This window comes from Anser brachyrhynchus (assembly GCF_964034855.1).
Source record: "Anser brachyrhynchus genome assembly, chromosome: 1".
Classification (NCBI taxonomy): Eukaryota; Metazoa; Chordata; class Aves; order Anseriformes; family Anatidae; genus Anser; species Anser brachyrhynchus.
The window spans coordinates 194,001,399-194,052,666 of NC_137694.1; the positions used below are offsets into that span (position 1 = coordinate 194,001,399).

Below are 51,268 nucleotides of genomic sequence, written 5' to 3' on the forward strand. Positions count from 1 at the left end.
CTGAAGTCTCACTGGCAAGAACTCACTGGGCGGCAGGACAAATCATTTGCAAAAAAACCTTGCAGATTTTCAATGGTAAAGGTGGCCACTGGCCAGCCAGGTTTCAGCCCGAATGTTAAAGGTTAAGCCTTTCAGCTAGGTTATTAAAACAAAAGGGAGAACCGTTGGACACCAAACCAGCTGCCAGCACAGCAGTTCGGTAGCAGATTATCCTGTTTTTTTTTTTTTTTTCCAGATGTTTTGATCAGGCTTTGGTGTCCTGGTATTTGTGTGTCCCTGTTTTCTGTGTGTCCCTGATGAGGAGGGAGAATCCCTCTTCCTTGTAGCACACGGAGGCTGTCCTCCCTCGTCACAGCACTTGTACAGGGGAATCTCCAGAACTGGACTCCTCGACATCTTCCTGGAGCTGAGGCAATCGGCAACAAATGTTTGTGGAGCTGCTGCAAATCACAGAATCGAGGTGTTGAAGGACACCTAAGTGTGCTCCACACAGCTACAATATTTCAGAAAGGAAAAGGACAAATCCTTCCCAGAACCATACCACATTTTGCCTTTTGAACTTGATCAAAGCTCAGACTATATAAAGACACTCAAGTAAAGGCAACTTGGATTGTTCAGTGTTGTTACTGGAAGCTTTATGTTTTTATTGAAACTTCGTATTTTAACAACACACAGAAAATAGTTTTTGGAATTAGATAAGTTTAATTTTAAATGACAAATTTAACAACAGACACAAAACCTATTACTTCAGCCATTTACTGTAATTTCACCAAATATTTAAAATATCTGTGAACTGGATTCATCTAATGACTGCAAAATTCTTTCAATTCCATTTTTTTTTTCTAGCAGAGACTTAAAAAGGCAACACTTGTTGGAAAAAGAGACGTGATTAATGTCCATTAAGGGAACATATCCTGTTATATTTATTCAAATATTAACAAAAGAATAAACAATTCTGTTTTAGACCTCACAATTAGTAACAGTTAAACTACCCTGCAATAATTCTTGACGCTGTAAGGTCTGCCTCTGTAAACATATTAATAGATGAATATGTGTGTATTGAGTCACATGTATAAATATGCCCAGAACGAGCAGCTGGGTTCCAGACTTGCAGGCTACGTCCACGTATAACTTCTCATGTCAGTGGCATGGTATGGACAGAACTACACTTCTGTCTGAGCTGACAGCATAACTCTTGATTGGATTACAGGATAAAATAAAGGTGTATTGCATAACGTTTAACATGCCAAAACAATTTGGAAATTTCTCTGTGTTTTTCTGTTTTTTTTTGTTTGGTTGGTTTTTTTTTTTTTTTTTTAGTTCTCCTTTCCAAACCACCTTGTCCAGTAAATGCCCCTTGGATTGCACGATTAGCTTTAATAAAAGTAAATTCTAACACACTGACTAATGCTCTCCGTCACGGCTCAGAAATCTTTACTGTCACAATCGATTCTAGGATTAATTCCTCAGATGGGGCAGTGGAAGTTTAAAATCTGGTTTTTAATGAAGAGCTGTATGTTGGCATTACTGCTGGAACACAAACTTTTATATCTTGCAGTTACAGTACTCTTATCGTTAACTTTATCTTTATAACATACCTCTTCAATAACTGTGCAATTTAAGTTGATATGGATATCTGAAAGCTCTCTTTATTGCTTGTAATTCTTTCTGTAGTTTCAGTTTCATGGCTAAAATGAGTACGATCACTAACTACACTTTTCTTTTTACTGCCCTGCTTTATCAGGCACACTGCAAGTTTACACCTTGTTAAGGAAGCAAGGCAAGAATAAAACCACATTATACTGTTGACAAGGTAGATAAGAATGTTATTTACCTTGACTTTTTTCGAGGAATAATATTCTTCATGCACTGCTATAAGAGATAAAGCGTATCTTAAGACGATAACGCACACATTGAAATGCACTTTCTTTACACCTGCTATCAGCACAAAACCATGTCCTAGTGCAATAATCCTGCACCTGAGCCAGTTCACGATGGACTCTGTCAGAGGAAGAGCCAGCCTCTAATTCAGTCAACTAAAGTGAAGACATTTTATCTGTGCATTTGCACTGATTCATAGACAATTTCTGGTCTGAATCAAAGTTCCTACCCTTAGGTCATTGAATAGAATAAGGTCTTGTTTTCCACGGAAGAGCTTTTCTTGATTCCACTTGGATCTTGCTCTGACATGCAGAAAGAGACCATCTGAATGGGGAAGAGTATGTTGCATACTGATGATGATCACTGGAACCATGCATCTGCAGAGGCTACAAGACACTTGAGAAGTTTAATGTGCTCCAAAACATTCTGTTTCAAACCAGGATGTTCTTGGGGACAAGCAACAACAACAGAGAGTAGGTGAAATTAGCCACTGTCACTTTTTCATTGGAACAGAAAAGCAAAAGCAAAGCTGGAATTGAAATTTTAGCCCATGGGAAGAAATTGAATCTATCTTTAATAGACCGAGATATTTGGGTTCTGTGCTGATGGCTGCGAGAGAAATAAACGCCAATTTGACATTTACAATAAAATACATAAAATAATCACAGATTAAATTCATTAAACGCTTCTAGAAGAAGCAATTATACTCAGTCTTATATAGTTCAATTTAATTTCATCATAGATTGCATTATGCAGTCATCTAGTTTATGGGAATGTTCTTTAGATTTTGTCCAAACAAATGCAAAAACATTCAGTCAGTGCGGCTCCCACACATTCACGGGGATATTACTCCTTGTGGCTTGTCAGGCTGCTCTCCTCTTCTTCCCCAGCTCCCCACCTCCGATTCATCCTAAAACGTTATTATTCTTTCTGAAGCGGCATTAATTGGCAATTCCTCCCAGTTCTTCCCCCAACCTTTCTTTCTTTATCAGGCAGCCGGAGGGCGAGGTGTATTAATAGCAGCTGCATGACTCAGGGCTGGGAGCTCAAGTGGATCCCTTTGCACCGAGCCTTGCTGTTTGGCCTCCCTGGCTGCACTGCCACCGAGCTCGGGGAGCACCTCCGGTTACTTGCAAATAAAATAAACTGCAAGTCCATGGAGGGGGCTGGGACCGCCTCGACTTTGTCCTTCAGGATTGGGAGAATCTACTGGGAGAATTTTCTTGTCCTTCCACAAGAAGTTTGTGGAGGGTTTTTTGAAGGGTTTGTGTATGAAAAAAATGGAAATGTGAATACGAAAAGCCACGTGTGACCCCAGCACACCTCCTTCTCCCCTTGGAGTGATGGAGCAGCAGTGAGGGTCCCACCGCCCTGCACCAGCATGGACGTGTGAGCTGTTTCGCCTCTTCACATGGGCGAGCCAAGAGTTTTTATTTTTATTTATTTTTTTTTCCCCGGGAGGACGCTCCTCACGCCCTCGAGCACCGCCGGGACACCGAGGGCCGGCACCACGCCCGAGGACCTCCGGGGGTACTTCCCCGCCGCCTCAGCGCGGCGGCAGGACACTGCTCCCCACCGCCCCCTCAGAGCCGCAGCACCGCCCCCTCACCGCGCCCCGCCAGCCCCGTGCCCCTCCGCCGGCACTACGGGCAGCGGCTCCGCTACGGGCAACGGCTTCGCTGCGCGCAGCGCGCATGCGCTTCCCGCGCCGAGCATGCGCGCTGCGCCCCGAGCCGCAAAACCCGACAGAAGCGGGTAGGCGGGAGGAGAGAGGAGGGGGGGGGGATGTGCCCGGCGGCCGCCGCCGCCATATTGCGGAGCTGTCAGCGCCCGCCGCGCTCGGCGCTTCGTCCCCGGCGGCGCCGCCAGCAGCACCGGGGCGGCCCCGCAGCGGCGGGCGGGGGCTGCGGGGGTGGGCAGCGAGCGCCCTGAGCCCTCGGGAGCGGCAGCCGCCGCCAGCGCCTCGCCCCCCGCCGGCCGGGGGAGCGCGGCCCCAGGTGAGGCGAGGCGGGACGGGGCGGGGGCGGCGGCGCTGAGGCGGCCCCGGGCTCCCCTCAGGCGGCGGGGGGCGGCTGAGGGGGGCTCCGTGGGGGCTCCGTGGGGGTCCCAGGAGCTCGCCCCCGGCCCGGCGGCGCTGCCCGGCCCCGCTGCATTATTCATGTCCCGTCAGCGGCGAGCGGGGAGGGCTGGGGAGGGATTACTTCATAACCGGGGGCTGCGGAGCATCTGTTGCTGGCTATTGTTTTCAACCAGCGGCTGCTTCGCCAGTCCTGAAGGGCCGGCAGAGCTGGCGGCCCTCAATGAGCCTTTGTGCGTGGCTGTGGAGTGGGTTCGTGTTGTGCACGGGTCGGCGTGAGCCTTGCTGGCCGCTCAAAGGCCGGCGCAGTGAAGAGGTTCGGGTTTTCACTCCGTGGGATTCGGTTGTTTTTTGCCGTTTTTTTTCTTAATTCGAGCGCGGGGAGGTCTCTCTTTGGACACCATGCCAACACAACTGGTCGTGCCAGCCGTGAGGTGCTAAGAAGCTGTCTTTTCCAGTCTGACATCCCAGCAAATTATTTCGTGTTCCTCTGCCTGCTTCATGCTTTAAAATTTTTTTTTGTTTAGTTTTAGGAGCTACATTTCTGAATTTAAACCTATTCTATCTCGGTGACTGGTTTGGGCCAGGAGTCAGAGGTGTCCCTGCATCTTACGCAGCCCTGTTGCCATTCGGGGTGCTTGTCGTTGCATTGTAACCCACGGCAGCGTTTTCAGGGTGCATTGGCAGCCTGTACGGCACTAGCCGTGCTCGGGTGCCCACAGAAATGCCACGGTTGCCCCAAGCTCTCTCACAGCACCTTGGCACAGCGCTGCCGGGCGCTGTGTGGCGAGGGCAGGCGTGGAGCTGGCATGCAGAAACCTTACGGCAACTGCCACGAGGTGGGTCTGTGATCGATAAAGATAAGGGGAAAGTAGTGACTCTTTATTGGATTGTAGGACTTGTCTCCATTGATCCATTGATTCAGCTTAAGAGGGGCTGTGAGAAAAATAAACTCTAAGTCAATGCAGTGTTCCCAGATAAGAGCCCTCCTGGCAAATGGCAGTTGCAAGGCAGTGGCATATTTCCAAGCTTTGTGCTGAGTGACACAGCTCTTCTATCAGCTCGGGAGACGAGAGAGCAAAAGTACAGTAAACAACTTTAAAAAAACGCACGGAAAAGGACATGGTGTGACATGTCAGGAGCTGTCCAGAGAGTTTTCCGTGAGTGCTGACTGAAAGAAACAGTGTAAAAGTGTCTGTTGGGAGGACAAGAAGAGTTCTTGTCGCTGCCTACTTCTGCCATTGTGATGGAGAGTGTTGCAGACCTTGAAGATATTCAGAGCTGCCAGAAAAAAAGTTGGTTCACAGCAAATTTGGTAAAGCTGTTGAATGAGAGCATAGCTTTGTCTACAAGGTGCAAGGTTAGGGAGTGAGAAATGTAGAAGGTTGTGACGTTAGAAGGCAGTTCCTGGTAAATAAAGCAGCTAAAGGTACTTAAGGCATTGTTAGGCTACGCATATGGCCTTTCTTCTTCAGAGATCTTAAATTGCTGCTCAGCTTTTTAAGAAGGGGTACTTTTGTTGGCAGGGGTTAAAAGGAAAGTTGTTCAAGGTATTACTTCTTTGTATTGGATGTGTTAAATACATCAAAGCTGGCCTATCGCTTTGTATTGCAGTAAAAGTGTGTGGGAGTAGAGGAAAGGGAGGATTTTCAAGTCTGTAAATGTAACCAAAACTTTATACAAACTTGTGAAGAAAGACCTGATTGTCAAAAGATACCGGTACATGAAAGCAGCGCTGAGTGTCTTGCGTGCTTAGCGAGTTTTCTCCAGAGCTGAAGGGACCTGGTAAATAAACCCTTTGCTTTCAGCGTTGGGGGGGCTGCATCTGGGGGGTAACTTCACCAGTAGTCTAATCCTTAGCTATGCTTTGAATTAATTTTTTTCTTTGCTTTAGACGTTTATTAATTACTCTCTGAAATACAACTTTCAAGTCGTGTAATACAAGGAGAAACAAATAGCGCATTGGCCCAACCAGGGAGTTAACATCTTTAGAACAGTTTGATTCAAGAACTCGAGCCAGCTCACGTGGAGTCTGATGCGGATGGCAAGTTCACGTTAGCAGGTTTTCTTTATTTTGTGGAACTGCTGCTAAGAGACTTACCTGCTTTATTCAGAAAACACAATACCTGCTTCTGGGATGGGATATATCCGGGATTTCACTTGTGACAGTTACCTGTCAGTGGTATTTCCACAGGGGAGTTTATTGAAACAACAGAGTACTAGTATTGCTCACATTTTGTAACTTCCATTTTTATGAGATGTATGTGGGAAGAGTGGACGTTGTCGTTGTAGAACTCTTCAAAATCTTATAGTTATTGCAACCAGTGCAGTTGTGAGCACTTTAAAATGTGAGGATGAGAGTTTATATTCAGATTAATATGTAAGTTGTACAGCACATCTGTCACGGACTGGTAAAACTGCAAGCACTGCATAAATCTTCCTTGGCTGGGCTGTGATCCTTTCTGTTTGACTGCGGTGTTGCCAACTGCCGAGTTCCCATTTGTGCTTTTGGAGTTACCAGGATCTCCCGTTTGGAAGAAACGCTTGCCTCTTCAGAATATATTTAGCTATAAATACATTTAAGGCATAAGAATTGTACTGGTTATATAGGAATTATCTTTCAGAGGCACAGCAAGCTTGTCTCTAGTATTTTGGGGGTAGGTTTGGGAGGAAATGGTGTTCTTAGGAAGGTGTAGGTACAGTACTCAAAATGGTGGTATGGAAAACTGTGATAACCAGCTCTGGTCACATCTCTGTTTTATTGTTGTAGAACTTTGCTATTTCTCTCCTTTTTTGTAAGAAAGCTGGCTTTGCTTTCCCCCATGGTTTGCCTACCTCCGAGACAGTTGTGTAGCCCGCATCTCCTCAGCTGTCTGAAAAAGATGTATGCGGAGGTAGAGCCTGTGGTGAATTAACTTCTTTATTGGACTTCTGCAAGTGTGTCATTAGGGAGCTGTTAGGCTTAGTGGAAAAGATGATTGCCCTGCAGGTACTCACAGGCTGCTTTGGAGTAAAATCTTTTGGTAGAAAGCTGAGACCAGTTAGTCAGGTACAGTGGCCTGTGCGTTTCCTGCTGCTGCCTCTAAAGCTATTAGGCACCTCAAAAATTGGAACGGTACAAGACTGAAAAGAAAAAGTATATTTAGTTTTAAGAAGTTCCTTCTTTTGATGCAGCTCAGGGGTACGCTTGCAGCCCAGAAAGCCAACCGTACCCTGGGCTGCATCAAAAGCAGCGAGGCCAGCAGGGCGAGGAGGGGATTCTCCCCCTCTGCTCTGCCCTTGTGAGACCCCACCTGGAGCCCTGTGTTCAGCTCTGGGGCCCCCAGCACAAGAAGGACAGGGACCTGTTATAGCAGATCCAGAGGAGGGCCGCGGGGATGATCAAAGGGCTGGAGCAGCTCTCCTGTGAAGACAGACTGAGGGAGCTGGGGTTGTTCAGCCTGGAGAAGGGAAGGCTCTGGGGAGACCTTACAGCGGCCTTCCAGTACCTAAAGGGGGCCTACAGGAAAGCTGGGGAGGGACTCTTTGTCAGGGGTGCAGTGATAGGAAAAGGGGAACGGCTTTAAAAGAGGGGGGAGCTTTAGACTAGATATTAGGAGGAAATTCTTCCCTCAGAGGGCGGTGAGGCCCTGGCACAGGCTGCCCAGAGAAGCTGTGGATGCCCCATCCCTGGAGGTGCTCAAGGCCAGGCTGGATGGGGCTTTGGGCAGCCTGGTGTGATGGGAGGTGTCCCTGCCCACGGCAGGGGGTTGGAATTAGAAGATCTGTAAGGTCCCTTCCAACCCAAACCATTCTGTGATTCCTGTAAAGAAGGAAGTTATTGGCATTGCTGTGGCTGAAGCTCTGTGGTCCCTGCCACCTGCATGCAGGAAAGCAGAGGGTGAGCCTCTTCATAGAGCTGGGGAAGCACGCTGCTAAGAGGTTGCCTCTGAGGGAAGGTCCTAAGCTGTCGTGTAGGGACCCTGCTGCTTTTGAGGGTTGGGTTCTGCTGTCCGGGTGCCCTGCTCGAGTCATCTTCCTCACCTGACCTCAGACCCACGGCTGTGTGCATGAATGTTTCTTTTGAAAACAGCTGCTGCATAAATTATATGACAGAATTTTGGCATCGAGCGCTTCATGCACCATCATTTTCTGCATAAAGCTTCCTTTGTTGTCTTCCAACAATTGCTTTATTTGTTGCCTTTTGTGGCATAACTGGAAACATGGATGATAATGATTTAAAAATCTAACTGCCTTGTAGTGAAAGGAGTTGAAATTGCAATTCTTTGCTTTAAGAGAATTTTTGAAGTTCTGGGCAAATCTGTTTGGTTTGGTTTGGGATGTGGAGCCAGCTGATATTTTGGTGGTTTGGTCCAGCTTCCTAGCATCTGCCGCGAAGGTTTCAAGGACTGGAGCGCTGTAGCAGCAGGAACTCTGCGGAGTCACGACCCTGCTTAATCCTCTTGGCTCGGAAGAGGCACCTTAGGGACTCGCAGTGCCCCAGCGGCAGCCGCGGTGTGCAGGAGGTCACAGGCTGGCGTCAGAACGTGGGAGCCGATACGGGATATCGTTCCCCATCCCGTTGGATGTGCTCTTCTGTTCGCAGCATTGTTTGACGTGGGCATTAAGATGAAACTATAAGTAATTAACTGTGTCAAAGCTAAAAGCTGAGTAAAACTGAAGTTGTTGCATCCACCAAGTGTAAAGTTACTGGGCACACGAGTGGCAGACGTGAGCTCCCCTTCCAGTAACAGCAGTGCAGACGCACGCTATTTTCCATGGCAGCGAGTTTTTGGTTTCTTTTGGACAAATGTTTTCGCGTTTGCTGTGTTACAATGCTAGCTGGTGTCAGTGCTCAGGAAAGATAGTGTTGTTTTTTTGTTTGCTTCTTGCTTGATTTCAGTTCTTGCACAGTTCTGAGATATGCGAAGCTCTTGATTTTTCTGTAGCAATCACTCTTTGTTGCAGTGCTTTTGTGTGAGCATACTGAACTGAAAATGTGTAACACTTCGAGTGTGAAAGCATGTAGACACAGGCTGTTTTTCCTTTATGTGCAGATTATTTCCATCTTACAAATGTAACTTTTAAACTAACATTGGTGTAACACTTAGTGTGTTTTTTTCTTGTAATATACCACATGGTTTTCATCATCTGAAATAGAAACAACCTTCAGCCTAGTTGAGTAAATCTATGAAATATTTTCCTTTTAAATAAATGAAATGACAGACTTTAAGTTACTGCAGCACACTTCAAAAATGTCTTTTATATTATTTGTTTTCCATAGATTTTTTTTTCTGTTGTTTACTTATTGTGGTCACTTTCCAGGCCCCTGAGATCTGTGGGGCTGCCAGGGGCACAGTTCATCTCTGTTGGGTTTTGGACAAGGTAACTTTGTTTCATTGCACGTGAGCGATGTGTTAATTCTGTGAACTCAGTTAACTTAGTGTCTCCTATTTGGGATTTGATGACTTTGTTTTATTTTATAGGATAGTTTTTTGTATTGATGTTTCTGATTTAAAAAAAATACCTTAAGGGTTTTAGAGTATGTTTTCAGATAATAACTTAGAGTTGGTTGTTTGATTGGAGTTTAACAGAATGTTTAGGTAAAACCGATCCCCCCCAAATTAGGATACATTTGTGGGAGAACTTGCAAGGACAGAACATCAGAGAGTTTGATGCAGTCCCTTCAGAAAGTGCTCGATACTCTCTCTTTTAGGAAGCCCTGAGCCAGGAACCAGTTTGTCGCCCTGGACTCAGCCTTGAGCCATCTGCTCCCATTTGTTTCCCGGCGGCTGCTCTGAGGCAGTATCGGTCGTCTCCCCGTGCCTCCTCTTGTCAATGCAAATGTTACTACAGGCACATAAAAGCAGTTGTGCTACTTCCTACTCCTTTTAGCACTGCTGAGTTGGCACGCTTCTAAAATGGTGGATGGGAATCTAGTTTAGCTTTTACATCGCTAGTTAACTGAGCTTAACTCCAGGGCTTCTGCCTGCCTTCAGTGTTACGGGCAACGAGCCTCTGCTGGCAACCAGGTGGGCACAGGGATTGCTCCAGCTCAGGGCCCTGCTTACAGGTAGCAGGAGTCAGAGCCAAGCCTGTTCTGCTTTTTATTGCTCCTGGGTTTCTCCGAGCTAGAGAAAGGAGGAGAGGAGGCGGCAATGTCTTCTGTGAACTGAACATGTGCCATGGAATTGCATCAAAGGAGAGTGTTGTAAGGTCCCAGAAAACCTGGTAGAAACATCATTAGTCTCATCTTTCTTTCCCCCCTGAAAGTTTTTTGGGTAAAAACCCTAATTTTTTAAAAAATGGGGATTATGGAAAAGTGTGCTCGTATTTTACAAATTCTATCAGGCTATGTATTGAAATGGTAAAATAGACTTACTGATACTGTCTAATGCTTCAGAATATCTTCTGAAATTCAAAACCAAAGTAAAAAACTCAAAATTCAAACCCAAAGCAAATAAGAAAATCCTACTGGAATGTAATTGTCTTTATGGTGGGCCAACTATAATATATTATGTTACACCTTTATAGTTGTGCTACATTAATTATGCCATAGTGAATATACCTTAAAGATACCGTTTTAATTTCAGGCTGATTTTCGATTAAACAAAACTTGTTCCGTATCTGCACTATAATGTTGGATCTCTTCCTGTAATGTTTAGTCATCCATTTTTCTTTATCAGCCAACAATATTGATGCTTCTTAAATTATTTTCAACCTTTATCTCTTTCTTCCAGTCCCTCTTTTCAAACAATCTCTACAGAGTAGAAAAAGAAAAAAGTGTACCTTAGCTTACCGTGCAAATGTTTGTTGATATTTACAGTATTTTTTGCCAAGAAGCAAAGAAAAAAGAACTTTTCTAAATATATGTAACGATACTTAATACTTTTTTTGATGAATAAGAAATCATTGATACAGAAGTTTGCTTTTGATAAATAAATTGCTTTAAACATTTTGATTTTGTCCCTATACTTTTTTTTTTGTCAAGCACTTCTGAAAATGTTATCTGTCTGATGTAGTCACAGAATTATAATACTGAAATCTCAGATGACGTTTGCACCAAGACAAATACTACTTGGAGCAATTACAGTTAAATTATTTTGGAGGCAGTGCCGCCTTTGGTACTCTGCAGACCAGCAGCAGGACTGATTCGTAGATTCCCATTCCTTTGAAAGTGTGCGAGAAGGTGACCGGCTCCTTTTGCTTTCTGAGTTGATGTGAATTGAGTCAAGGCAGGATGCAACCTACCAATGAAATTACAAGCTTTTTTTATTTTTATTTTCAAGGCATGAAGACTGTTTTGAACTTGCAGAAGATGACAGTAATTAATTTCATTACCACATAGACATAACTTAGAGCCTTTCTGCTTAAAAAATAAGCAGTGCAGATTTTGTTCCTTATTTACTGTAATGGTCTGGCAACTGGAATTTCTCTTCATTAGGGAAAAATGAGTTCATGACTTGTTCCCCGAGACAAATGGATGCTTTTATGGACACGAAATACAGTTTGATGCTTTAAAAATGTTCGTTTTTTCTTTGTTTGCATGAAGCTTCAAGTTTGGCTAGCATTGACAGATTAAATTGCAGCTTTGGAGTTCCTCGTTCAAATTTTATTTCTCAAATAATATTACAAGCTTTCAGTACTGGAAGATGTCTAATATCAAAGTTTTTAAAAGAATTTGGTTGGGGATCTGTGTCTTTTTTCTAACGCTAGTGGATTAGTGTTCTGTAAAAACTGGGAAGGAGGTTACTTTTTAGACATCTGTAGATTCTGGTAGTGGCTAATTTAGTTGTTTTTTTAATCGATGTTACCTACTGAAATGTGCATTTTGTACATGTAGAGCTCTTGTGTACGTGTAGAGCTCTTGTTTATCTGTGTTGGAATTCGTACTATTTGCTGTGATGTACGTGAACTCTGTTATGATTAATTTAAAAACGAGCCTTTTGCATTTGTTTTTTTTTGACAGAAGGGGTCAAAGAGATTGTAGAAGACTTAACTGGACAAGAGACTAAAAGAAAACCAGCAAAATGCCGAAACCAGTAAGTAACTCTTTCCTTACTCTCTAAAATGTAATGGGATTTTCAATTTTTAGAATGGTTATCTTAAAACAGCTCTAGTTACTTTGGCTCTGCCCTTATTAGGTTTCATAAGATCTGGTAAGGTACAGTCGAAGTTCAGGTAGTTTAATACCAACGTGTGGGGGAAAAAAAAGCTCGAGAAATCTCAGTGCTGGGAGGAGCTGTGTGCAGCACGGCTGTGTGTGTACACTTGGAGAGGGGGCAGAGCTCAAGCTGCAGTGAACTTAGGGCCCGTTTGGCTGGCAGGAGGAACAACTTTTCAGGAATTGTTGACTTTGAGGTGAGGTGGCGTGCAGTGGGTGATGGAGGCCTGACTCAACGTCTGTTAGAATCAGTGAAAGGGTTTGTTGTAGGATTTGTCAGGGAAAGGCAGAACACATGAAGTGTCGGTGGTAGCAACAGGACCATTAGGTGATATTTTTACTGTGATCGGGGGTATAACTTGGAAGGTAAGTGTGGAAGGAAGGACACGAGCAATATTTGTGGTCTCCTGTTATCTCATTTCAGCTAAAATAAGGGCTCATCCACTTTCTGTAGACAAAAAAAGAAATCTCAGATTTTTGTTTCTGTACTGGTTCTGGAATTCTTTAAGGATATAACTGTTCAGCAGCTTGATCTTCTGTTGTTGATGGAATGTTGGATGCTTGCGTTTTCTGTCTGCCATGTGTTAAACGATTTTTGGTTGTCTTTTCCACTTAGATCTAGTGAGCAAAGTATGCAGAAAGGGAACTGAATTGTCAGAGGAGATTATTTCTATTCTTCTTAATTGGTTTATGTAACAGCCTGCAGGCTTCCTTTGTTTACTGTTGTTTCACTGAGATCAGGAACGGGACAAAATGTTGTCTACTACTGAACATAAGTCTGTGTGCACATATATTTGTGGATGTATAAAATTTTTGCGATTAATTAGAAATTACAGTAGTTGGCATTGCACTCCGGTGTTTGGAATCAGTACAGCTCAATGAGTAACGTGAGCATGGGACTATCCAAAGGCTGCGAGTTCTGCTTGGAGCTTCAGAGCTCCTGGCAGCCTGGCCATAGCGTTTTGTTTCTCTGATTTTTCTTACCCCACATGTGACCGTCCCCCCAGGTGATTTGGGACAGTATTTTAGCGCTGTATGAAATTAGAATGAGTAATCTGTAGCCAATTACTCATTTGTAGTATGAGTAATTAGTTTAAAGCTATTCCTGCTTGTGCTGTCACTCCACCTCCTGACAAAGAGTCCCTGTAAGGCTGCTGTAAGGTCTCCCCGGAGCCTTCTCTTCTCCAGGCTGAACAACCCCAACTCCCTCAGCCTGTCTTCACAGGAGAAGTGCTCCAGCCTTGTGGCCCTCCTTTGGACTTGTTCCAGCAGATCCACGTCCTTCTTGTGCTGGGGGCCCCAGAGCTGAACACAGGGCTCCAGGTGGGGTCTCACAAGAGCAGAGCGGGGGGAGAATCCCCTCCCTCGCCCTGCTGGCCTCGCTGCTTCTGATGCAGCCCAGGGTAAGGTTCACTCATGTCGAGCTTCTCATCAGCCAACACCCCCAAGTCATTCTCCTCAGGGCTGCTCTCAATCCATTCTCCTCCTGGCCTGTATTTGTGCTTGGGATTGCCATAGCCCAGATGCAGGACCTTGCAATTGATCAGTAGGGGAAAAAAAAAAAAAACACCTTAGCCTGTGTGAGGTTACCTCTATTTAAATTCTGGGATCAAAATCATGAAACTTAGGCAGGCAGTGTTCCCACTGCTTTAGGGACCTGAGACAATTACAGAAAACATAGTTTTAGGATGGTTCAGAGTGAAGAATTCTCCTCAGAGTTGAGATTGCAGAAGTGTTGAAAGGGCTCACAGTCCACCCTAGGAATGGAAATTAGCTACTAGATCTTAGAAAGGAAGCTGGAGTCATGCCAAAAGTGAGAGAATATATATACATTCTTTTTTGAAGGGCTTTATATAAGAGTTTTATGTGTTGGGCTTTTCCTACTGATGATGTGAGATCTCAGAAGAAAACCAAGTGACAGGATCCATGAAGTGAAATTGAATTGATTACTGATCAGGAAAAATGTCAAAGGGATTTTTCTCCAGTAAACGTCAGGTTGCTGTAGTTATCGTTTGTAATTTGTGAATGCGGTAGTAGTGCACGTGCCACAGATTAAGTGAATTTACCTGTAAAACTCAAGCCTCGGGTTTTGTTCTGGTAGCTTCTTAAATGATAAACTGCTTTGAAGCTTTTCCTTTTTTTCCCCCCCCTTCCTTTTTTGGGGACCCTAATAACCTAGTCATAGGTCATGGTCAATAGATCCGCCACTGTTCTTTGAAGACCCTTGCTTGGGTTCTGCCAGGGCTCCATAGCACTGGGCCGTAGAAGTTTTCTCGCTCTGGACGTTGATTTCAGATCTTACCAGTCTTTTAAAGAAAATATAGCTCAGAAACAACTTTGTGCTTCAACTCCTTGTTCTTCATCTTTGACAGCTGTGCAATAAAGCTGTCAGTGTTCTGTAGCTTTATTTTTAGATGTCTTTTAACCTGAAAACTAATGAAAGAATGGTGAATAAGCTGTTGTACAGAACTGAGAAAAAAACAGTTAACATAATTGGAGAGAATTTTAATGGTGTTATTTTGTAGCTCATCTTCTGTGTATTACTTTGACCTGGTCAGATATTTCCTTTTTCCCAGGTCCTGCTGTAATGATAGTTGTCAGAAAATCCGATATTTGTGTAAATAAGTGAATCTGTGCATAGAAGTAAACGCTCTCTACAGCTTGGAATGAATTTCATTTTGATGTTGTATGTAACAAATAATGAAGTTAAAGATGAGTTTAAATCACTAAACACTTAATCACAGGAAAATCAATGGAATAGATTTTTTTTTTGCTTTCATGTTGAAAGTTTATGCAATATACCAATCAAAATTAAGTAAATGAGGACCAGTAAAGCATCTTAGCATAGCTGAATTTTAAAGCATTTTTTTTCAAATTTCCTGGAAGTTAAGCCTCTGTCTGAAATAAGGTTTGTGCCGCTGTGAATGATCTTAGATGTGGTAGTAAAAGGTCCTTGTTTTTATGTGAGTGTTTGGGATTTTCTCTGAGGCTACTGGGTTAAATAGCATGAGGGGAAAAAGGGTGTTTTGAAAAGGGTTAAAGTGATTTTAATGCATTGTCCTGAGATATTAAGGTAATGTGTCTGAAAAATACCTACTATTAAACATTTTCTTGTTCTATTGCTTCAGTAGAAAAATCTATTTACTTTGTATTTGGAACAAAGTAGCTCTGTTCTCATGCAGCTCCCTTAGCATCTCCTCTACTTTCAAAATAAAATAATTTTGAGACTTCCACGTTCTCAGTTCTGTCTGTCAGGGCAAAATTAAGTTGCAATTAGTTTTTGTTCTGATCTTTATGTAAAAAAAATGCTGACTTCTGCTGTTTAATTAGGTCGTCTTTGCTGTAATCAAAATTGGAGCTGCTACTAGGTAGGGCTACTTGCAACGTGCGTAGTTCTCTGCTTAGAGAGGAATAGAGTATTTGTTGGATCTGAACTTATTTTCGATAGTTTCTACCTAAAAGAACAGATACAAAATGTTTCTTAGCTGTGTGCCATTCTCCCAGATCTTCACCAAAAATAGAAACCTGGAGACTAAAATTAGGCATCATTAGTTGCATAACTGTTAATCATTTCATAGGCTAAGAAGATTAGGTGTAATTGACTGAAATTTTACTTGCATTTATAGGGTGTAAGAGGAGTTAAAATTATCAGCTGTTTTGCTGATAGTTTGCAACATTTCTCTGCAAGACTGCAAGGCACGAAAGAGAAAGCATTATGCTATGTAGTAACGGGGCTAAATGTCAACGCTACTAAGCTTAAAAGCAAAGCGCTTTTTTGGACTACTTTGGCATTTTATGGTGTTGTGTATCCCGAAAGGGTAGCTGTCAGATTGTGGAATTATATGGGTGTTTAAAATTCAAATTAATATTTACAAGATGAAGTTAATTTCAGTGAAGTGGTGGGGTTGAAATGCTGTGTATTATAAATTCAGTTTTCATCAGAATGTTATTGTTTTGCAGGACAATGTTTGAGTTATGGTTTGAATAAATGGTGTATTGCTGCAGCATAAATAGACAACCGAAGTCAGTTTGGAGAACTTTTTTTTTTGTCTTTGAGTATTATCAAACTTTGTGGGCTGTTTTTCTGTAGCCTCTTCTGTTCCTAATGCTGTTTAATCCTCACCGTTTTACCTTATCTTGTTCTTTGATTGTTCTCTTCGTATGTCTGCTTTGAGGTTGATGTGCAGAGTGTGCCGGGTGTACTTGTGTGATGTGTAAAGCTGTGGGAGCAACGTGCTGCTCCTCCGCTAACACAAATAATATAAAGAGGATAATAATCAGCTGGTTACTGTGGAAAAACCCTTTTTTGCTACATGCAATTTGATTACAGATAAGAATTAGGCTGATTTCTCTGGCTTTTGCATGTGACCAACTCATATTGTACTCATTAAAACAGAGCAAAACCACAGAAAACCCTTTCCATATAATTTTAAATATTTTTCCTACTAAATATCGGTACTCACTCAGTTTTGGGCTTCTTGATGAAAGCTCAAGTGCCATGGCTTCATCTCAGCATACAACAGCTGAAGAACATTAATAGGAAGTATTGAATATTAAGCTGAGTCAGTTTTTGTGCAGATTTTATGGAACATATCTGAGGAGAGATCAAAAGTTAATGTGATTAATTAAAAACCTTAAAGACCATCTAATTCCACCCCCCTGCCATGGGCAGGGACACCTCCCACCAGACCAGGTTGCCCAAAGCCCCATCCAGCCTGGCCTTGAACACCTCCAGGGATGGGGCACCCACAGCTTCCATGACCAAGGTGTGCCAGGGCCTCATCACCCTCATAGTCAAGAATTTCTTTCTTATATCTAATCTAAATTTTCCCTTTTTTACTTTAAAGCCATTACTCCTTATCCTGTCTCTACACCCCCTGACAAAGAGTCCTTCCCCAGCTTTCCTGTAGGCCCCCTTTAGGTACTGGAACACCACTGTAAGGTCTCCCTGGAGTCTTCTCTTTTCCAGGCTGAGTAACCGCAACTCTCTCAGCCTTTTCTTGTAGGAGAGCTGCTCCAGCTCCTTGGTCATCCTCGTTGCCCTCCTCTGGACTCATTCTGTTACTTCCACGTCCTCTGGGTTTGTTCTAATAGTACTGTGCATTATTCCTCAAATAATTGACCTTTTCTGTGTTATATACAGTCTTCCTCTTTCTTTGACCAGTGTAGTCATACATCTGAAGTGGGAGCTCAGCAGACATCCTGTATCCTTTGCGTTAAAGCTCTGGATGGCTGCACAGGTGGAGCAGTGGCGGCACTGGGGTTTTCTTCATCCTTTGTGCTGTGGTTGGTGATTTCCTGGGGGGGAGGGGATATGACAGGGCTGGCTGAGGTGCGCTGCGCTGCCACCTCGGTGCTGGCTGTCATGGCCTGGCTGCAATTCAGTGTGACGCTGCCTGGTTTGAGGAGGAGCAGGAGGGGGGGGGGTCTTTCACGATGTGGACTTTGTGAATCCTCTGGGAAGTTCCAGGTTAGCCACTTGTGAAGCCTATGATAGCATTTTTTAAGGGTTGCCCAGCTGTGATTGCATAGGGATCTCTAGGTCAGTAATACAAGAAGTAAATTGTGGCACCAAAATGATGCTTAGGTGTAGCCACTGTTTAAACATTAAAAAAAAAGTTTGTTTGGGCATATTCCTACGAATTGTAGAACCACCTAGAGGGTTTCTTGATTAGGTTTCCTTAGAAAACCCTTAGAAAGCATCTACTCAGAGTCCAGTCAAAAATGCATGTGAATGAGATTTGTTGCAGCTCTTGCCCTGAGCCTGTGCACAGCAGAACTGGATGTGTGCAACTGAGGAGCTGAAGTCATCGCCCAAGTCCTGTCAAATGTTCTGTAGTAGTTCCTGAAGTTTGGAGGAAGAAGTGTAATCCTGGTGAGAGCAAGAGTGAAACGTTGGCATAGCAAGAGCCTTGTGGTATGAGGAGTGGTGGTGCTCCACCATGTGCCGCAGGAAGCCTTCATGCGTTTCTCATTGTTGTGAGAGGTCCGCCCTGTTTCCATGTTGATGTGATAAAGTTGGCACGGTGCAATTATGTTCAGACTAGTGGCGGTCTTCATAGTTTGGATCTGGCAATTTTCCCTGCCACCAGTGTAACACTAAGAGTGTTGGTTCAAAGTAGCTGGATACCCAACTGCACTTCCCATGAGTTTCTGGGCCATCTCTCTCTGCCTGCATTTTCTAATTCCTTGCCTTACCTCCAAAATGGAAATAGTCCCTATGGCCATCCTGAACACACCTGGTTAGCTTTATTTTCCAGGCTGGATGGTGCTTTGAGCAGCCTGGTCTAGTGGGAGGTGTCCCTGCCCATGGCAGGGGGTTGGAAACAGATGATCTTTAAGGTCCCTTCCAACCCAAAGGTTTCTGTGGTTCTGCAGACATCGCTACTGAGAGCACAGGTTTGGTTTTGTTGTCCAAACGCTTCTTGAACTCTGGCAGCCTCAGTGCCATGACCACTGCCCTGGGGAACCTGTCCCAGTGCCCGACCACCCTCTGGGTGCAGAACCTTTACCTAACACCCAGCCTGACCCTCCTCTGTCCCAGCTCCATGCCGTTCCCTCGGGTCCTGTCGCTGTCCCCAGAGAGCAGAGCTCAGCGCCTGCCCCTCCGCTCCCCTCGTGAGGGAGCTGCAGGCTGCCATGAGGCCTCCCCTCAGCCTGCTCTACCCTGGGCTGAACAAACCAAGGGACCTCAGCCGCTCCTCATACATCTTCCCCTCTGGACCCTTCACCATCTTTGTTGCCCTCCTTTGGACGGTCTCTGACAGCTTTATATCTTTCTTACACTGTGGCACCCAGAACTACACGCAGTACTCAAAGTGAGGCTGCACAGAGCGAAGGGGGACAATCCCTTCCCTCGCCCAGCTAGCAGTGCCATTCTTGATACACCCCGGGATACGGTTGGCCCTCCTGGCTGCTGTGACACACTGCTGGCCCACGCTCAGCTTGCTGTCGACCAGAACCCCCAGATCCCTTTCTGTGGGGCTGCTCTCCAACCTCTCATCCCCCAGTCCGTACGCATAACCAGAGTTGCCCCTTCCCAGGTGCAGAATCCAGCACTTGCTCTTGTTAAACTTCATGTTGTTGGTGATTGCCCAGCTCTCTAAACTGTCCAGATCTCTCTGCAAGGCCTCCCCACCCTCAACGGAGTCAGCAGCTCCACCGAATTCGGTATCATCCGTGAACTTGCTCCGAAAATGACTTCAAGTCCTTCAACTAAATCATCTACGAAAAAAAGATGGCCCTAGAATGGAGCCCTGGGGAACCCCACTAGTGACAGGTCGCCAGCCTGATGTACTCCCATTTACGAGAACCCTCTGGGCCTGACCCATTAGCCAACTGTTCACCCATCTTATTGTGCTTTTATCTAACTGGATTCTGGTCATTTTGTCCAGAAGGATGCTGTGAGGGACAGTATCGAAAGCTTTACTGGAATCCAGAGAGATTACATCGACTGGCTTCCTTTGGTCAACTAGCTGGGTGATCTTGTCATAGCAGGAAATAAAGTTTGTTAGACATGACCTTCCCCTAGTGAGCCCGCGATGGCTCTGACCAATGACTGCCAATGTCCTTTAAGTGTTTTTTGGTAACTCCCAGAATAATTTTCTCCATAATTTTACCAGGCACTGAAGTGAGACTGACAGGCCCGCAATTGCCAGGATCTTCTTTCTTGCCCTTCTTGAGAACTGTGACCACATTTGACAGCTTCCAGTCAACTGACCCCTGTCTGGATTCCCAAGGCCACTGGAAAAATAATTGAGAGAGGTCCTGTGATGACATCAGTCAGCTGTCTGAGTATTTTGGGATCTTCTGGGTTCAGTCTCAGATTTTGCCAGTATAACCTTCTTGTTTTCCATGGACAGAAATAAATGAAACCTTGAAACAATGTTACTGAAACACAGGAAGTGCACTCCGAATGTGAGGAAAAAACTCTTCACTGTGACAGAGCCCTGGCACAGGCTGCCCAGAGAGGCTGTGGGGTCTCCTCCTTGGGGATCTCCAAAAGCCGCCTGGACGTGGTCCTGGGCAGCCTGCTCTGGGTGTCCCTGCTTGGGCAGGGGTGGGACCAGGGGCCTCCACAGGGCCCTGCCAGCCTCAGCCATTCATTATAAGGTTGTACAAGCTCAGTATTTGTATACCAAAATCTAAGTTGGTCCAGACATCTGCAGGAGGAAGACAGTATTTTTTTTCAAATCAAGAGTGTTATTGCCTTTGTAGGCCTCTTCATATACTCTTACAGAACTCTGCTTCTTTTTTTTTAACCAGAATATCCAGAAGCAAACAGAATCTACAGTTTGCGTTTATTTTGCCTCTATATTTTCTGTTTATTATTTTACTATTTATTTTGAATATTTTAGCTTTTGAGGGGTACACACTTTCAGGTAGTAAGTCCTCCATTTCTGTAAAATAGCATTTGTTACAAGGATATTTACCTAAGAAGTCTTTGCTGCAGCTTTAAAAAGCCTGCTGCAATTAGTTTAACCTTCTGTGCTTTCTAGATCTTTTGTGGCACTTCTTGGTTTGGCAGTGCTGCTGTTATGTAAGTGCTTTGGCGTTTAATAAAGTTACATTTTGGGCCTTATCCATTGTAATTTGTTGGTAGCTGCTCTAAAGCAGCAGGCTTCCTTTTTTAAAAGTTGAAGAAAACTGTTCATTAAAAGAAAACAGTTTTATCTTGAAATGGGGGAGCAGAATACACAGAAAACACCTCTTTTCCCTCCTCTTGACACACACACACCCTCTATTTTTTTTCCAATAAAAGTTTACTATCTTTTCCTCCAAAGCCTTCAACTCTTGTTCTTTATCAGTACTTGCATGCAAGAGTTTTGCCAACCCCCTGCTATCTTCCTTGTTTGCAGGTCTATAACCTAGAGGTCCTCTGCCTCCCGCTACTCTTGTCTGGCGTATCCAGCTCATGCCCAGAGTTGTTTACCTTGACACGAAAGAAAGGGGTGAACAAGCTTAAACTGTTGCACAGGGACAAACTTCTCTCCATTTTTCTTTTTCACACCTTAGATGTCTTCTGTGTTCTGTCTTACCGAGACTCTTCCGGGCTCACTTCTCAAAGTATTCCACCTGGTGGCAAAATTAGGGAAATGGATAATGGAAATGATTTACACAGGCATGGGTCAAGTAGTGTGAGAACCTGTAATACAAGCCCTAATTTATTCCTGCTCCGTATTTTACAGGAGAGAGAGAAATTAAAGTGTATGTGCCTTAAATAAGTTCCGTGCTTCTGGTTTTGCATTTATAGCAAAATAAATTTGACCTCTGACGCTTTATAATTCACTGAAGACAAATAAAATGGGATAGTCTTAACAGTAGGACAGAGGGCCATTCTAGAAGCGAGAAGCCAGCACTGTGTATTTAGTACTTGGTTCTTTTTCATGAAAATCCTCGCTCCTGCGTGTAGCGGTTGAGGAGAAATTGGAACAGACCATTTTTCCATGGCAGGTAGGCTTCCAGGTAGCAAGCAGTCAAACACTCTAGGTGCTTTGGGAACAGTTAGGAACAGTGCCTGTCAGGAGGCATCTGGAAAATGGTTTTCCATTCCAGCAGAGGGAAGAAGCTCGTTGGATGCCAGTGGTTTTTCAGCCTCATAGTAAAGCGATCAGATGGGATCAGTATAAGGGGAGCAACTTCTACAGTTCTTCCTTCCAGTGATGGAAAAGCTGTTAATGGTCTGTCCTGAGCACTGGTCCTGTACCCATTAAAGAAAGCTGAGCCTCTTAATATTGGAAATGGTCAGGCAGGGGACTGCCAAATATAAATACTTTGAAATAATAATGTGTGACGAACTTTATTTTGCACATATTTGGGAAGTCCACCGAAAGGTAGTGCCCCATAGCTTAATGCTAGAGCGTTCTTTGGGTGTTTAGGAGTAGTGTCAGCCATCCCATTAAGTTGATTTTTTTAAGCTTTGTTCCATGGTTTGACCTTCAAATCCAACGTTAAATATTATGTCAAGTATGCTTGTATACAAAATTAATAAGTTTTTTTTTTCAGAATGAAATTTTACCTTTTTGTCTAATGTGTTCTGCATATGTACAAGGCTGTTGCAGTTGTTGAATTTACTTACTTAAAATTTACTGTTTTTTGCAAGGTAATTGCAGTTTATGGAAGCATTACATTGATACAGTGTGATATATATATATTTTTTTTCTTTAGATCAACGTCAGAGTGACCACAATGGATGCCGAGTTGGAATTTGCCATCCAACCCAATACAACAGGCAAGCAGCTCTTTGATCAGGTAACTTATACGTGTCTGTGATCTGTACAAACATCAAATAAAGCTGTTGTGGTTATTGAAGCATAGTTTGATAAAGCAGAGATATTCTCTTGTATAGATTTCCATGATTTTCTGTAATGATCTAAGCTAGGCTGTCAATTAGTTTGAACTTTGTTGTTAATTCTAATGGAAGGCACTAAATTCAAAGACAGTTCTGCATAAATAAATGAACAGTGGGGCCTCAGCTGAATCTTGTGTGTAGCACTGCTTCAAAGTAATGGTATTTTATGTCACAGTATAGTTACAACTGCAATAAAAGTGTTAGAATTACTTGTATGAGAAATTCATATAGCCTTCACTTTTGTTTTAAAATAAATGTGACACAAAAATTAAGGAAAGCTAGCATCTTTTTTTCTTCAGGAGTTGAATCTGTAGATGCTATTTCAGTTTTCAAATGTTTGAAAAGTAATGCTGTCCTACGATCCGCTTTCTTTTTTTTTTAAACTTGAATTTCAGAGTGGAAAAGTGCAAGTGATGGCCTTTAATGTGCCTTAGGTTTACAGTCCCAGCAGCACTGCATTCTCACTTGATGGTGCTTTTATCTTAAACCAGCTAAATGAATGATTTGTTTAGAAAGGTTGTTTTTGCATTCATTCTGTGTGTTGTTAGCCATCGGAACCTTGAACTATTATTTTTTTTGATCCAGGTTGTGGAGTGTTCTAGATCATGTTGAGAATTAAAGCTTGTTGATGTGTCATTTCTTTGTTTGTAGAGGAATTAAATTACTGCATATTATTTAGGCAGAAGATGGATGCATTTAGTTAAAAATGCAGAAATATTCCAAGTTATTTTTCAAAAGCAGTGTACATAGATCAAATATTTGGTCTAGTAGGACTGTCGCTTCTGTCCACTCTACTATAGGTGCTGAGAGTATGTAGCACCGGGCATTTTAGAGAAAGCGACATGTATAGAGAGTTCTTTAATGGGTCAGTTAAATGTCTTAGTACCTAAGGTGGAGAACTTTGTTTTGTAACACTGAGCCTTTTATTTTATAGTAATTTTATTTGCCGTTTTTGTTAGGAACAAGTCTGACTCACGTCTACCCCCTGCTCCCTTAACTAGCATCAGTAGCAGTCTATCTGTGGCCTCAACATGGGAGTAGACTTCATGACTCTCTGCAAGTCATCCTAAAGGAAGGGGGGCAGATGCATGGGCAGCTGTCCTGCTTTTTGTCTAACCCCACCATTAAATAAAAAGGGTGATATTCTGTGGCACAGCAGCCTGAAACTGTTGCTTCTCTTCTGCCAACCTTTGCTATCTTCTGCTCTGCAGCTCTGGGTGGGGTGACCTTCTGCTGTGTAATGTCTTGTGCCCAGGTAATCAGCTTCATCCAAATTGGGGCTTTTGCAGACAGGGGAAAAAAGATACAGCTGTGAGTTCTTTTTTGTATCCTGGCATGTTTTGTGTTCTCTGCAGTTTTGTTCCTTAACTTGCTGTGTGGCTTTTGACATCGCACAAGCTCTTACAGTCAACTTGTGGAAGCTGAAGTTGAAAATTAAGTCAGACAAAATCAACCAGCATGGTTTTGTGTTAGAAGAGAAATATTTTCAGAGTGATCTTAAATCCGTACGTGATTTCCACAGAGTAACATCAAGAGCTGAACTGTATCATACACCCAACGTAGCGTTTTCATACAAAAAATATGCTATTTCTCTAGGAATTTAAGAGCACTGTTATTGAGATGATTGGTTTGCCAGGCTCATGTAGAGATGGTGGACGTGACTTGTTAGCTCTTGCTTGCAGAAGATAACCTGTTCATGATTTTAGCTGTTGTCTAGTGCTACTTTGTTTTTGGTGAACAACTTGTCCTTTCTTCAGTCAGTGGTTCTTTCAACTTTTTAGTTGCTGTTTTCTGGAGTTGTTGATCTGTTTCCTGTTCCTTGTGTGTGTTCTTCATCTGCTAGCATTCAGTGTTTCTGATGGCTGTGGCTTTCTCTTTTCTCCTCCACTGTGAAACGTAGTGAAGTTCTTATTGCACAAACCGATTTATTTTAGTGACTCCACACTCTTTCAGGAGGTGTCTTAACATATTTATCATTAGTCCTTTTGTCTGTCCTGCCAGTGCTCAGGATGGTCAAGGCAAGTTCTGTCCTCTTTTTCTCAACCAATCCATCATCTCTGATTTTCCTAGGGGAGAGAATCCTGGGGTGGGTGCCTTTCCAGTCTGGTGGCAGTGGTGGGGGTTGCCTTGTTCTTTGCAGTAAGGTGTTAGCACCAAGCAGCAGAATTGGTTTCCCGTAGTTTCTGTTCAGGAAGAACGGGAGAGTTGTCTCCTTTATTTCAAGTTAAACCCCAGTTCTCCTTTCTGAGTATCTCAGAAATCTCCCTTATGATCGATCTTTCAGTGGTTGGCTAAATGGAATTCTTGCTAGGTTTTCTTCATGTGAATGTGTTGATCTGCCAAAACACGTATCTGTTTTCTAGTCACTTTTCTTCGCCGAGAGGTTTTTATTACCTGTTAGTTGTCAAGCTGTGGGATATTATGGTGGATAAATCTGTTCTACAGATGTGATGAAAATTTGCCTAAAGCTACCTAATAAATCTTTTGAAGCCTGAATTATAAATCAAACTAAGTTTCCCATTGCGTACTTTCCATATCACACCACTGCTGTGTATAAGTGCTTATATTATCATGCTACAAAGTTTCAGAAATCCTTTTCTTTGAGCTGAGAAGCAGCAACAGACCATGCTTTTTCCTTATTTCCTCAGGTAAAACAAGCTCATGTGTAAGCTGTGTTCAGTATTCATTTACAAGCATGTGTAACTTTGCAGAAGGCAACCTGTATGTATTTGAATAATGTGCAACGTGCTTCTCAGCTGAAGGGCAGTGGCTAGCAGTGAGAGTGAAATGTTTTGACAGGAGCATAAGCACTTGTCTCCTTACGCCTTGTGGGCAGAGCTGCTGAACATCTGCAGTTCTTACTGACTGATGTTGCAGCTCAGAGTGCTGAGTAGGTACCGAGGTTTGACTTGGACAGCTGCAAAATAAAGAGCATTCGGAGTCATCTGCTAAAGCCATAAGTAGTTTGATTAGCATCACACCAGAGATCTGTGCCAAAAGAAGCAGCAGGGCACCAGATTTAACTCTGGACGATAGCAGAAACATAAACTTGCTCAGTTGTTCCAAAGCAGGAACAAAATGTAGGAATTTACAGCAAATAATTGTTCGCTAAGGAATCCGTTTGGATCCATGAACGTTGTCCATTCTGTGCCTTGGTGGAGCTTGAAGGTGGAAAGTAGAGGATGGAAAAAAAAGGTGCACTTAAGTGACTATTAATAATACACATATTCAAGGGATCAGAAGTAAGTTTGCACAGCAGCCTTAATTGTGATATTTTTCTAATTTTCCAAATCTTAATTTTGCAACCCGCTAGTACTACTTAAAAGTGGAGGAGGATCTATGGGTAAAATTCTATTTACTTCCCATGCATCTGAATGCTTCCATAAAACAGCCTTCAATAAACCAGCTTGCCAGCATGGTCCAGCCTGAGAACATACGTAAGTACTGCCATACCGCATCTTTTGGAGCCAGAGTTTACAGTTTGTTTAATAATCTTTGCTGGACCTTTCTGATTGATTGCTTATTGAATCCGTGTGTACTCTCACTGTGCAAAAGACTCGCAAGATAGTTCCACAGTTTTATTATATGCTGTGTAGTAAAATTGCTCCTTTTTGTTTGCTTTGAACCTGCTATCTAATGATTTCAGTTGATTCTATTAATTTTTACATCATGAGAAATAACAAATAATCATTCTCTATTTCCCTTCTATGTGCCATACAAGTTTTAAAGACATATATCATTTTTCCCCCTTCCTCATTTCTCCATGTCTCTAGCTTTAGTTCTGGTCTTGTCTATGCTAAAAATGTTCCATATCACTGATCATTCCTTTCAACATTTCTGAAACATTTCCAGTGCTGAAACATCCTTTTATAAAGTGACATGACCAGTCTGTATGTAGTGTTAGAGATATGGGAAGACCACAGACTTGTTTAATAATATGACGTCATTGTAGTTTTTTTCCTTTGCAACAAGTACTCTGTTCACATGATTAAAATTGTTGTGTTCAGTGCGCAGTATTTTAGTTTTATTAAATATCATCTTTTATTGAAGTTCATCTTTTTTGCCCACTGTTCATTCGGAGATCTTTATGGAATGTTTTCTCCAGCAGATTTTGTCACATCAATTTCTTCTTGTTTTTTTTATTGGATCACACATGAAGTCTTGTAGGACTTCCCTAGTGGTTGCACTACAAATAATCAGTGTCTTTTGTTGGAATTGGTTATTTATTTTTAACTAGTTCATCCATAAAAAGCCTTCCCTCTATTCAAGGACATTTTGTTTCTTTAATAGCCATTGGTGATAGCCTGATCAGAAATCTTATAGGAAATCCACGTATGATTTATCAGCCAGATCATTCTTATCCCTTTTATCATTAACTCAGAAGATCTCAAAAATATCTTAAGGAGGTGATTCATCCTCTCTACATCATACTTGTCCCCAAGTATTATTCTTTACTATAATTTCACCGATTGTCTTTTGTTGAAGTGGACTGACTTGTCTGTAGGTCTGCAGATCACTTCCCAGACCTGATTTCAAAGATCAGGGTCCTGTTTGCTGCCTTGTATTCCTTAGGTGCTGAGGTTGATACATGCAGTAAGCTGCACACTCCAGCTGGTAGTTTGGCAACATGGTGTTTGAGTTTATGTAGAACGTGTTTTGCTCCTATTTTTTATGTTAAACACTTCATTGTATTTCAATTTGAGTTGGTTTATACAACTTAGCCATAAAAGATACCTGCTGTACAGATTACTGATGATTCTGGGTCACTTATCTTTAGGTGGTAAAAACCGTTGGTCTTCGTGAAGTCTGGTTTTTTGGGCTACAGTATGTGGACAGCAAAGGCTACTCAACTTGGCTGAAGCTAAATAAAAAGGTAATAATTTCCTGACACTTAGACAAATGTATAGTTTTAAATAGGCTTTTATAAGACTTCATGCTTTGATGTTATGAGTTAAGATATCTGGCTTCAAATTTAGTCAAAAAGTTGTTTCTCATTTGCTTTAAATGACAAAATGCAGTGTTCAGTTTGATTAGTTAAAAAAGAACAGAATCGTATTGCAAAGCTGCATCAACATTTAATTTGAGAACGATTGAAAGTCATTTCTGTATTTCCAGGACCATGGTGATGTATGCATAGAATAAGTGTTTATAAGTATTTGGGCTTGAGAAATTTGCATGTATATAGCTATAGATTTTTGAACAAGGCACCAATAGTAGGTTCCTAACCTTCTGTTTAGGTATCTAAAATCCAACATGCAAATTGTAGGATAATTTTTATTTTATTTTCCCCAACAGCACAGAACACCTAGTATCTTCCAGCTATTGGGAACCAGGTTGTTTTATTTTAAATTTTATCTATGGTTTGGTTCTCACTTTTTAATATTGGCTGTCAGATTATTAATGGCACTACTGAATAAAGGGATTCTTTGAGTTAAGTTTTATCAAGAATACGTTTGTTGCCTTGAATTTTAGGAAATATTTTTTTTAGAGTAGGTCCTACCGCATTTATATAATCTTTACTCCTCCTCTGATGAGTCTAGTGAGTTTAACCACCAAAGCTGTCTCCTACAATTTAATATCTATATCTTGTTTTGTGCAATAAACATTATACTGCTACAAACATTTTGTTAGTCCAAATGGCAGAACTACATTATCTGATGTGTCATTTAGTTAAAAGTACATAAAAAGTTACTCTATAAAAGGTCTTTAGCAAGTCAAATTGCTCATGCTGTTCAGGAGCAGCAAGGGTGTACTGACTTCTTTAAGTTCAGCTAAGGTAGAGAACTGCCTTTTAATCATGGAATAGATGTGCAAATATGGTTTTAGTATGGCAAGAATGGAACTAATCGTTGGTGAGCTTAAAGTGAAATACAGTATATGTAAATCAGAGCTCTATGGGCAAGAATGAAAGCGAGCAAAAGATTTAAAATTAACATCTGAAATGTAATGCTTAAGTTGCCTTAGGTACGTGATTAAATGGTTGTTATTTATAACTTTTGATACTTCCTATGAGTTGAGCAAACAAACATGATTTCACGTGTAGTGAAGTTCTAAAAGGACTACTTGTGCACGTAAAATTAAATACATAATAAAGTGCTTGTGTAATTGAGAGGTCTGAGATTTATTCTCAATGTACCTTTTAATAATCACCGTATTCGCTGTTAGGATTACTGTAACTTCTGGTTTTTTGTTTTAATCATAGTGAGTTCTGAAGGCTGAGCTCAGATAAAACAGGAGACCTATTTTTCATACAGAAATTTGAAAAATAACATTTTGAAGTAGACAGCTGTTTAAAACTTGTAAGCTGACCACATCTGATCTCTTCACCAAAATCCTGATGATAAGGCATATCCATAAGTTCTAGAAAAATGTGATAAATAGAATCGTGGTTTTTCCACTGGCACAAAGCACATGTGCTTAGTTCAGTAGTTCAAAGATTTCTTGTAAAAGAATCCAGCTTTACACTTAATGTGCAGTAGTTCTTGGTAAAGAAATCGTATTAAACCTAATTTGATATTTATTGCAATTTGTCCATGGATATAGTTTTTTTGTATGTATTTACAACTTCTTTTCCAGATCTTTATTGTGATAAATAAATACACACAAGTCTACACGAAACTCTTCCACAGCCTTTGAGTAATGTTTCAAAATTGTCTAACTTATGCAAGTTGGTGTACTTGATGCAGTGCCCTGTGAATCCTTAGTGAGTTGTACTGTGGGCTTGTCAAGAAGTGCTGGATTTCAGTGCACGGGAGCTTACAGCCAAGCTATTTATTTTTGATATAGCACTTACTGCTCTTTTTATGTTCTTATTTACTTTACTTTCTTTTTCCTCCCTTAGGTAACACAGCAGGATGTAAGGAAAGAGAATCCTTTGCAGTTCAAGTTCAGGGCCAAGTTTTTTCCAGAAGATGTGTCTGAAGAGTTAATTCAGGAAATAACACAGAGACTTTTCTTCCTGCAAGTCAAAGAAGCTATCTTAAATGATGAGATATATTGTCCACCAGAAACTGCAGTTCTTCTGGCTTCTTACGCTGTCCAGTCCAAGTATGGAGATTACAATAAGGAGATACATAAACTAGGCTACCTAGCCAATGACAGACTCCTCCCTCAGCGGTGAGACAGACCATAAATATATGCTTTTGCATCATCTGCTGTATATAAACTTGCAGCACACTTCTTATTGTGAGAATATTAAGTGAAAATGTGCATTTAATGGTAACTTTCTTAAAGAGATGCATGTTGCAGTAGTAGAATTTAGGAGGAAATGATATCCCAGTTCCGACTAAATATCAAAGCATCGCAGCCATGGGTTTCATGAGATTCTCATGGGTTTTATTTCTTGTCCCATCCACAGTTTTTTAGTGGATCACATTTCCAAAGTATTTCAAAATAGATAAAATGATCTATCATTCCCGGAGGCTTGAAATCAAAGTCCTTTAACATAAGTCATTAAGGTTTATTTAATACCTGTTCTTTTTCTTCAGTTCTTGATGTTTTTATGCAAAAAGTTTTGGTAAATAATAATAAATTCCTGAAAATCATTAAAATGTATTATAAGTTAAATACAGAGTACAAAAATGATATCCTGGAGAGAAAATTTAGAAAATCAACTATTGCCATTACTGTTGAGCACAAACCTTTTTGTATTAGTCATTCATCTAAGTGCTTAGGAAAAGTAAGCACCGAGATTATAGTTCTGCTTTTTCCCTTCACAGTTGAAACCATGCTCCTGACATATATTGGCAGCAAGAGAAGCATTGCAACACAAATATACGAAGTTAGATAGTTTTGTTAATGTAAATTATTCCATGTTGATGTATTGTCAACAAATGTGTACTTACTAAATGTGTAACACTAGTGCATCTTCAAAGAGATGAGAACCATGGAATAATTTGTGTTTTCTTTGAAACTCATATGCTCTGTCTTTTTGAAAACTAAAAGTAGAAATTAGCTCATTAGCTAAGTTTTAGAACTCTCTAGCTAGCAAAAAAGCATTTCAAAGGATTGTGAAGTATTGAAAAAAATATTTCTGAAAATGTTTCAGGTTTTTAACATTTCTGGGTAAGACTTTGGTGTTGGTTGCATACTTTCTTGTGACAGTGAAGTCTTCACACTTCTTGAAAAATAGACTGTACTAGGAATGCAAGGAGATTAAGAAACAGTACAACTCCATACTGAGCGTGGTAGTTTACAAATCTTGGTCTTTGCTTAGTTGTGATGACTGCCTCTGAACACCGGAGTGCTTGTGTACAGCACAAATTCAAATACGTAGGATGCTCCTTTTCAGTAGACTAATGTTCATTTGATTTCCCAGCATGTTTTCAACCAATAGTTTGCCAGTTTGCACTGAGTGAACACACATCTTTTGTATTCATTCTAACACAATTATTCCTGTTTCACCTCCTGTCACCAGAGATTTGCCAGAAAACTGACAGGTACTTAATTAAGGTACTTCAGAACAATGTAATGTCAAAAATACTCACTTGTTTCCAGAAATAGACTAGCATTACAAAATTTCACTGAAAAAGGTGAGAAGACCTGCAGTTCTCCTTAACTATAGAGTTGGTCAGTATTTTGACCAGTGAACATGCTTCTTGGCTCAAAAGTTGAGTTGGGTAGCAACAAGATGGAAATTCCTTGTTGATTTATTTTTTTGTCAGAGCAGTACTTGCATAACTGCTAGCCATGTTTCATCAGGAGCATGTGAAGAAAGAGCAGAGGGGACCAAATGATGAGATGGCTGCGTACCTAGATGTGGGATAGAGTTGCAAAATGAGTGAGAGAAATCCTATAATAGAAATACTGCATCAGTACATTCTGCATCACTCTGTTTATTCCTTACTGTAGTTCCCTAAAGATGTAGGGAAAACTTGTAAACTGTTATTTTCCTGAGTAAAGAGAAAGGAAGGAAAAAAAACCTGTCCTGACTTCTTTTAGTAAGAATGTCTTATTTTCCTTTTATTTAATAGCCCTTAAAAATAATTTCTCTAAGGAATGCTTGAGAAGCTAGCCACACAGAGTAAAAGCATAAAAAGTCACCATACCCTTTTGATTTCTTACGGCAGTAGTATGTTGCAAGTTCTACGTAGATCAAAATATATCTCCATCATTGCAGCCTGCTGCAGAGAAACTTAGTCAAATTTCTGAAACTGCTTCAATACTGATTTTAATAGGTTTAAAGAAAAAAAAAGACATAGCCTGCTGGCTTGTTTTAATGTGCTATGTTTTCTTCCAAATGACAGCAGAATGAAAGCTTGAATGTGTCTGGGAATATATAGAGATTAATTCGTGGCATTATTGTATGAGGATTTTATAGGTTTGTGTTTTGGAGTGTTCCAAACGTTACGCTTTATGGCTTTACTGAAAGTTGAGATATGCCATGCTGTCACTTTTATAATTCAGAGTATATAATACAATGAAAAAAGTGAATTCACACTATTTTAAAATACGTATTTTTTTGAAATTCAAAACGTCTGGGTTAAAAAGGTGAGTATATAGGAAGTAATGTTTAAACTTCCTCAATTAAAGCATGTGTTATTCCATAAGGTTTTAAAAAAAAAATGGTTGTCAGTGTAATTTAATAACAATTTCTATTCACAGAGTATTAGAACAGCACAAACTGACAAAAGAACAGTGGGAAGAAAGAATACAGAACTGGCACGAAGAGCACAGGGGAATGCTAAGGTAATTGCTTAAATATTCCAAGACCTTTTAGGACTTTATTATTATTAGAATGTATTTCATGAGGTGTTATTTTTGCTTGGAAATGTCTTTCTTATTCTCTTCTGGCTGGTATAGCCAGTTATCAAAAACTTCCATAAAAGCTTAGGTGAGAGTTGAGTTTCCAGTTGGATTATTGGTTACCTACATGATTTCTGGTAAGGCTGTCAACTGCTTTTGTCTGCAGTCGCCTACCTCTAAAATATATTTAGTATTTTGTTAGTCCACAGGCTAAAAATACAGAGTGCGGTGATTTAAACTGTACTTGAGTATTAGGGTGTCCGTCTCTACAAGTACCTAAATCAATGTACATGTGAATTTCATGGAAGAGGGGTTTGATGCCTACTGAAATTTCACACTAGTTACTCTGCAGTTCCCTTATTCTTACAGTGTACTTTTGATTCGTCCACATTGTGTGTTTACATTTGTTTTTCCCCTTTTCATCAGGGAAGATTCTATGATGGAATACCTTAAGATAGCACAAGATTTGGAAATGTATGGAGTCAACTACTTTGAAATAAAGAATAAAAAAGGAACTGAGTTGTGGTTAGGAGTTGATGCTTTGGGTCTGAATATTTATGAACACGATGACAAGTAAGTGGCTAATACTCATTTTCTATTCTGTCTTTGGAGATCCTATCTGAGATTATACAAAAAATACCTTACTGTGTTTCAGGAACATCAGCAAAACAGATTCTCAAAGGCCTTCTTTCTAATCTATGTAAAAGATAGAAATTATCTGCTGAAATACTTGAATTTTACAGAAGAAATAGCAACTTAAAAGAAGGGAACGGCAGAACAGTTCTGTGTAAACCTACATCCATATTTAGCAATATAAATTTATGATAGCTTGAGCATTTTTATATGGGTTCTTTCTGTACTTCTCACTCTCTCAAGTCTTCCTTTTCAGTGAAAATGAAAAGGACGCTGAGAAGCTGAGCAGTATGTCTGAGAAGCATTTTGCAAGAACAGCTATTGGGATTAGAGCTGTTAGATACCAAAGTTTTTCACACTCTAAAAGCAAAACCTTTTAAATGTCAGGGAAAATAGATGGATCTTGGATCTTGATAAAGAGATCAAATTCTTTCTCTATTTGAAGAGAGAGAAAGCTAAAATGTACAAAACTTAAGAAGAACAGACTCGTTCTTTTGTTTCTTTCCAGACACTTCTATTATTAGTATCTGATGTTAAGAGTACTTCCACAGTGATTTGAAGTAAAACATGATGTATCAACACCAGATAAGAGCTGTCAGCTGAACTGTAATTTCATGCTCTCTGATGTATATACTCCCCAACAAAATTCTGTAAGCCTTAATTGCCATTAGATGGCAACATAACTCCTGAAAGATGAAGAAAATACTCAGGAAATGTTCAGATCAGGTTGAATGATCAGCTACTTTTTGGTATTATTATTTTACTCCTGATAGTTAGCAATCAAATGTTTAAACATTTTTAAATACTTGTAGTTAATATAAACTGAAAAAAAACTTTTTGTGCCCATGGAGAAAAATACTTAGTTACACAGTTCGTGCAAAGCATTGGAACTGTTCCAGGACTTAATTCTACTTAAAGCACAAATGGATGAAATTCAGTTTGAACTTCAGGAATGTAAGAACATGTATCTTACAGCTGAGTTAAAAACAAAGTACAGCATTACTGAAGGCTAATTGAATTTCAGTCTTTGGGATGTCAGACTTTTCTAAGAGTATATGCCCATCGAAATAGTTACCCTTCTTACTGAAGGGGAAATTATCAATGACTTATAAAGAATCAGTGTGTGATTGTGATGTTTAGCATATATTTAATGATAGTAGAAAAAGTCACCAATTGAAATTTCTGAATTCCTTCTGTTGCAGTGCTGCATTAATATGAAACATTAATTTGATGGGCCTGTAGCAGCATATGGATTTGTCTACCAAAATGTGCTTAAACTGTTGTGTATGTAGTTGTGTGGTAGTCAAAACAGTACAAAATGAAGTCTTATGCATTAGTGGACGTAAATGAAATACACATCGTTTCTTTTAATGAGAACTTTTTCTCTTTGAAGGTTGACACCCAAGATTGGTTTTCCATGGAGTGAAATAAGAAACATCTCTTTTAATGACAAAAAGTTTGTCATAAAGCCAATTGACAAAAAGGCCCCTGTAAGTACTTTGTAGAATAGTATGCCTTTGTATATCAAGAGTTTTAAGCCTTAAGGGACCTGCTCTGGCACTGTGGCATGAGTAAATATTTGTATGGCATTTATTTTTCATATTGATAAAATAGTTGGTAATCAAAAACAAGCCTTAATTGTGAAATTTGGTATGCTTATTTTCCCTCTCTTCATTCTGGCTGACGTTCTGATAAGGTTTCTTTTTTTTTTCTCCTTTTCCTTTTTAAACCAACTAATGTTTTGTGACAAACTGAAAAGCTGCAGTGTAGCATGCTAAAATCCCTGTACCCTCTTTTTTTTCTGCTTGCGTTATAGTAGCACTTTTCATGAAACTCTGGGGAAAAACATTAACTTACATATTGAAACAGAGAATAGCGTTACATTTAGAAGTTTAAATAAATAATGTTGGGTAAAATAGCTAACCTCTACGTAGAGGAAACCAGATGGGATTTTGAATTTATCTTGCAGGTTCCTTACAGTAACTAGGTTTATAGACTTAATGTGTTGAATCGTTCACTAGAGAAATGTCAAAATGGTTGTAAATTAAAATTTAACAAATGCAGGTCTGCAGGGATACTTTGAGTCTCATCACAACTGAGTGTTTAGATTAATGGATATGCTGCAATTATTTTTCTAGGATTTTGTTTTTTATGCACCTCGTCTGAGAATTAACAAGCGGATTTTGGCACTGTGTATGGGAAATCATGAATTGTACATGAGGAGGAGGAAACCTGATACAATTGAAGTGCAACAGATGAAGGCCCAAGCTAGAGAGGAGAAACATCAGAAACAATTGGAAAGGTAATTAACGAACTTTCATGAAACAGAAGAAAAATTCTTCTATCCTTTTAAAAAAACTAAGTCATAGAATATCAGGCATCCTAGTGTTCTAGAAAAGACATCTGCTTTTCTTTATGTAACATGGTTCACCTGTCTTAATAGAAAGCCATATCCTTGTTGAGCTTTCAGCATAGTAATAGTAGCTGTACCGTTGTTTCTCATTAAGTCTTTTTGTGAAACAGTTTTAAGTCTCTGTTGCTTGATTCTTAGGGACTTTTATCCTCTACAGGTGAACCGTTAAAGCAAGTTCAGTGAAGAATATCATGATTTACCTTTTGTATACTCTAAAAATAAAGACAGTTGCTATTTCTAGCCCAGATGAAACATCAGTTGTGTAAAAATGTAGCTGTAGTTTTGGATTTGTCCGGTTGAGCCATAACCAAGGTTGCTAAGCAATTCTTTTTCCTAAATCCTTTTTTCTGTAAAGCATTTTGAAATAATGAAACTTGGTTCCTCTGTTTGCATTGTAAAATGAATTCAAAACATTTAGAATTATGTACTTCCGTACTAGCTGAGTAAATTAAAATAATATGCTACCAGAATCCTAAGACTAGAATTTAATCTGCTTGAGGTTTAAAAAAAAAAAAAAAACACTTCTAATATTTTCAGGGCACAACTAGAAAATGAGAAGAAGAAAAGGGAGATAGCAGAAAAGGAAAAGGAAAGAATAGAGCGTGAAAAGGAAGAATTAATGGAACGCTTAAGACAAATTGAAGAGCAAACAATGAAAGCCCAGAAAGGTGAGCTCTTACTGGTCTTACTGGTCCTGGATTTGTTATAGCTGATGGCACTGTTTAGTTCATTTGGGTAGTGAGGTTCCACAGTTCTCTTGGTATATGTTTTTCTGTGTGTTTTTTTCCAACTTATTTTAATAACAGCAAAACTTAATGGTGTGTTTATGGTTTGATTTAAGAAGAGCTGTTCTTCTTTTCAATGTTAAAAGTTGAAAGTTAGGGTGTGTGGGTATGCATGTGCATCATATGAAAACAATTCCTAATTTTAGTAAGAGTCTTTTCTTAATAAAACTGAAGATAATCAATATACAGTTTAACTCAAACCTGTGAAGTACTTGACATGCTGAAAACCTGAGGCTGGAGGGGGCCTGAAGATTCAACGTAATTTGTCTAGGATTTTGTTGAATGTAACTTTTCCTTTGAAAGTTCCTTAGCCCTTTGTTTTCCCATTCCCTTGTAAGATTTGAGAATTTTAAAAACTAAAATTTTGTCAGATTTCAGTGACTAAGCTATATTTAGTGAATAATCACGGCTCTTTGTGTTGAACTACTCTGTACGGTCCATGCCTCAGCTGCTTTCCACTTGCTCCTTTCCATACTCTCTGCTTCAGGTTTGGTTCATACTCATAAAAGTTCCATTCTTCTCTCTTCTGGTCACAAATGGTGTCTTCAAGTGTAATAAAGAGAATCAGTGGCTACATCTGTGCAAATAAATTGGATATGCCTGGCACTGTTCTCTAGCTCTACCTCTGTACTTCTCAGTATTTCAGTGCAGAACAGGTTGGACACACCCAGACAGCTGACATACAAGCTGGGCTTTGGAACTGTTCAAAGGAGAGGTTTTTATCCCAGATCACAGTGTCAGGGTGACTGTGAAGGTTTAATTCTGTGGATAGTGAGTTTCCAGTGCTTTGTAGCATCTCCTGGTGCTGTTTTATGTGGTATCATGAAAGTTACCATCAGCAGCAGCACGGTGAGCAGTTCGCCTGACTGTCATGTTATTGTCTCCATCACTAAATCAGCTGCTGATGTCAGGTGTTTGCCCTTCTGCTAGGGGAAAAAAAAAAAACCCATAGGCACACTTTCAGTAAACAACAGTGAGTAGCTAGTACGTCTCACAAGTCCTTGAAAGATGTGTATACATTTGTAATTTGACTAAACCCAGAAACTTTTCACCAGGCACTGAAAAAGGCACTCCTGTTGATGTAACGGATGCCCTCTGCAAATTCCAGCCCTTGCTTAAAATCATGAGTATGACAGAGCTTCTCTGAGAAAAGGTTAAAGCCTTTTTATTCTGTGGGCTTTGTGTTCTGGATTTTTTGATGATCTGATGAAATAAGTTCCATGTTTCCTTTATTAAAAAAAAAAATCACGTTTTGGTCCAAATTTTAAATGAAGTAAAACGCAATCCTGGGTAGAATGTTCAGCAGGGAAAATGTCGGCTGAAATCTCTTTCACGGAAGTATAGACATCACGGAACCTTAAAAATAAGCAGTGTTTCCAGAGCTACTCTGACTTGGTGATCATATTCCAATTGTTGCATTTCCAAAGACGGGACATCAGAATCTCTGTTAAGCATGTCATAACCATTAATTTTTGGAGAACTTGACAGGAATTATACTGTAACTTGGAGTTCTTGAGAGCTGTGTTACTGAAGAAAACTTACAAAGCTTAACTTTGTTCTGAGTGTGTCTGTATCATTAAGGGATAGGAATCAGAATAGGATTTTTTTCATCTGGAATTGTTACATTGTATTGAGTTAAGCAGCATACTCGATCTTCATTTTAATAAAGAAAAAATAATGCTCTTGCTAAATTAGAAATTGTTATAACGCACTTCATTTGGAAATACCTTTAGTTGTAAATTACTTACAATAGAAATCACTTGTTAGTATTTCTTTTAACATGTATGTTACTAGGAAAACTGTTCTGTAGGAGAGTATAAATGCATAACTGTCAAACTAGTACGAAAAAACAATTCCTTGATTCTGAACAAATTATTTTATATTCTGATAAATTTAATAGGAAATAGTTCATTTTCTTATAGAGTACATAATGGCCATGTGTTAGTAGTCTTTAGCCTTCTTTTCCTATATGGACTAGTGTTTATATGAATGGTGCCTTTGTTCTGTAGTTGATACGGTAGTTAAGTGTTTTCCATCTTCACTGGAAGACTTTGTCCTTTTGAATAGTGTTTTAAAACGTTTGTGCATTTTATTTAATTTTATAAGCACTGCATTTGGGTAACTCAACATATTTGTAATGCCGTGCCCCTGATTCTGGCCTTCAGATTTGGATTATCAGAAAAACCAAAGTTCCCTGTGCAAATCTTCCTTTGAAATTACAGAAGTGGTAGATTGTTGTTTCTTCCTATTTCTCTTATATCATGGTTTAGCCCGTTAGCTTGTTATGTTCTGCTAACTAGGCAGCTAGACAACTATTACCCCTTCCTTGATTTAAGGTTTTCCTCTTTGCATCTTTTTGAAGCTGCCTCTGTTCTCTGATCTTTCCAGTGGGTCACTTTGGAGGTGCATGTCTAAATTGTCAGTTGCAGTTAAGGTATTTTTTGAAGCATTTTACTAGAGTAGGTGATTTTCTGGCCTTTTTTATGGTAACAAGATTTTTTGTATATAAAAACTTCTCATATAAGTGAGAGGGAGTATACACTTAGTGATAGAACTAAATAAAGATGAGTTGATATTTTTCTGAAACATTGGGCTGTCAGTCAAGTGAGATGAAATATATCCAACGTATGTTTCAAACAGGGAGAATAAAAATCAGGCTTGGAGTGTAGCTCTGGGGAACATGATAACAGCTCTTCGTGGCTTAAGTCAGGCTAAGTTGAGGTGACCTTGTAAATCTGTCGGTTTTCTACCTTACTTTATTTTGAGTGTGTTACGGCTGTTATCTGTGTTACATATGAGTAGGAGTTCAGTAACGATGTATTGTCTGCAAACTTTCCCTATGGCAGAGCTAGAGGAACAGACTAGAAGAGCTCTAGAACTGGATCAAGAACGAAAGCGTGCAAAAGAAGAAGCAGAGCGCCTGGAAAAAGAGCGTCGAGCAGCTGAAGAAGCTAAAGCTGCTCTAGCCAAGCAGGCAGCTGATCAAATGAAGAACCAGGAGCAACTAGTAAGAATCTTTAACCCTACATTAAACAAAGGGAAAAATACAGTTGGAAATCTAGACTTTGATATTGGTTACATCTGTTTTGTAAAATGGACAAGTACGTGAAATGCTCCATGCTTTGTTACAGATTGCTGTGGGACTTAGTATAAAAAAAAATAATAAAACCGTTATGTTAGATTTTACTCTTTGCAGCGTTATCTTCTTATAGTCTGTGTTAGATAGCTTCTGTTTGAAGATTTGCACGTACTAAATAAGAGGCACAAATTTTAGGAGAGCATTTCTCAACTATAAAACAGTATTTTGTCTTCTAAGTCAGCACACAATGCTGAAGGTAAGATGTAGCTTGACAGTGCTGAGATTGTGATCCAGAGTCATCAGGTTTTTGGTGGAACCTTTAAAGCTGTATTAAACTGAAAGAATGCCAAACAGTAATTTGTAACTGCAGCTCTTTATTTCCCAGCAAGTTTGGAAGTGCAGCAGACATACATGTATGTGTGTGTATATATATGTATATTTATGTATGCCTCTGGACTTACTCCTATCATGCAAGGTTACTGATTCTCTCCCTCTGTCATGTATGTTTAAAATTTCTGTTTTGAATAAGCAGAGAAGTGATGGATAACTGCTGTGAGCCAACTTGAAAATAGTCAAAGGCAGAAACAAAATAGTATTGAACTAAATGTTTTTTTGTTTTTGTTTCAGGCAGCAGAACTTGCTGAATTCACTGCCAAGATTGCACTTCTAGAGGAGGCCAAGAAAAAAAAAGAGGAGGAAGCCTCAGAATGGCAACACAAAGTAATGAGCTCATGCTGTGTGAAGTCAGAACTTCAAAGAAACTTAGGGAGATGAGTGCAGGAATACCAGTGGAAGTCCGTGGGGTTGGGTCTGTTACTCCCTTAGGCTTCAGAGAAGCTTTTCTTAAAGGTTTTTGTTCTCCAGTCTTCTGAAGTCAGTTAACACGTCTATAGAAGTCATCTCTTAGTAGCAGATAGACATGAAGGGAGAGAGGGGGAAATCTCACCACAAAGGTGTGATCAAAGATTTGAGATGGCTTCTGTACGTGTGGTAATGGAATAGATTGGATCTTTGTGCTGGAAAAGAAACACGTCAAGAGAGGCATAAAAAAACATGAGTGGTGGTGAAAAAGAGGAACCAGAATTAGAACGAAGGCACATCAAATGTAACGAGACGATCATTTAAATAAAAATTCAGTTTAAGACAAAATTCTCAGCACTGGTGGGGCCACACCTGGAGTACAGGGTCCAGTTCTGGGCTCCCCAGTACCAGAGGGACCTGGGCATACTGGAGAGAGCCCAAGGCAGGGCCACCAGGATGATGAAGGCACTGGAGCATCTCTGCTGTGAGGAGAGGCTGGGAGAGCTGGGGCTGCTCAGCCTGGAGAAGAGGAGGCTCAGGGGGATCTCATCCGTGTCCCTAAATCCCTGAAGGGAGGGTGCAGAGAGGCCGGAGCCAGGCTCTGCTCAGCGGTGCCCAGTGCCAGGACAGGAGGCCATGGGCACAGCCGGGCACCCAGGAGGCTCCCTCTGAGCACCAGGCAGCACTTCTGTGCTGGGCGGGTGACGGAGCCCTGGCACAGGCTGCCCAGAGAGGCTGTGGGGTCTCCTCCTTGGGGATCTCCAAAAGCCTCCTGGACGTGGTCCTGGGCAGCCTGCTCTGGGTGTCCCTGCTTGGGCAGGGGTGGCACCAGGTGCCTCCAGAGGGCCCTGCCAATCCTTATCACTCTGTGATTCTGTGAAAATATTTCTTCACAAATTGTAATTGACTATGGAATGTGAATACTAGCTGTATACACAGGTTAGAAAGTGATTGAACAATTTCTTAAAAAAGTTCTGGTTGAATATGAAATTCAAGGACATCACCTTTGTTTAGGAAGTCCCTGAGGCTCAAATTTCTGGAGGCTGGAAAAGTTGGAAAGTAATCAAAATATTACCCTCCTTTCTGACTTTTCTCTCACTCTTTTATGGCTACTGCTGGAAATGGGTGGACTAAATGGGCCTATAGTATAGCTGGTTTTAGTCATACCTCTTTTACCCTGTTTTTCTCTTCGACAGCTTTCAGCATCTAAGCTTTTCCTGTGTTATTTATAGAAGTGGTTTCCCTGTATCTAAAACCATCTCAAATATTTCTTTCTAATTTTCTGACTATTTATAAATCAGTTTTAAAGATGCTAAGTGTTGTTTACTTTATTTAGGCTTTTGCAGCCCAGGAGGACTTGGAAAAGACCAAAGAAGAGCTGAAATCTGTGATGTCTGCTCCTCCTCCACCTCCTCCCCCACCAGTTATTCCTCCAACAGAGAACGAACACGATGAACATGATGAGAACAATGCTGAAGCCAGCGCAGAGCTGTCTTCTGATGGTGTCATGAATCACAGGAGTGAGGAAGAACGGGTAACAGAAACACAGAAAAATGAACGTGTTAAGAAACAACTCCAGGTAATGAAGGCCTACAGTTGCATCGACATAATTCAGGCTTTGTGTTTTCATTCTTTGTTTGTCAAAAATCTCACTGAAGTTATGAAAACACCCTTATTTATTTTGGTTTATTGCTGTTTAACCAATAGCCTTCATAGTGCTCTAGCAGCAGAAGAAATGGGAAGGCTGGATGTAAGATTATGCTTTATAGCTTAGAAGCATTACTATGTTGTCATACTGGACAGTAAAGATTTCTAGTAATTATTATAATGCCCAGGACACCGAATGCTAAAACATGATGCTTTCCTTTTTAAATTTCTGAAATTAAGTAGTATGATCAGATGCTTGCTTAATAGTATTTGAGCAACTTCAGATAAACCCAGACTTTGTAAATGCAAAAACTGAAATATGCCCATTTAGGATTAATCTTAATTCCCTGAAAAAGAGCATTTACTTGTAGGCTAGTCTATCTCTAAAAGCATCTCTCAAAGTATAATAATCTAATATTAGTGGTAACAGTTTGCTGAGTTAAGAAATGTCTGTTTGGAAAGGAAATAAATGAGAAGTTGCTTCTTTTTTTGGCAGCAATATCTTAGTAGTGTGATTCGGTAATTTATCTTTTCTGCTTGAACAGTCACTGACAGAATCAGGGAGATGACTCTGCTGTCTTTAGTCAAGCAGAAATAGAAATAAGATCATTCTCCTGCCTTTTCCTGCTGCTCCCTCTTTTCTTAGATGTTAGGGTATGAGGCCTTTTTTCTAGTTTGATGCTCACGCTTCTGTAAGGAAAGAATCCTGTGCTGCTGCTGCTGCTCTTCTCTTCCTTCTGCAGTCTTTCTGATAGACCTCTCAACTTTAGTTACTGAACATTACAGAAAGTATTTCGTTAGTTGGCATTCAAGAAATTCCAAGCTGCAAAATAGATGTTATCAGAAATTCCAGAATCATTAAAAGATTAGTTAAAGGACTCAAATGCAAATATTTTATTCAACAGGCTTTAAGTTCTGAGTTGGCTCAAGCCAGAGACGAAACCAAGAAAACACAAAATGATGTCCTTCATGCTGAGAATGTTAAAGCAGGCCGTGATAAGTACAAGACACTTCGACAAATCCGACAAGGCAATACAAAGCAGCGTATCGATGAGTTTGAAGCAATGTGAGAGCTGTTATTTTGCATATATGTTCCTCGTAAAGCTGAACCACCAACAGAGATAAAAGCAGGTCTTTGCATATTTGATGGATTGCACCCCACTTTGCCAAAGCACTTAATACCAGTGTGACTACAGTGGTCAGAGGACAAATTTATGGGAAGCTATTCAACAGTAAGGCAGTCTGTCATCTGTAACTTCTGCGGGGGGAGGGTGTGGAGAATAATAGCAATTTTTTCTCCCCCATCACGTCTTCAGTTTTATTGTTTTGTAGTTTTTTCTTTGAAAACTGATGTGAAGTATATGCTGACTGACAAGTGTACATACTGCTTAAACCTTAAGAAATAGAAAGAATAATGGAGCCGAACCTAAACTGGATAGGTACTACTATTTCAGTATGATGAAGTTTGAAATTACGTTTTTTCAATGTAGCTACACCACTAAGAGTTTGATATCACTGACTTTCAGTTTCTTTTTTTTCTTATTTTTTTCCTTCCCAAGTCAAATTCTTTGGTGTTTCATGTCCTGTCATCATTGATGGTTTTCTTTGCCTACCTGTTCACAAAGGTCTGGATGGCAGGTGGTAGTTCCAGGAGATGTTTTTTTAAATGGAACACTACCTGTGGGCAGCACGTGGCTGCGAATAGGCTTGAATAAGTATTGCTTTGCCTAGGTGATTATTTTAGATGCGCAAAATGTTCTAATGCAGCAAAGTAAAATAATAATAATAAAAAAAAAAAGCTTTGTAAGCTATTTGCTTGTAATTATTTTATTTGCAGTAGGGAGACCTGGACCTTTCTGGCAAGGGAGCATATGAAAACATCAGTCCCAGGGAGGGGACAGTATCCTACCTCACTACTACATACATGATGACTGGTCCTTCAAACACCAGGGAAAAAAGCTCTGTTTAAACTGACTCTCACTATTCAGTAATATCACAAATGCTAGGAGCCCTCACTCCTAGGATTTTCTTTGAATTCAAGATGGATTTATAATGCTAAATGTTATTTAACTGCCTTTTGTTGAGTTTAAATTGTGAAAACATCGTATGTTTTTTAAAGCTGCAACCTGTCACTGGTATACTATCTTCTGGGAGGGGTGTAGAAGGTGCTTATGAATTAACTTGGTTTTAGGTTTCCAAATAAAAATGAAAGTTCCCAGAGTTGGAGTAAAAGTACTTGTAGCTTCAGTTTTCATTGAAGCTGTTATTGTAATTGTCGTATCTGATGTCAATCATTAAGTCCTTTCTCTCTTGAGAAGGAGACTTGTTCCTTTTTTCATGTTTTTCTTTGAGAAACTTGCTTAGAAAATGAACTTTAGAAATACCTTTGCAGTTAATATGAACTGCAGTTGTTCCTTCTGTTGCAGTACCCTAGTAAATATGCACAATGGAAGAACCCTGCTTTCTCTGAGGATGGTTCAGCTCTTTTCTGTTTGATATTATGCACTCATAAATTTACACTTATCTATTAAAATTTGCCATTTTATTAAACATTTTTTTCATGCACAATAGGTTTAATTTTTCTTATGAACAGTCCAACTAAGGCTTTTTTTTATTTTGCAGTTAAAGGTTGGCTATGTGGGGTGACATCATGAAAATAAAATAAAGATACATTAATATATTTTTGGTTTGTGGGGCTAAACATATCTCATTAACCTTGAGGACTGATGTCCAGATGGTGTACACGTGCTTCAAAATGCTGCTTGGTGGAAGCTGGTGTTTCTGCTTGCGGTGCATTGTAAGAACAGTTCTTGTTTCACAGGCTTCATACACTGAAGCATAAGCAAATCTCCAAAGTATTTGAACAGTTTGCCATAGCAGGTGAAACACACTGCTTCCAAGGAGTTCTTTCTTTTTTCCTGGAAAGTGTGCACTACTGTTGATACATCAGTTTCAGTGTTGGGGGAAGAATACCAGTAAAGTTTGCTGTTCATAAATCTACAGTATATAGAATAGGGGTAAATGGATTAGATCCATTTATAAAGCTGTGTGATTTTTTTTCTAAAAACAACCAGGAACAACCATTTGTACTATGGATTTTCACAATGAACAAAGTGGTAATAGCTGCTGTCACCAGCATTTGGGAACACTTACTGGTGCAGAAGTACTAAGAATACATTTAATGATTACTTGGTGAAGTAATTTTCCACATGCTTTTTCCTTTAGCATCCTGTTTTGTGTTGTACAATTAAGCTACAATTACATCTACTATTTTGGATAACATTCATTGGTTAACAATAAAGAGATACAGTTAATTTCTCTGAGGTCCATTGTTGTTATTTAAAGCACATTTTTTTTCTGTCAGTTTTACTAAATGCACTGTGCTAGGCTTTTTCCAGAGCAGTGTACAAATGTTGGTAATCAGTCTTTTGTTTCACAGGATGGTCAAATTGAAATTTAAAAATAAATTGTCTGTAGAGAATGGTACTCATGAAATTGCTGCATACAGTTGGGAGAAAGCACTGGCGGTTGTCGATTCAGAATGGGATTTGAAATGTCAGAGCATATTAGTTCTCCTGAGCTGAGGGTGGTTTGGCCACATAAGAAATCTGTGGGTAATGTAAGAACTTTCAATCACTGCCTACATATTGCTTAGCCCCAGGATAAGTGAAACGTAATTTTAAGTCAAAGTCTTAAACATTGAGAAACTTTTTTATGGTATTACACATTATAGTAGACAATGCTGTCAAATACATGCGTAGCTGTGTGTTTTCTGTAATGGCAGGTTCATAATTTTTCACCCCTCTACTGCACTAGGAGAAGGGCAGGAGCAGTCCTGCCTAAGTAAGTATACAAATTAATCTGCTCTCACATAAATTGGGCCTCCTCTCAGGTGACTTTCTATTTGGTCCTGTGTTTGTTTGCCCTTGCACTCAAATGCAAGCACATAACTCTTTTTGTTACTCTGTATGGTAGAATTGTTATGATGAATTAAAACGCTTGTACTTGATCCTTTTAATTGTGTACGTTTTTAGTGTATACTTCCTTCTTGAAACCCCTTCTGCTGGAGATTAGGTTAAAGTTTCTTGTTTGTTAGCTTCTGCCATAGGTATGTAACTCAGAATATTGTGCTTGAAAGGGGAGGTAAGTGCTTTGTAAGTGGCTTCTTTAAGTACACTCTTGAGATGGAGGAAAAAAGAAGTGTCATTATTTAAAGGCCAGACTAACACAATCACTTAGAATGCTTCAATGTGAAAGAAGAGATTTTGTCTTTTTAAAATAGGTCCCTCTGCACATCAGAACTTGGATTTTCTGTTGGTGGTATCTTCAACTACATGTTTCGTACTCCATTTAGTTTGTCCAAAACAGAACAAAGCTCATGCTTACGTTTTTAAATGCTAGTTGGGGAGCATTATTGTGCTTCTGCCTTTTTCTTACAACATGTTCTCCAGGGTTGTTCAGGTTACTTTGCTTCTCCACCTCTGAGGAGAAGGGAGGTCTCTTCTAAACAAAAGACTAAACTTATGAAAAGATACTTCTCTCTCTCTTTCTCTCAATGACAACAGATAGATTAAAATGATCAGTTAAAAACCTTTTGCTTTTGAAAAGGAACTTCTATGCAAGCATTTTCCATGTCTTCAAGTCCAAAATATCTTCTTCTCCCTCAGACACCAAATTAATTTCAAGAACTGGGGTTTTTTAACCAAGGTGATGTATTCCCATGGAATGAGGCGGTTGATACTAGCCTTCATGAAAGTGTGTTTTCTGGGTGGAATTGTCAACCCAAGAAAATCAAAAGCTTCTTTTCAAAAGAGCCTAATGCAGTGTTCACTTATTACTAGAAGCAGTCCCATATGCACAGCGTAATGTACTCGGATAAGATTTTTTTAGGAAAATATAGTAAATGTCAATGGATCAACGTTACAAACTGATACTTTTTTGACCCTTCAGAGCGTATTCCTCTAGCTGTGCTTAGAGGTGAGCGGACCTGCCTCCCAGCTGGGATGCTGTGCTGGTTCGTCATCTGGGAGAATGGCAAGGGGATGGTTCTAGCTGCTGTGCGTGCCTCCCAGGTTAGCGTCTGGCTGTTCTGCTCCCAGGCAGGCCAAGCGGCACCTCTCCTGCCAAGCCGGTTGGTCTGCAAGCAGCTGGGTGTTACGCGACTGGGCCGTTTCCCAGTTTGGGGACCCAGCCAGCAGCAAGGAGCATCTCAGGGCTGGGAGGGACGGTATGATAGTGAAAGCTCACGGTGGTAGGGGGCTGTTAGAAACGAAATGCCATGTGGTGAGGTAGGATCCTTAACTGGCAGATGTATTCATGTATGTCAAGGCCTCATCAGTTTATTCTTTCAGAATAAATTTATGGATGCTGTGAGTTGTTTAGCAAATTCAGCAGCTGGTTTGTTAGAAAGTGATGCACTTCTCATTTCACAGAGCTGAGTCCAGATCTGTAGGTGCAGGCCAGCTATCTGATTCTTCTTCTGGTTGGTGGAGTCTGTCGCTTGTGTTCACTTTACTCTGCAGATTCTGAGTTGATAAACTTTTAATTTGAAGTGAGGTTAGCGAAACTTTGAATTCTTTTGCTTTTTTTTTTGCCTTACCCAAGTAGAGATTGCCAACACTATCAAGTATAGATGTTTCATGTAATGCGAATGAAGAGGACTAAAAAAAAAAGCCAACAACAAAAAACACTTCCCCTCAAAACTCCAAATCTAAACAATCACGTTGCTTGACAATAAGAGACCACAATACTTGCAGCAGTGCCTGCAGTATTCCACATATGCAGGGAGAAGAAGCTTATGCCCACATAGCTCACAGTGTAGGGAAAGTTAGCAAAGGAAATGAAACACTCTGACTTGTTGGGATTCAGTGATGTGCTTGTATTGGCTTTTGTAAGTAACATATCAGAGTTTCTGTTCACAGCAGTAGGCGTTAGGCAGCAGAAGAAACCAGGGGAGACGGAAATACACTTGAAAGGAGGTGGCCTGCTTGGTGCAGATATTCCTAATGCACATGTGCACGAGAGTTAATGTTGCTTGAGCTCTGGATAAATGGATCAGGTGAAAAGACATCAAGCTCAGAGGTAGGACATTGGTTTTTGGTTTTGCATTGCTTTGTATTGTTTGTTTGCTTTAGACTATCCTGTTTACACCAGAGGGCTCGCTGTTATCTGAACATTTAGCTGAAGGCTTTTAGGAGGCCTCTTGCTGGACACTGGAAGATCTTGGAGTTCTTTAAAACCAGGTGTACCCAGACTGCCCACTGTATTGCTTGTTACGTTTCGGCAGGCCCCCTCTGCAGTCTGATGATTTTGCTTTAGAGCTTTTCTACTTTCATGGTTTTAGCTGCCCCATTGCTTGTTCCAGCAACGTGAAACCCACGTGTACCCACGTGAAACAGTGATCTCGTGACAGGCTCTGTGACCACATACGCGGAACTCTGCAGGTTCTCATATCAAGTTCACAGCTCCATGTGGCCTCAGCTTTCACACTTCTTATCCACATCAATTTCTCTTTTGATACAGGGTTTAACATCTTAATCCATCATTTCAATGATTTTCTACAAAGCTGAGCTTCTAGTAAAAGGCTGACTTCAGTGTCAAATGTTTTCTTAAAATACATCGTCTTGAGGAGTTGAAATAGTCTAGCTTTACTTTTATTTAAACAGCACTTCTGATTAATTAATCTATGAATATGGTAATTGCAGTCGTATTGCCAGAAAGAGGTTCATTTGCACTGAGGCTGAAGCTGAAAACTTTTCTGCCAAGTACACTTTGATCATCCACACAGTAAGTCTAGAATGTGCGGGTGACATCCAGAGTACATAGGCTGGTATATCCAGCCCTCCTCTTTGTTAAAGGGAATAAATTCATTTCTGTTTTGGGTGACTGGATTCGGTATTTTAGGGATTTGGGATAGGACAGCAAGATTTGTCACTTATCAGAAAAAAATTGAAGCCGTGAGAAATCTTCATAACATTAATCTCCACTCCTACTTGGTTTCTTATTCTGGATAATTTTTCTTCAGTTTAATTCATGTTTTAAATTCTTGGGTCCCTTCTCTTATGACCAGTGTATCAGGCAACTGTCATGCTGCTCAAGTACCAGTCACGCTTCTCTGTACCATTTGAAAACACAGCTCTTGCTCTTTCTCTTCGTTAGCATTTGGGATCTTACATGGTTGTTTTCAACAAAGCACGCTAACTCATCATAAGATTTAGAACTACTACTGCTGCTGCTTGGAACAATCTCTGGATTAACTTACTCTACGTGTTCTCATATCAGGCATGCACGGTGAATTGTTATATGCCACCTTTTAAAAGTAATACCTATAGTGACTATATAATAATTGTCAGGAGCATTCTGGAGAACAGAAAATGTCAGAAAATAAGTATATTAATACATGCAGAAAATTGGGGAAGATATGAATCAGTGTTTGTACCCATGAGGCTCAACTTTGAGCCTAACCCTAGTCACGCACACAAGGGAGCACGTGGGAGAGACATTTCTGTTTGTCTAATTCTGTTTTGTGGCTTATCTGCGTGGCTGGACCGAGCGAGAGAGAGGGCTGGAACAGGACGGTTGTGCTTGCTCAAGCAGCAGAACGGCCAGGTGCAATCGCACGGTGCAGCGGCTTTGCTCTTCAACACAGCAGTTGTCACGGATGTAAAAATCCTAAAAAGAAAATGCATGGGCTAGCTGTTTCCTGCAGACTGCTATGTGAAGGAGCCACATCTAAGTTTCTGCCTGCCTTCAGACTTCATCTGTAGGTCACTCTGGTCGAAACTGAAGTCCTCTGTAACATAAGCACGGCTGCCTTTGAGGAGTTACCCAGTTGTTCTTCAGCCCATGTGTTTAAGAAGTAGTGGCAGGTGTGGCTGGGGTAAAAGATCTCTTACCTGTCTGTTCATTTGCATACTGGACCATGAAAATGAACTCTGGAGAACCTTCTTTCTAGCAGTGACTTCAGTATGATCTGTGTGACTTTCTTATATGTATTTCTCCCAGTCTCTGAACTGGTTCCCACTTCTCACCTTGTCTTAATACTGTTATTTTTTTTTTTGAACTTGCTGGTGTTTCATGCCATTTATTTTTACTTGAAGAATAGATTTCAATTTATATCCTTGCTTGCTTTAATGCAATTAACTTTTGTTTCAGTGTGAGTATGCAAATTAGAACAGGGAATAAAGATATTGCATAATTATTAATTTCAAAACATTGCGGGGTAAAAAGACTTGAAGCCCCAAGACCTACTGAAAGAAATACTTCATTGTCTACAGAGACAGCTAACACAAAGTGAAAATGAGAGGCAGGCAGCTACGTATGGCAAGGTAACCCTTTTCTCAAACTCACTTTATAGTAGCAAAGTACTTTGGTAAAATTCACTGAGCTTTTTAACTATTTATTTATTGACACTTGCTGGATTCTTCAAAGAGCACTGTAGAAAAGAATACCGTATATGTCTTTCTACAGTCATATTTCGGTGGTGGATTAGTTTATCAATTTAAAGGTAAAAATGCCTTTTTCTTCCCCAGTGATTTTGTAAAGTTGTGCTTTGCCTAGGTCACTAAAAGTAGCTTTGCAATCTGGAGATTAATGGATGAAACTGTTTTCTGAAGAAAAGGTGCTCTAACCTGCATTTGGCTGAACTTGATTGTGTATGTATGAATAAATATATGTTATAGACTGCAGATTTCTAATACGGTACGCGGCATCAGGCCTTACTGTGGCTGTATTAAAATTAAATATACAAGTAGCAACTTCTTTTATACGAATTTTGATCTTGAGTAGGTTTAAAAATAAAGCTAACAGTGTTTAAAACATGACTTAAAATATTGCAGCATGCAGAGTGAGTATGGTTCAGTTGTCCCCTGATATCAAAATTATTTACCTTCATCTCTGTTTTTATCCTCCTGCAAAAGCCAGTTGTGTCTGGGCGTTTACCAGTACCAGGAAGCACTTCACTGGTTTCAGTGGTGGTACCTTCCCCATCAACAGTTTCTCTCACTGCCAATCTCCTCCCACACCCCACTAGGAATTGCTGCAAGACTTTTAAAACACCAGTGTTGTTAGTACTTCTAAATCTTAACCACACATCTTATTTGCTTATACTCAGGCCCTGGAAGCTCCCACTTTCTGTGCCAGCAAATGATTTGTGTGGGAAGCAGGCTGCAGCGTAAAATTTGATGTGGTGTTCCGATGTGTTACGTGCTGTGGTTGCGCTAGTAAACACGAAACTGTGCTTTGAGGGCTTCTTACTTCTAAATAGCAATTCATTCCCTGTGCTTGTTAAACGATGAAGAGAGTCTGGTAATTAAAAGTCTTTTCCTGATTCCCTCTGAATAAAATTTGGGTTTATTAATACTCACTGATGAAACATTTCTTTAAAACAATCACAATGAGAGGTTGGCACTATAAATCGGTATTTTAAATTCAGCATTCCTATTCTGTGTGTATTCAGACTATAGTGTATTTAAGGAAGATCATTGTCAAAAAAGAAAACATTTTTCAAGCCACTTCAACAATGAATTTCCATAAGAAATAAACAAGTTAAATACGCATTTTTTTGGTATCTTCACCCAGAGACACAATAAATTTGACTGACTGTGGAGATTTCAATCAGAGAACTTCAAACTTCAGGAGAGAAGTAAATTTGAGAAATTCTTTGTGCTGTTCTCACAAATAGTAAACATTTCTCAAAAGGCAATAAACTGAATA

General features: G+C 40.3%; 1 protein-coding gene across 3 annotated transcripts; it reads left to right on the forward strand.

Moving 5' to 3' along the window:
• Positions 1–3,591: 3,591 nt before the first annotated feature.
• RDX (radixin) lies at positions 3,592–44,877 on the forward strand. Of its 3 annotated transcripts, XM_080580559.1 has the most exons (15): positions 3,658–3,878; positions 10,929–11,126; positions 11,907–11,979; positions 22,269–22,352; positions 27,230–27,325; positions 29,294–29,568; positions 32,056–32,139; positions 32,623–32,769; positions 34,223–34,319; positions 34,968–35,131; positions 35,780–35,910; positions 38,874–39,034; positions 39,734–39,826; positions 41,244–41,486; positions 42,460–44,877. In XM_080580559.1, exons 3-15 carry the CDS (start codon positions 11,968–11,970, stop codon positions 42,622–42,624), a joined length of 1,752 nt encoding a protein of 583 aa, XP_080436685.1. In that variant the 5' UTR covers positions 3,658–3,878; positions 10,929–11,126; positions 11,907–11,967; the 3' UTR covers positions 42,625–44,877. The 3 variants fall into 3 exon arrangements, with proteins under 3 accessions (XP_080436686.1, XP_080436684.1, XP_080436685.1); XM_080580560.1 differs by lacking the exons at positions 3,658–3,878; positions 10,929–11,126 and adding an exon at positions 3,592–3,636; XM_080580558.1 differs by lacking the exon at positions 10,929–11,126 and having other exon boundaries at positions 3,643–3,878.
• Positions 44,878–51,268: the final 6,391 nt, after the last annotated feature.

Excerpts from the sequence above, each read along its gene's own strand:
- RDX (XM_080580560.1), top strand. Across the intron at positions 39,827-41,243 it reads CCTCAGAATGGCAACACAAA|GCTTTTGCAGCCCAGGAGGA; the intron begins GTAATGAGCTCA and ends TACTTTATTTAG. Across the intron at positions 41,487-42,459 it reads GTGTTAAGAAACAACTCCAG|GCTTTAAGTTCTGAGTTGGC; the intron begins GTAATGAAGGCC and ends TTTATTCAACAG.